The sequence below is a fragment of the Lolium rigidum genome, chromosome 1, assembly GCF_022539505.1.
Source record: "Lolium rigidum isolate FL_2022 chromosome 1, APGP_CSIRO_Lrig_0.1, whole genome shotgun sequence".
NCBI classification, from domain to species: domain Eukaryota; kingdom Viridiplantae; phylum Streptophyta; class Magnoliopsida; order Poales; family Poaceae; genus Lolium; species Lolium rigidum.
The window spans coordinates 216,823,404-216,879,186 of record NC_061508.1 but is presented as its reverse complement, the minus strand read 5'-3'; the positions used below and the strand labels follow the sequence as shown (position 1 = coordinate 216,879,186).

General features: G+C 40.3%; 1 protein-coding gene across 9 annotated transcripts; it reads right to left on the bottom strand.

Annotated features, from left to right (window-relative positions):
• Positions 1–26,416: 26,416 nt before the first annotated feature.
• On the bottom strand, positions 26,417–41,756 carry LOC124689923 (exportin-7-like). Of its 9 annotated transcripts, none has more exons than XM_047223411.1 (31): positions 41,628–41,740; positions 40,414–40,441; positions 39,935–40,154; positions 39,538–39,848; positions 38,765–38,925; positions 38,042–38,107; positions 36,793–36,922; positions 36,588–36,694; positions 36,388–36,483; positions 35,864–35,987; positions 35,494–35,561; positions 34,534–34,620; positions 34,266–34,418; positions 34,087–34,173; positions 33,827–33,886; positions 33,640–33,761; positions 33,471–33,558; positions 32,682–32,786; positions 32,481–32,585; positions 32,359–32,411; positions 32,205–32,268; positions 31,982–32,116; positions 31,788–31,900; positions 31,606–31,699; positions 31,261–31,480; positions 30,121–30,251; positions 29,073–29,225; positions 28,685–28,822; positions 28,514–28,612; positions 28,352–28,390; positions 26,417–27,359 (listed from the first exon to the last, which is right to left on the bottom strand). In XM_047223411.1, exons 4-31 carry the CDS (start codon positions 39,785–39,787, stop codon positions 27,222–27,224), a joined length of 3,186 nt encoding a protein of 1,061 aa, XP_047079367.1. In that variant the 5' UTR covers positions 39,788–39,848; positions 39,935–40,154; positions 40,414–40,441; positions 41,628–41,740; the 3' UTR covers positions 26,417–27,221. The 9 variants fall into 9 exon arrangements, with proteins under 9 accessions (XP_047079367.1, XP_047079374.1, XP_047079388.1 ...); XM_047223418.1 differs by having other exon boundaries at positions 36,588–36,697; positions 36,805–36,922; XM_047223432.1 differs by having other exon boundaries at positions 36,805–36,922.
• Positions 41,757–55,783: the final 14,027 nt, after the last annotated feature.

Genomic DNA, 55,783 nt, shown 5'->3' with positions numbered 1-55,783 from the left:
CACCAATTAAAATATACATGGCCTATATCGATCATGTTGTATAACATATCCATGAGATTCATTAATTAATTATATAATTATCGTGATAAATTAATTAACTTGAATTTTGACAAGTTCTCTCGAATGAAAACACATGCATTTGATTAAGTTGCCTCATAATATATATATAATTAGTGTGCATGCATGGCCTACAATGCATTCGTGCATATATTTTATTGTATATTTGAACATATTCTTGGGGATTTCAATCTCTCTCTCGATCATCTATATATCGTTGGTGGCCCAAAAAACACACATATATACGCATGCACTTTATGCGTAAAGGCGCGGGTGCCTCGATCTAATAATGTGTGTGCGCACTCGATCGATGATCCCTAAAACCTTAAACAACCCTAAAACCCTAAATCCCTAATCCCTAAACCCTAAACCCTAAACACCCTAAACACTAAACCCTATACCCTATACCCTAAACCCTAACCCTAACCCTAACCCTCTGCCCTAGCTAACCCTAAACCCTAATTAAACCCTATGTATAGGCCAACGACACTTAATTGTGCATCGAGCGGCCCGGGGTGCCTCGCGGTCCTCTAATTAAATTAATTAAATGCGCCATGCATTAACCCTAAACCATATATGTGTAACTAACCCTAGCTAATCAACCCTACTTAATTAAAACACATAACCCTAAACTATACTAGATATAACCCGATCTAATAAAAACATGCTCTATATATAACAGCTAGCTAGCAAACCGTAGATTAACACCAATTAAAATATACATGGCCTATATCGATCATGTTGTATAACATATCCATGAGATTCATTAATTAATTATATAATTATCGTGATAAATTATTTAACTTGAATTTTGACAAGTTCTCTCGAATGAAAACACATTTGATTAAGTTGCCTCATAATATATATATAATTAGTGTGCATGCATGGCCTACAATGCATTCGTGCATATATTTTAATGTATATATGAACATATATATTCTTGGGGATTTCAATCTCGATCTCTCTCTCTCGATCATCTATATATCGTTGGTGGCCCAAAAAACACACATATATACGCATGCACTTTATGCGTAAAGCGCGCGCGGGTGCCTCTAATAATGTGTGTGCGCACTCGATCGATGATCCCTAAACCTTAAACAACCCCTAAAACCTTAAATCCCTAATCCCTAAACCCTAAACACCCTAAACACTAAACCCTAAACCCTAAACCCTAACCCTAACCCTAACCCTAACCCTAACCCTAACCCTAACCCTAACCCTAACCCTAACCCTAACCCTAAACCTTAGCTAACCCTAAACCCTAAACCCTAGACCCTAAACCCTAACCCTAACCCTAACCCTAACCCTAAACCCTAAGCTAACCCTAAAACCCTAATTAAACCCTATGTATAGGCCAACGACACTTAATTGTGCATCGAGCGAGGCGAGGGGTGCCTCGCGGTCCTCTAATTAAATTAAATGTGCCATGCATTAACCCTAAACCATATATATGTAACTAACCCTAGCTAGCTAATCAACCCTACTTAATTAAAACACATAACCCTAAACTATACTAGCTAGCTATAACCCGATCTAATAAAAACATGCTCTATATGTAGCGGCTAGCTAGCAAACTAGTAGATTAACACCAATTAAAATATACATGGCCTATATCGATCATGTTGTATAACATATCACTGAGATTCATTAATTAATTATATAATTATCGTGATAAATTAATTAACTTGAATTTTGACAAGTTCTCTCGAATGAAAACACATGCATTTGATTAAGTTGCCTCATAATATATATATAATTAGTGTGCATGCATGGCCTACAATGCATTCGTGCATATATTTTATTGTATATTTGAACATATTCTTGGGGATTTCAATCTCTCTCTCGATCATCTATATATCGTTGGTGGCCCAAAAAACACACATATATACGCATGCACTTTATGCGTAAAGGCGCGGGTGCCTCGATCTAATAATGTGTGTGCGCACTCGATCGATGATCCCTAAAACCTTAAACAACCCTAAAACCCTAAATCCCTAATCCCTAAACCCTAAACCCTAAACACCCTAAACACTAAACCCTATACCCTATACCCTAAACCCTAACCCTAACCCTAACCCTCGCCCTAGCTAACCCTAAACCCTAATTAAACCCTATGTATAGGCCAACGACACTTAATTGTGCATCGAGCAGCCCAGGGGTGCCTCGCGGTCCTCTAATTAAATTAATTAAATGCGCCATGCATTAACCCTAAACCATATATGTGTAACTAACCCTAGCTAATTAATCAACCCTACTTAATTAAAACACATAACCCTAAACTATACTAGATATAACCCGATCTAATAAAAACATGCTCTATATATAACAGCTAGCTAGCAAACCGTAGATTAACACCAATTAAAATATACATGGCCTATATCGATCATGTTGTATAACATATCCACGAGATTCATTAATTAATTATATAATTATCGTGATAAATTATTTAACTTGAATTTTGACAAGTTCTCTCGAATGAAAACACATTTGATTAAGTTGCCTCATAATATATATATAATTAGTGTGCATGCATGGCCTACAATGCATTCGTGCATATATTTTAATGTATATATGAACATATATATTCTTGGGGATTTCAATCTCGATCTCTCTCTCTCGATCATCTATATATCGTTGGTGGCCCAAAAAACACACATATATACGCATGCACTTTATGCGTAAAGGCGCGCGCGGTGCCTCTAATAATGTGTGTGCGCACTCGATCGATGATCCCTAAACCTTAAACAACCCCTAAAACCTTAAATCCCTAATCCCTAAACCCTAAACACCCTAAACACTAAACCCTAAACCCTAAACCCTAACCCTAACCCTAACCCTAACCCCAACCCTAACCCCTAACCCTAACCCTAACCCTAACCCTAACCCTAAACCTTAGCTAACCCTAAACCCTAAACCCTAGACCCTAAACCCTAACCCTAACCCTAACCCTAAACCCTAGCTAACCCTAAAACCCTAATTAAACCCTATGTATAGGCCAACGACACTTAATTGTGCATCGAGCAGGCCGAGGGGTGCCTCGCGGTCCTCTAATTAAATTAAATGTGCCATGCATTAACCCTAAACCATATATATGTAACTAACCCTAGCTAGCTAATCAACCCTACTTAATTAAAACACATAACCCTAAACTATACTAGCTAGCTATAACCCGATCTAATAAAAACATGCTCTATATGTAGCGACTAGCTAGCAAACCAGTAGATTAACACCAATTAAAATATACATGGCCTATATCGATCATGTTGTACGTATAACATATCCACTGAGATTCATTAATTAATTATATAATTATCGTGATAAATTAATTAACTTGAATTTTGACAAGCGGTTCTCTCGAATGAAAACACATTTGATTAAGTTGCCTCATAATATATATATATAATTAGTGTGCATGCATGGCCTACAATGCATTCGTGCATATATTTTAATGTATATTTGAACATATATATTCTCTTGGGGATTTCAATCTCGATCTCTCTCTCTCGATCATCTATATATCGTTATTATTGGTGGCCCAAAAAACACACATATATACGCATGCACTTTATGCGTAATTAAAGGCGCGCGCGGGTGCCTCTAATAATTTGTGTGCGCACTCGATCGATGATCCCTAAACCTTAAACAACCCCTAAAACCTTAAATCCCTAATCCCTAATAATCCCTAATCCATAATCCCTAAACCCTAAACACTCTAAACACACTAAACCCTAAACCCTAAACCCTAGCCCTTACCCTAACCCTAACCCTAACCCTAACCCTAAACCCTAGCTAACCCTAAACCCTAAACCCTAAACCCGGCCTAGACCCTAACCCTAACCCTAACCCTAAACCCTAGCTAACCCTAAAACCCTAATTAAACCCTATGTATAGGCCAACGACACTTAATTGTGCATCGAGCAGGCCAGGGGGTGCCTCGCGGTCCTCTAATTAAATTAAATGTGCCATGCGCGCATTAACCCTAAACCATATATATGTAACTAACCCTAGATAATCAACCCTACTTAATTAAAACACATAACCCTAAAGCTGTACTAGCTAGCTATAACCCGATCTAATAAAAACATGCTCTATATATAGCAGCTCTAGCTAGCTAGCAAACAGTAGATTAACACCAATTAAAATATACATGGCCTATATCAATTTTAATATATATTTGAACATATTCTAGGGGATTTCAATCTCTCTCTCTCTCGATCATCTATATATCGTTGTTGGTGGCAAAAAACACACACATACATATATACGCATGCACTTTATGCGCAAAGGCGCGGGGTGCCTCTAATAATGTGTGTGCGCACTCGATCGATGATCCCTAAATAACCTTAAACAACCCTAAAACTCCCCTAAACCCTAAACACCCTAAACACTAAACCCTAGACCCTAAACACCCTAAACACTAAACCCTAAATCCTAGCTAGACCCTAAACACCGTAAACACTAAACCCTAAACCCTAAACCCTAAACACCCTAAACACTAATTAATTAAACCCTAAACCCTAGACCCTAAACACCCTAAACTAAACCCTAGACCCTAGCTAGCTAAACACCCTAAACACTAAACCCTAAACCCTAAACCCTAGCTAACCCTAAACCCTAATTAAACCCTATATATAGGCCAACGACACTTAATTGTGCATCAAGCAGGCCAGGGTGCCTAGCTCGTGGTCCTCTAGTTAAATTAAATGTGCCATGCATTAACCCTAAACCATATATATAACTAACCCCTAGCTAATCAAACCCTAGTTCATTAAAACACATAACCCTAAACTATACTAGCTAGCTATAACCCGATCTAATAAAAACATGCTCGATCTATATATATAGCAGCTAGCTAGCAAATTAAACGGTAGATTAACACCAATTAATATATACGACATGGCCTATATCGATTTCAATCGCTCTCTCGTATGTAGATCTCTCTCTACCTCTCTCTCTCTGTCTCTCTCTCTCTCTCTCTCTCTCTCTCGTTAATTGGTGGCCAACAACACACACATGCACTTTGTGCGCAAAGGCATGCGCCTCTAATAATGTGTGCGCAGTCGATCAATCTAGTTTTGATTAATCATAGCACACAAATAAAGAAGTTGTATTTGAATCCACACAACCTAATCTAAAACACATAACCCCTAACATGGCCTAATTAATTAACCCCTTCTCTCTACCTAATTAGTGGAAATTGCACAAAATCAAAGGGGTCCCTCACTAATTGTGCATATCTGCTAGATTGTGATAAACTTTTGCCCCATATATATTTGGTGGATGGGTGCATCTTGGCATGTAAAACAATTAGTGTTTGCAAATGGCGTTGTCAAAATTTATGTACAAATGATTTCTTTCCATCCAAAGTGCATAAAATGGGAGTTTTAATGAAGAAAGTACAAATAAAACAGCTCAACATGCTTCCACACCCCGATTTCCACATGAAGTAGAACATATTTAAAGGATAATTCCAGAGTTTTACTATTTTTCAAGCAACTTTGCTAATTTTCCCCCACTCACATGACTTTATGTCGATTTAACGAAAATATGGCGAATTTCAACTACATGGGCGGGATAGTTTGAATTGTGCGCGCGGCAAAGGGAACCGCCTATTCCTCAACCTTGTGCACGGCAAATTACACACGCAACTCCATTAAACGCCATTTAATTATCACCCCGGCGGCCCGGCCGCATGACCCCCACCCACCCCTACACAACTTATCCCCGTCCGTGCGAAGAGCTTCCCCTCCCCGTCCCGTCCGTGCGAAGAAGAAGCTTCCCCTCCCCGTCGTTCTTCTCGAGACGCACCGGCGGTCAAGTTGATCCACGGTAGGGCTGCTATCTCTAGCTCAATCATGTATCGGGCAAGACGGCCTAACGATTTATATTTTCTTGATGCTTGCTAAAAAAATTCGTCGGTATGCTCGAACTAATTGGCACTTTATAGTTTTCCGCTCGATTTGTCATCGATCAATTTGTTCATTTGCGTGGGCATATAGAGTCAGTTCTGCACTCGATCCGTTAATTTGCTGAAATGCCATGGCGAGTTTTGTACACGATCTGTTTGCTAAAATGTCGATGGGCATTTTTTGTTTTGTACTCGACATGATTGCTGAAATGCATAATCATGTAGTATAGTTTTGTACTCGATTGATATACATTTCCTACTTCGCCTTAAATTAATCACCAACCACTTTATCTCATAATTAAACGGATGGACAGAACTTGGATACTTGCATGGACACTTATGTTCCCCTTCATATATAAATGGTGTTCAACCCTTTATGGGGTTTATTAGAGCTCATGAAGGTCACAACCTGGACGTGTATTGCCCGCGCTGCACATGTATGAATGGTGAGAAGAGGCCTCACCACTGTAGTGGCGAGATCATTTACACATTTTTGGGATGGACCGCACATATGTTAGGCGGGTTTAGCATGGTGAACCATATAATGATCCTTTAGCGGGAGAAGCGAGATCTTGCTCACACTTGTATGTGTCTTGGCATATGTAGTTAATTATTTATATTGATGCTTGCCATTGTTTCAATCAATAGTTTGCATTGCTTGTGCAAGGTTACGTACTCAAATTTAACTTGTTGCGGATGGATGGACGGGAAGGAGAGAAAAAGCGCTTGCTTCGGGAAACGGGTTTCAGCTGCGGGACATGTCTTGTGCCGGATGAGAAGGTAAATATGTAAAACGGCATTTGTTCGAGGTTGCATCCCTTAGATGTTTGTCTAATCGGTTGATGTACTAATTGCGAAGCATAGAGTTGAAGAGGTCTCTCGGTTTGATGGGAGATTTGAAGATGAATCTCAGTTTGATGCACCTGTGGATGAGTGCCGATGACGAGCCTTTCATAGACGAAGGTCCCGCACCGAGATTATCCAGCCTACGGAAGGAGGCCGTGGACCGAGTACACGGCTTTGCGTTGAAGTGGATGCACGCCCGGAGATCATCGGGTGCGTCGGGTAGTCTCAAGACCAGCCAGCCACTGATGCACTGTGGATGAGTGCGATGACGAGCCTCTCATAGACGAAGGTCCGCACTCTGACATTATCCGGCCTACGGAAGGAGGCCGTGGACCGAGTACACGGCTTTGCGTTGAAGAGGATGCACACCCGGAGATCATCGGGGCGTCCCGGTAGTCTCGGGACCACCCAGCCACGATGCAAAATGTTGAGCTACTTTATGATTCGTACTCTTATGTTCGGTGCTTGTAGTATGTTATGATTTGTACGCCTTTGGCGCTAGATTAAGCATTCGGTGGATGATCGCGTTGCAAAATTCGACACCCACACAATCGAGTTCATCGTATGAGTAGTAGCACAATTACTTCTACGGCGATTCACCGCGGCGCATTAGTTGGTAGCATGAAACACTTTCGGGTACTCCCCTCGATTCATATTAATTGACTCAATTCTGTCTAGATATGGATGTATCTAGATGCATTTGTTAACTAGACTAACAAACTTGAGTCGGTTAATATGAATCCGTGTAAACTCGCCCGATCCTCGAGCGGCTAGTTTATTGACTCTGGACTCCAAGCCTCTCGCGGCAAGCCATCGACGAAGCTTTGACCAGATCTTGGCCCGCAATTTTTTGTGTGTGGCGAATAGCAAAGCTTTGACCAGTTCCTCTCGGGATGCGGCACGCCGGTGAGCTTGCACGGTTGCCATGAGCACTTTCCGGCGGAACTTCCTCTTCGGCGCCCTCAAGCCGGCTGGCTGCGGAGACGGCACGCGGTGCCTCGAGGTGGACGGAATTCCGGATCTCGGGGCGGGGGTCCGCATCGTCGGGAACGATCTCCGGCGGGTTAACGAGGACATGCATGGCGGCCGGGGGATATTTTTTTTTTTGGTTTGAGCTTGGGATTTGGGGTTTTTCGGATAGGGGAGGAGGAACCGAGGAAGAGGAAGGAACAGCCGCGTGCTTGGCGCGTGGCGGTGTGCTTGAATTTCGAATTTTTGTGAAATGTTTCATTTCCCCGCTACAATTCGGGGGATTCTTGACGCGCCAATGCGTCCCGCCGGGCAGCTTCAAGTGAATTTGGGGTGCCACGCTATGGGCCCTAGTTTCAGTGAGACATGTAATGACTAGTCACATCAGTAAGTTCACTGTGTAATAAAATATGTTACCCCTCCCCTTTATGTAGCACCCCTTCTCTCCCTATCGAGTGCCGATTGCCGACGGATGCAAGCCGCTAGCTCGATCCCCTCCTTTCGCCTCCACCGTCCAGGCATCCGGCTTGGAGGGGCAAGCTGCATCTAGACCAAGCGGATTAGGTAGGACTAGTAATGTTCTTTCCTTTCTCGAGATCGGTTCTTTTTTCCTCTCCTCGATATCTTGCGCATCTCTTTTCTGGTCACCCTCGAGCTGGGAGTGATTGATGGGGGTGGGGGGCGGGGGCTACCTTTGCTTGGATTGGGGTGTTCTTCCTTTATTTGTCGACATTTGCAACCTTTGTAGTTTCTGCTGATCCTCACTTGTATCTTTTGTCAGCTTGTACGGGAAAGGTAAGACCTCGGCGGTGGGGGCAATGGAGCGTAAGGCCACCACGCATGTGGGCGGTTGGCTGAGCACGAGCTGCGTCCCCGGCCCCGCGAAGCGAGTACTCCGTTTGCTTATCCACTCTTTACCTTTTAAGTGTCTCTCTGCATCCTCAATCCGTTTCTGTTCCGGAATATGCTTAAAGTAGCACATGTCTTCGGTTGTTTGTGCGTAAAGCCTCTGTGACACCATGCTCTATATTCTCTGTATCGGGTTGGTACCTCCGGGTTCCGTGCTTGAGGCTATGGGGAACGAGAATAGCGCCCCACCTGCTGCGGGAGCATGGCCCGATCTGCGGCACAAGAAGCGAAATGCCAGCTGCCGAGGTCGGGCGGGGACCGCCCGGGGGTAAATTTTTTTAACCAACTTACCATGATGTAGTACGAATCGATACTCCCTCGGATCCAAATTAATTGACTCAACTATCTGTAGATACGGATGTATCTAGATGTATTTTAGCTCTAGATACTACTGCCTCCATCCCAAAGCTTTGGGCTTATATTATTTTTAGAAAGTCAAACTATACCATGTTTGACTAAGCTTTTACCAAAAATCAGTAACATGCAAAATACAAAATTAATATCATTAAATAGATAATAAAATATATTTTCCTACGGTATCTACACGGTATTATATTTGTTGATAGAATGTTCTAAAATTTTGGTCAAACTTTGCTTGTTTTGATTTCTCAAAAATAAATAAGGCTTAAGCTTTTGGATGGTGGTAGTACATTCATATCTAGACAAAGCTGAGTTAACTAGTTTTTTGTCTGTCCATAGCTAGTGTTCACGTTGCAAAAGGCTAAGAGCATCCACTATATGCATCAGTCTATCTCATACAGTAATTCAATATCACTGCTGAGGTCCGCCTTTTGTTTTGCTATTCATATGCGGACTGAAACTTTAGGGCCTTTACTCAAAGGAAGATCTAAGCTGCGGCTGATCGGTGCTGCCGGTATGTTGATGCCGCCCCCATCTTCTAAATGCCTCTACAAGCACAAGGCCACGCGCCGGCTGGGTGGTGATCTTTTAATGAATATGGTATATTTTCTTAATCCACAAAACATGCCTTGATTTTTCTCTGTTTATTGTCGGTTTTTTCTATGCTTGCCAAAAGTTTACAACAACAACAACAACAACCAAGCCTTTCGAGTCCCAAACAAGTTGGGGTAGGCTAGAGTTGAAACCCATAAGATCTCGAAGCCAAAAGTTTAGAAACACCAAATTCGTTTGCTTACAATCATCATACAGTAATGTTCATCTACTCCAGTTCCCCTAACCCAACAAAAAATGATGTTAATTACGATTTTTAGATTAAAAGAGCACCATTAGGCGTTGTTAATTACGACTTTGAGATTAAAATGTCATTTGCAATTGTTAATTACAATTTTGAGACAAATGGTTAGTTTAACCTCGATCTCTTACGCTCTCCATTTATCCCAACCGAACAAAAATTTAACCATTCCATTCCTCTGAAATGGAACCATTCCATTCCATTCCACGCTGTTTCAGAACCGAACACACCCTTGCATTGTTGTGAACTGTTGTCCATACACGGCCATACCCTTCCACTTACATCCAGCACTATATGCATCAGTCTGTCTTAGAGTCATTCAATATCACTGCTGAGATCTGTTCCCATTCTTATGCAGGGAAGCTAGCTGCGCCTTTACTCAAGTGGATGCAAAATGAGGCTAATGAGGCTGCTTGTGAGGACGATGGTGCCGGCACCATCTTCAGAAAACCTCTACAAGCACGAGGCCATGGGCCAGTTGGGTGGTGACCTTTTAATGAATCTGGTATATTTTCTTAATCCACATACATGATTTCATTATTATCTCGTTTAATTACTTGTTGGCTTTGTCTAATGCTTACCAAAAGTTCGAAACAACTGCGTTTGCTTACAATCATCATACACTAATTTTTCACTTTTCGATCTGTCTCATCCGAGTATATAAGCTGTTGATTTCCATTGGCTTCTTTTGTAATCATTTGCATTGTTGTCAAGCTGTTCTCTATGCACAACCCTATTCTTCCACTTACACCCGCACTATTTGCATCGAGTCTATCTCATAGATTTATTAAATATCAATGATGACTTCGTTGCTATTCATATGCGAGGATGAAACTTACGTGCCTCTACTCAAATGGATAAAAAATGATCTGATGAGGTCTGCTTGTGAAGACGATGGTGCCGCCACCATCTTCGAAAACCTCCTCAAGCACAAGGCCACGGGCCAGTTGGGTGGTACCCTTTTCGATAAGCGAGTATATTTTCTTAATCCTCATACATGATTTGATTTTTGTCACGTTTATTGCCGGCTTTGTCTAATGCTTACCAATAGTTCGAAACACACACACACCTATTCTTACACTTACATCCAGACACTATATGCATCGGTGTCTCATAGATTCATTTTATATATCACTGTCGATGTCACGTTGCTCTTCAATTTTCATATGCGGACTGAAGCTGCTAACCCTTCATTGGTCAAAAGGATTGCAAGCTGCTGCCGATGAGGCATCCGCGAAGGCTGCCACCAAGTTACTTGTCGGACCCACCTTACGGATGCTTATATAAGCTCAAGTCCAAGGACCAGCCGGGCCGTAACCATCCAAGGGTTCGGGTATATTTTCTTAAGCCACATATACATGCCATGATTTATGTCTGATATTATCACCGGCTCTGTCTAATGCTTTTTGGAATTCGGAAACACCAAATTAGCATGCTTATATTCATCATACACTAATTTTTCACTGTTCGGTTTGTAACATAGTGTTATGCACTCGCTTGTCAACATTTGCATTGCTCTGAACTATGCACTTTACACAACCTAATTCTTCCACTTACATTCGGCGCTACGCACCGGTAGTACCTCCCATGTTTCCTTCACCATCCCGATGCCGAGCTTGCGGGAATATGGCGGGCCCATGTACATACCCCGGATATAACACCTCCTATGGCTCTATCTACCTTTCTAGTAGCTCCTTCACGGAGTTACGGGTATGTATTCTCGGTGGTTTAGCATGAATTGGCATATAGTAAAGTCTTGTTTTTAGTCTTCCTGCTTCTTACATTTGTATCAATTTTCACATGCGGACTGTACCTTGTGAACTTCGTCCTATGATTAACCAGATGTGTCCGCATGAAGGGTCTTTCACTATGCATGGCAATGGCAAATTGATGAACACCTACACGGTCTATGAGGTGTATGTCTACAAGACGCGAGGCCATCACATATTTGTATGGACATGATTGGAGAAAGTTTGCTTTTGACTACGGTCCGAAGAAGGGCGACGAGCTGAGGATCGAAACTCAAACGGGCGGATATACGTAGCGCTTACGAGTTGGAGACACTTCCAAATATATAATATGTAACTTTTTTCTACTCATATCTTTTGATAAGCATTTACGAGCGGTTGTTCTAAACCATTCCCTACTGTTCTAGCTTGCTGGGTTTAACATGATCAAAGCTGCGGATCCCACGATGGAACATGAGCGGATGTCACAAAGGGCAACCACACCGGCACGGCACCGGCTTCCCACTCTCCTGCATCGGCACCGGTTCTGTACCAGCTCCGTTTCTCGCATCTACCCGGCGAGTCCCCTACATCGGCATTGGTTCCTGTAGAGGCCCCATATACTACACACGCCCGGCGAGGCTCACTGCATCGGCACTTGGTTCCTCTAGGCTGCACCGTTTCTGCACTTGCCCAACGAGTCTCTCGCATCGGCACCGGTTCCTCTAGAGGCACCGTTTCTGCACCTGCCCGGCAGTCTCCTGCATCGGCACCGGCTCGTGTACCGGCCCGGGCTCCTGCACCTGCCCGACCGGATCACCGAGGTCTCGGCTCATTGCTGTGGCCACCCGTGTGGTGACCGGGACGCATCTGAAGGCTATGTTCGTGAGTATATGACAGCATAACTTCTCTTATCTTGATGTCTTCTCTGCTCAAAGTCTCACATGGTTCAGTGCATTGGTGCCATTGACTAATTTTTGGTGGTATCTCTTGCTTTGAATCAGAAATTGCCTAAAAGTATCGCCAAGGATCTCAATGCTGGCCGAAGGGGCAAGATTTCCCTCGTCATGGAGAGTGAAGGTCTCACCGTGGAGGGACGGTACTCCGTCGGTCCCACGGATGGCCGCTTGGTCTGTTACTTCCGGGTGGAAAAAGTTCATTGACGGTGCCAAACTTCGCATTGGATCAAAGTTGAAGGTCAAGATCTTTCGATGCCGGCTGTGACATCTTTGGTCATAAAGTTCGCGGTTGTCTAGTTCTGTTGCCCCATGAGCCCTTAGCAAATGCATTTGTAGTTATACTTATATAAGGTTATCTTATACGAGCTGCTAATTAATTGTATGGGTGGTAAAACTACGGCAAGCTTTTGCTCTTAGCAAGTATGTATGTATGATCAGCTATTATGATAACTAATGTTTGTGTTCATCTTAATTTGCATTTCCGTTTTAGAAAAAAACTTAATTTCTATTTTGGCTGACTCGTTAGAGAACTATCGAGATTGAACCCACAACATGATTCAAATAGATTCATTACACCGAGCCACATGTCTTGACCTTGCTATACACTACTTCCATTAATCGGTGCAAGAAGGCTTACGAGTTGCCTGAACCATGGCGGATTCGAATCCACCTTATCTATCTAGAAATACAACCTTTGCGGAAAGAGGATTTGCGGTATGGGGAGGCTGACATTGGGGACCCATGAGCCGGCGGCGTCGTCAACGTTTTAAAGGTGGCGAGGAGATCGAAAGAAAAATAAGCCAAAAATCGGTTGGTAAACAAATTCAAGAAAAGAAACATTTACCTTTACGAGAGGATGACATGCGGGACCCATGAGGCAGCGGCATCCTCAACTATTTCAAGGCGGCGGGGATCAAAAGAAAAAAGGAAATAGCCGAGAAATTAATTAGGGTCAAAAATAAATCCATCAAAGGAAACTTTTATTGTTCATAGAGGATGACATGTGGGACCGACTTGCCGACTTGCGTCGTCATCGTTTCAAAGGGGCGGGGGATCAAAAGAAAAAGGCAAATAGCCGAGAAATTAGGGGAAAAAATAAATCCAACAAAGGAAACTTTTATTGTTCATAGAGGATGACATGCGGGACCCATGAGCCGGCGGCTTCCTCAACGTTTCAAAGTCGGCATGAGATTGAAAGAAAAAGGCAAGTGACATAATATCGGGAGCCAAAAATAATCCAAGAAAGAAACTTTATTGTACATAGAGGATGACATGCGGGTCCCATTTTATAGCGGCGGTCTCAACGCTTCCAAGGCGGCACGGGACCGAAAGAAAAATGAAGTAGCCGAGAAATCGGGGTGTGAAAAAAAATCCAAGAAAAGAAAGATTTCAATTGGGGCATGTATCTGGACATACGGGCCTTCGAACTATCTGCTGGGCCTTTTGACTCGTACAATTTCAGCCCACTCCAAAACGAGGAAAGGTCGAATTTTTCTAAAAAAAAACAGGAAAGTCCTATGCTTCGCAAAAACAAAAAACAAGGAGATTCAACATATAAGTTTGTTTATGTAGATATAAAGATTTAATTTATCCGTTTGCAATAGCTCGAGAGCGAAATACAACGTTTATTGTACGCAAAATAAAATATCACATGTTTCTTGTACGGGGAGGCTGACATCGGGGACCCATGAGCCGGCGGCGTCGTCAACGTTTCAAAGGCGGCGAGGGGATCGAAAATAAAAAAAAGCCAAAAATCAGTTGGTAAAAAAATACAAGAAAAGAAAACATTTATCGTTACGAGAGGATGACATGCGGGACCCATGAGGCAGCGGCATCCTCAACGTTTCAAAGTCGGCATGAGATCGAAAGAAAAAGCCAAGTGACATAATATCAGGAGCCAAAAATAATCCAAGAAAAGAAACTTTATTGTACATAGAGGATGACATGCGGGTCCCATTTTGTAGCGAGCGGTCTCAACGTTTCCAAGGCGGCACGGGACCAAAAGAAAAATGAGGCGGCGGCATTCTCAACAATTCCAAGGCGGCGGGGATCAAAAGAAAAAAAAGGAAATAGCCAGAAATTAATTAGGGGTCAAAAATAAATCCACCGAAGGAAACTTTTATTGTTCATAGAGGATGACATGTGGGACCGACCTGCCAACGAGCGTCCTCATCGTTTCAAAGGGGCGGGGGATCAAAAGAAAAAGGCAAATAGCCGAGAAATTAGGGGTCAAAAATAACTCCAAGAAAGGAAACTTTTATTGTTCGTAGAGGATGACATGCGGGACCCATGAGCCGAGCGGCTTACTCAACGTTTCAAAGGTGGCATGAGATCGAAAGAAAAAGGCAAGTGACCAAATATCGGGAGCCAAAAATAATCCAAGATTTATTGTACATAGAGGATGACATGTGGGTCCCATTTTGCGGCAGCGGTCTCAATGTTTGTAATGCGGCTTGAGATCAAAAGAAAAAGAAAGTAGCTAGTAATTAGGGGGTGAAAAAAAATCCAAGAAAAGAAAGTTGATGGACATAGAGGATGACATGCGGGTCCCTTGAGCCAACGACTTACTCAACGTTTCAAAGGGGCGGGGATCAAAAGAAAAAGGCAAGCCAAAAATCGAGAGGGTGAAAAAAAATCCAACAAAGGAAACTTTTATAGCACATAGAGGATGACATGCGGGTCCCATGAGCCGGCGGGTCTCTCAACGTTTCAAACGTGGCATGAGATCGAAAGAAAAAGGCAAGTGAAAAAATATCGGGAGCCAAAAATAATTCAAGAAAAGAAAGTTTTATAGTACATAGAGGATGACATGCGGGTCCCATTTAGCGGCAGCGGTATCACCGTTTGAGAGGCGGCGGGGGATCGAAAGAAAAAGGCAAGTGAAAAAATATGAGCAGCCAAAAATAATTCAAGAAAAGAAAGTTTTATAGTACATAGAGGATGACATGCGGGTCCGATTTAGCGGCAGCGGTATCACCGTTTGAGAGGCGGCGGGGATCAAAAGAAAAAAGAAATTGCCAAAAATCGGAGGGTGAAAAAAAAACCAAGAAAATGAACTTTTATAGTACATAGAGGATGACATGCGGGTCCCATGAGCCTGCGGGTTCCTCAACGTTTCAAACGTGGCATGAGATCGAAAGAAAAAGGTAAGTGACCAAATATGAGGTGCCAAAAATAATTCAAGAAAAGAAAGTTTTATAGTACATAGAGGATGACATGCGGGTCCCATTTAGCAGCAGCGGTATCACCGTTTGAGAGGCGGCGGGGATCGAAAGAAAAAGGCAAGTGACCAAATTTGAGGTGCCAAAAAAACTCCAAGAAAAGAAAGTTTTATAGTACATAGAGGATGACATGCGGGTCCCATTTAGCGACAGCGGTATCACCGTTTGAGAGGCGGCAGGGGATCGAAAGAAAAAGGCAAGTGACCAAATATGAGGTGCCAAAAATAATTCAAGAAAAGAAAGTTTTATAGTGCATAGAGGATGACATGCGGGTCCCGGTTAGCGACGGCGGTATCACCGTTTGAGAGGCGGCGGGGGATCGAAAGAAAAAGGCAAGTGACCAAATTTGAGGTGCCAAAAAAACTCCAAGAAAAGAAAGTTGATTGCACATAGAGGATGACATGCGGGTCCCATTTAGCAGCAGCGGTCTCAACGTTTCCAAGGCGGCAAGGGATCAAAAGAAAAAGGAAGTAGCCAGAAATCAGGGGGTCAAAAAAAATCCAAGAATAGAAAGAATTTTGGTTCATAGAGGATGACATGCGGGACCCATGATCATGCATCGTAAACGGCTCGATCGGAGAACGTTGAACGAGATGGCGCGATCGAGAAAAAAAACAATGCCAGAGAGGCTGCCATCCGGGCCCTACATCCCTCGGCGGTGCGGATTTGCGTTGACTCGGCCGGCGAACCCGAGAATTCGCGATGCACCACGTCCCGGGCCACCATACGCGACGTTTTGGCCGCTTTCGTCGGGCTAGGTGGCCTCAAAAACGAGAAAAAAAAGTTTTGACATGCACCACGGAGGGACCAAAATCGTCGGCCATGGTACACCAGCAACCACGGCGCGACTTCAACTTCGTCGGCCATGGCAACTTTTCTTGTAGTGCCACCGCCATCTTCATCACCGCTGCTGTCTCCCATGAGGAGGGAGTAGTTCTCCATCGAGGCTAAGGGCTGTACCGGTAGCTATGTGGTTCATCTCTCTCTCCTATGTACTTCAATACAATGATCTCATGAGCTGCCTTACATGATTGAGATCCATATGATGAGCTTGTAATCTAGATGTCGTTATGCTATTCAAGTGGATTTTACTTATGTGATCTCCGGAGACTCCTTGTCCCACGTGTGTAAAGGTGACGAGTGTGTGCACCGTGTGGGTCTCTTAGGCTATATTTCACAGAATACTTATTCAATGAGTTATGATTTGAGTTGGATGTCTCTATGAAATTGTGGTGTGTTAGTACCTCCTATGAATGCTCACAGTGACAGCGTGGGGTGTTTATTAGTACTTGGGAATACATCTTTAAGGTTTGCCTACATGATGAATTAGTGTTCGTTATCTTGCCAAAGAGTAATTCAGAGTAGCATAGTGAAGTGCTTATATTTATATCCCTTTATGATTGCAATGTTGAGAGTGTCCACTAGTGAAAGTATGATCCCTAGGCCTTGTTTCCAAATACTGCAATCATCGCTTATTTATTGTTTTACTGCATCTTTACTTCCTACAATATTACTACCATCAAGCGCACATCAGACAAGCTATTTTTCGGCGCCGTTACTACTGCTCATATTCATCCATACTACTTGTATTTCACTATCTCTTCGCCGAACTAGTGCACCTATACATCTGACAAGTGTATTAGGTGTGTTGGGAACACAAGAGACTTCTTGTATCGTGATTGCAGGGTTGCTAGAGAGGGATATCTTTGACCTCTTCCTCCCTGAGTTCGATAAACCTTGCGTGATCCACTTAAGGGAAAACTTGCTGCTGTTCTACAAACCTCTGCTCTTGGAGGCCCAACACTGTCTACATGAATAGAAGCGTGCGTAGACATCAAGCTATTTTTACGGCGCCGTTGCCGGGGAGGAAAGGTAAAAGGCACTCACACTCCGGATCTCGGCAACTAAGCTATCTTCCGGCGCCGTTGTAAGTGCTCGAAGCTATTTCCTTTAGATCCTGCAATTGCATCTTTTTGTTTCTTGTTAAACACTAGTAAGGCATAATGGAAAACATACGTGAGCTTTTTAAACTATTTCCTGAGTCAAGACATGAATGGTTTAATGCGAAAATTAAAAAACCTATGGAACCTTATTTGCATGCTAGTAGCAATGATATTAGTATGAACGCTTTGAACACCATTGTTGATAATGATATAGAAAGTTCTAAGCTTGGGGAAGCTGGTTTTGATGAGCATGATATTTTTAGTCCCCCAAGCATTGAGGAGAAAATTTTGTTTGATGATACTTTGCCTCCTATTTATGATGATTATAATGATAGTGGTCTTTTGGTGCCGCCTACTATGGAGGATAAAGTTTAATTATGATTACAATATGCCTCCTATATTGATGAGAATAATAATGATAGCTACTTTGTTGAATTTGCTCCCACTACAATTAATAAGAATGACTATGCTTATGTTGGGAGTAGTAATAATTTTATGCATGAGACTCATGATAAGAATGTTTCATTTGATAGTTATATTGTTGAGTTTGTTCATGATGCTACTGGAAATTATTATGAGAGAGGAAAATATGGTTGTAGAAATTTTCATGTTACTAAAACACCTCTCTATATGCTTGAAAATTTTGAAGTTACGCTTGTTTTAGTCTTTCTATGCTTGTTGCATTATGCCTACATGACTTGTTTATTTACAAGATTCCTTTTCATAGGAAGTGGGTTAGGCTTAAATTTGTTTTGAATTTGCTTCTTGATGCTCTCTTTTGCTTCAACTCTTATTTCTTGGGAGTGCATCATTAAAGCTGCTGAGCCCATCTTAATGGCTATAAAGAAAGCACTTCTTGGGAGATAACCCATGTTTTTATTTTACTACAGTAATTTTGTTTTATATTTGTGTCTTGGAAGTTGTTACTACTGTAGCAACCTCTCCTTATCTTTATTTTATTGCATTGTTGTGCCAAGTAAAGTCTTTGATAGTAAGGTCAATACTAGATTTGGATTACTTGCGAGAAACAGATTTCTTGTTGTCACGAATTTGGGTATGATTCTATGTAGGTAACTCGAGAAAAATCTGCCAATTTACGTGAGTGATCCTCGGATATGTACGCAACTTTCATTCAATTTGAGCATTTTCATCTGAGCAAGTCCGGTGCCTCTAAAAAATTCGTCTTTACGGATTGTTACTGTTTTGACAGATTCTGCCTTTTATTTCGCATTGCCTCTTTTGCTGTGTTGGATGGATTTCTTTGTTCCATTAACTTCCGGTAGCTTTGGGCAATGTCCGGAAGTGTTAAGAATGATTGTGTCACCTCTGAATATGTGAATTTTTGATTATGCACTAACCCTCTAATGAGTTTGTTTTGAGTTTGGTGTGGAGGAAGTTTTCAAGGGTCAAGAGAGGAGGATGATACAATATGATCAAGAAGAGTGAAAAGTCTAAGCTTGGGGATGCCCCCGTGGTTCATCCCTGCATATTTCAAGAAGACTCAAGCATCTAAGCTTGGGGATGCCCAAGGCATCCCCTTCTTCATCGACAACTTATCAGGTCACCTCTAGTGAAACTATATTTTTATTCCGTCACATCTTATGTGCTTTACTTGGAGCGTCTGTGTGCTTTTATTTTCGTTTTGTTATTTTCATTCTCTGAATAAATTCATGCTTGTGTGGGAGAGAGACACGCTCCGCTGTTTCATATGAACACATGTGTTCTTAGCTTTACTTTTAATGTTCATGGCGAAGGTTGAAACTGCTTCGTTCATTGTTATATGGTTGGAAACAGAAAATGCCGCATGTGGTAATTGGTATAATGTCTTGAATAATGTGATACTTGGCAATTGTTGTGCTCATATAGATCATGTTTAAGCTCTTGCATCATGTACCTTGTACCCATTAATGAAGAACTACATAGAGCTTGTTAAAATTTGGTTTGCATGATTGATCTCTAGAGTCTAGATATTTTCTACGGTTGAGGTGTTTGAACAACAAGGAGACGATGTAAAGTCTTATAATAGCTTACAATATGTTCATATGTGAGTCTTTGCTGCACCGTTTTATACTTGAGTTTGCTTCAAACAACCTTGCTAGCCTAGCCTTGTATTGAGAGGAATTCTTCTCATGCATCCAAATCCTTGAGCCAATAACCATGCCATTTGTGTCCACCATACCTACCTACCACATGGTATTTCTCTGCCATTCCAAAGTACATTACTTGAGTGCTACCTTTAAAATTCTATTCTTTGTCTTTGCAATATATAGCTCATGGGAAAAATAGCCTTAAAAACTATTGTGGTGAAGAATATGTACTTATGTGTCTTATTTCTTAATAAGTTGCTTGTTGAGCGGTAACCATGTTTATGGGGACGCCATCAACTCTTTTACCTTTGTTGAATATCATGTGAGTTGCTATGCATGTTCGTCTTGTACGAAGTAAGGGCGATTTTCATGATCAAATGGTTTGAGTATGCATATTGTTAGAGAAGAACATTGGGCCGCTAACTAAAGCCATGATCCATGATGGAAGTTTCGGTTTGGACAATCAATCCTCAATCTCTTATGAGAATATTAACTGTTGTTGAATGCTTATGCATTAAAGAGGAGTCCATTATCTGTTGTCTATGTTGTCCCGGTATGGATGTCTAAGTTGAGAATAATCAAAAGCGAGAAATCCAATGCGAGCTTTCTCCTTAGACCTTTGTACGAGCGGCATAGAGGTACCCCTTTGTGACACTTGGTTGAAACATATGCTATGCAATGATAATCCATGTTAATCCAAGCTAATTAGGACAAGGTGCGAGCACTATTGGTATACTATGCATGAGGCTTGCAACTTATAGGATGTCTTATACATAACACATATGCTTTATTACTACCGTTGACAAAATTGTTTCTATGTTTTCAAAATGAAAAGCTCTAGCACAAATATAGTAATCCATGCTTCCCTACTGCGAAGGGCCATATCTTCTACTTTATTGTTGAGTCGGTTTACCTATTCTTTCTATCTTAGAAGCAAACACTTGTATGAATTGTGTGCATTGATTCTTACATGTTTACTTATTGCACTTGTTATATTGCTTTATGTTGACAACTATCCATGAGATATACATGTTACAAGTTGAAAGCAATTGCTGAAACTTAATCTTCCTTTGTGTTGCTTCAATGCCTTTACTTTGAATTTATTGCTTTATGAGTTAACTCTTATGCAAGTCTTATTGATGCTTGTCTTGAAAGTACTATTCATGAAAAGTCTTTGCTATATGATTCAGTTGTTTACTCATTGTCTTTACCATTGCTTTGAATCGCTGCATTCATCTCATATGCTTTACAATAGTATGATCAAGATTATGATAGCATGTCACTTCAGAAATTATCCTTGTTATCGTTTACCTACTCGAGGGCGAGTAGGAACTAAGCTTGGGGATGCTTGATACGTCTCAAACGTATCTATAATTTCTTATGTTCCATGCTACTTTTATGATGATACTCACATGTTTTATACACATTATATGTCATTATTATGCGTTTTCCGGAACTAACCTATTGACGAGATGCCGAAGGGCCGGTTCTCGTTTTCTGCTTGTTTTTGGTTTCGAAATCCTAGTAAGGAAATATTCTCGGAATCTGACGAAATCAACGCCCAGCATCTTAGAAATCCACGAAGCTTCCAGAACACCGGGAGGGACCAGAGGAGAGCCACAGGGGGCCCACACATGGGGCTGGCGCGGCCCAGGGGGGCGCCCCCCTATTGTGTGGCGGCCCCGTAACCCTCCCGACTCCGCCTCTTCGCCTATTTAAAGCTCCCGACCTAAATCTTCGATACGGAAAAGCCACGGTACGAGAAACCTTCCCGAGCCGCCGCCATCGCGAAGCCAAGATGCGGGGACAGGAGTCTCTGTTCCGGCACGCCGCCGGGACGGGGAAGTGCCCCGGAAGGCATCTCCATCGACACCACCGCCATCTTCATCACCGCTGCTTGTCTCCCATGAGGAGGGAGTAGTTCTCCATCGAGGCTAAGGGCTGTACCGGTAGCTATGTGGTTAATCTCTCTCTCCTATGTACTTCAATACAATGATCTCATGAGCTGCCTTACATGATTGAGATCCATATGATGAGCTTGTAATCTAGATGTCATTATGCTATTCAAGTGGATTTTAATTATGTGATCTCCGGAGACTCCTTGTCCCACGTGTGTAAAGGTGACGAGTGTGTGCACCGTGTGGGTCTCTTAGGCTATATTTCACAGAATACTTATTCACTGAGTTATGATTTGAGTTGGATGTCTCTATGAAATTGTGGTGTGTTAGTACCTCCTATGAATGCTCACAGTGACAGCATGGGGTGTTTATTAGTACTTGGGAATACATCTTTAAGGTTTGCCTACATGATGAATTAGTGTTCGTTATCTTGCCAAAGAGTATTTTAGGGTAGCATAGTGAAGTGCTTATTTATATCCCTTTATGATTGCAATGTTGAAAGTGTCCACTAGTGAAAGTATGATCCCTAGGCCTTGTTTCCAAATACTGCAATCATCACTTATTTACTGTTTTACTGCATCTTTACTTCCTGCATTATTAATACCATCAACTGCACATCGACAAGCTATTTTCTGGCGCCGTTACTACTGCTCATATTCATTCATACCACTTGTATTTCACTATCTCTTCGCCGAACTAGTGCACCTATACATACGACAAGTGTATTAGGTGTGTTGGGGACACAAGAGACTTCTTGTATCGTGATTGCAGGGTTGCTTGAGAGGGATATCTTTGACCTCTTCCTCCCTGAGTTCGATAAACCTTGGGTGATCCACTTAAGGGAAAACTTGCTGCTGTTCTACAAACCTCTGCTCTTGGAGGCCCAACATTGTCTACAGGAATAGAAGCGTGCGTAGACATCACCGCTCTAGACGCTCGCCTGGGCTTCGAGATGGCTAGGAGGTATTGGAAGCTAGTTGGCTACAATAGCCATGTTAATCGTCTCAATATTTAAAGATGATGAGATATTGGTAGGGGGACAAAAATTCTGCCATTTGACACACTTAGTTGTGGCGCACCTTGGTGCACCACAGCTTGGTGCGCCACTAGAATGCCAAGAGTGGTGCGCCACTCCTAATCTTTCTATTCTTAATAGGTGATCCCATTTTCCTGCACATGCAAGGTATCCACCTCATCATGTATCTACAAGCAATTCTAGACTGCCACCTCAACAATCTTGCCACTTGGTGAATGACACCTCAGCCCACCCCAGCCTGCCGATTGATCTCCTCTTAGAGCTAGCTCATGCAGATCTTAATTCTTAAATTTTCCTTAACATCTGTTTGTCTCCCTCCGTTGTTTCTCCTCACGTTACTTTACTGTGACACAAAACCTAGGTACTGAATGTGGCCATTAATTTTCAGCGGGATTCACAGTCTGTGCACTTTGCCTCAAATACAAGAAATTAAAGCACAAGAAACGGTAGGAAGTAATCACGCGGAAGAAACTAATGGTGGTAGCCAAGCAGTCAGCCTCACCATTTTTAAACAGTTTAGTGCTGACAAGACTCCATGTCTCCATACAATCCCAAAAACCTCAGCATTACAGTAGGGTGCCATGGTTTGGATCTACGTTCATGAGCCGGCCTCCAACACGATGCCCGACGAGATATTTCCTGCCTTTTTAATCTTCGCATGCATCTTCTACTGCCCTTTCCTGTTACGATTTTCTATGTTTCTGCACATCGATTGATGATTGTTTTTTCATATTCTTCTTCTTTAGATAAGTCATGGTGGACAACTATTGGTACTACATCGTTACTGGATCCCTTCCGCTTGCAATGCCCTACAAGCATCGACAAAATTGGGTATGTATGCTCCAGCTTATATTACCTAAATCACGATGTAATTCGATTTGAAAAACTGACACAACTTATATTAACAAATTTGTCAGAGTTGCGATGGCGCTGGAAGCGATACGAACATCCACCGGCAGAAGAGCCACCATGTGCACCACAGTTCGAGTGCATGTCCCAGCGATTAATTTGGAAAAGCTGACATGTTTATGTGTTGCTGTGATTTATTTTAAGATAAAATAGAACATCTCATAAGATCGATTTTTTTACATCACCATATTTGCTGTTATGGATGGTATATGTTGGACCATTCGATCCTACTTATGTAGTTCGTGCTTTACATTTTTTGTGAGGAAACGCCATTCCATTAAGTGTAATAAGAAATTCTTTTATATCCCTATTAAGGTGCATGCTTCTTACACTATTTATGAAAGGTAAAACCAGAACACATTCATTTTATTTATGTTTGTTCGAGTTGATAAAACATCATCTTCAAAAAAAAAACTGAACAAAGTTTCCGCAGCAAGGCACGGGGTATCATCTAGTTGTATCAAAATTTCAAGCCCATGCAAAGACGTAGAAAAAAACTTGGCGCACCACAAACCATGAATACGTCCATAAATAAGTATTTGTTCGCCACTGTTAAGTTTTTTTCTAGTGGCGCACTGGTTTGTGGTGCGTCACTATATAGCAGTGGCGCACCAAAACTATAATGCGCCACTACTACCGATATTGTAGCTAGCTGTTTTCCGTAGTAGTGCCATTTTTCGCACACTGCCGCATCGCCCGCTGGTCTGGCCGCAGAAGGGCGTCCCATGCTAGTCGCACTCAAATTTACTATGTTGTATGGACGTATTCGTCAATATTCTAGTGTCTTTTTACCTATTACTGTTCAATTATTTTATATCATCAATAAAGCAGAGCGAGTCTTTGCCCCCAAACAAAAAAAATAATGAACCGTTTGGTGCACGGACCGTTCATCCCAACGGAGGAAAAAGTATGTGTTGTATGGACGAATTCACATCATCATACTTCAGTAATAGTTGATTCTAGACCTCCCGCAACGAAAAAGTATTGCAAAAATTGGCCTCTCAGCGGAAAAAGGTTGCATGATTTGACAAAATAACATAATACTACGTAACACAACATAATAAATTATTTATTTCTGCTTTAGGAATGCTATATTTCTTTTTGGAATACATAGTAAAACATTACTTGTTCAGTTACTCTAAATAATTTCACCCAGTGTAGCAAATCTTGCATTTGCATTGGCTTCCACCGCACCGAGCGGCATGGTAAGAGCCACGGCTTTGTTTTGCTGAGTCAGCACAAGCCAACGCGCAAAGAGGTTTGATGCAAAAGAGTGCGCCCAGATCTTCTATGGTGCAATGATCTGTGGAAAATACAAACACAACATGTTTGTGAAGGTTATTACATATTTGCCCATAAAATGTCGTAAATTCCTATCGTGTAGAAAATTTACTCACTCCATCTAAATAGATAAAATCAACTCGAAGTCCTATAACATATACTTGAGATGACAATAACAAAACATAAAACACACCTGCTGAAGCTGGATTTCCTAAGAACAGAAGCAGCACAACGAGAACACATGTGGCCCGTGCATCCATCACAAACTACTCCACTAACACAACGATGCTGCTTATGCTAATGTATGTTTTCGAGAACACTGTTGCGTGGTGTGAAGAATCGAACAAACTGTCATCTTATAGACTTCTTGAGAAAGGTGGAAATGGAAAGCAGGTAATGTGAGATTTACAGAAAAGGATGCGAATAAGGCCATTGAATTCCATTTTAATATTTCTATGTACAGCAGTACATTTTATTATATTTTTTCGTAATTACAGATTGATGGAACACATATATGTATATGTGACATCTTAACGATCATTACTGGAATAAAATAAAGAGACGTCTAGCACATCTCAATTCGGCGCATAGAAAAATGCATTGTGTATTCTTCAAATTAATTTAGGTGTAAGAATAGATTCTTTCCTAAGTAGAACCAGCTCACCATGGCAATATAAAACAATTGTCTCATGTAATGCTTCATCCATTCCAAAAAAAAAAGTTAACGCCGAATTTTCTAGATACACATGTATCTACACTAGTTTTAGTATGTAGATACACACGAATCTGGACAATGTGTAAATTAATTTGAAATGTTGGGAGTAGTAACTAAAGAATACCAAACACATGGCTAAATTTATCCGAATGATTCCGTACATTATAATTCAGGTTACCATGGCAATATAATTAAAGCTATAGTTGATCAAATTTTTCGTCAAAGTTGCGTCTTAGGAAACATGTATGTCTTATTCATGGAAACAGAGGTAATATCTAGTTGGAGGAAAACAGCAAAACATCAAACAATTGAAAATATCTGAAGAAGCCTACTATTCCCAAATTAGATCTCATATGTGCTTTGCACCGGATAGCAATAGCATCCAGCATTTGCATAAATAACGAACAGAGATTCTCACAACAAAGGAATAATTGTCTCACGTACATCGTTTGCAAATCTCAGAATAAAGTTCATACATTATATTCGTTAGCCCCGAATTTATAGAAGGAGGAGAAATAGTTTGAAAAGGCAAAAGGATGGGTGCATTTGCCCAACTCAACGGAGGCACTATTTTATCAGTTAGTTACCCGCCGCTTGAAGGTGGTCTGATAATCAACCTGTGCATAACTTAATAATGATGAAAAGAAACTCAGTCGAAAATGATACGCCAGCTATTGTCGCCTATTATCCCACATGCATGGCGAATTAGTCAGGCTAATGTGACTGTTTATCCTTTCAAAAAAAAATGCCAAATGTTTCAAATCACCGGTGTTATGGAGCATATACAAGAGATACATAATTACAACATATTGGCAAAAGAATGGCCAGAAAGGTACAAAAAGGTAGGAAAGCCTCACATATACTAGCATTAATCAGGAACCTACTTTGTACCAAGTACTAGTTTGAAGTCATGCTGAGCGAAGCACGAGAATCACTCCAGTCCAGAGGCCAGCACAAATCAAGACCTTCCACTCCCAAACTCTTGAAATGGAACAATATTGCACAGCACCAAACGAAACAAATTGGCTACCAGGACATAAACCTGCATAAAACCATCAAAAGGAAACATCGACAGAGACAACAATCTATAGGGAGGACAGCCTGATTTGTACAAAAGATCTTCCCTTCCACCCAGACTATCATTTTCCACCCTTCAGCTAGCCAACATGGCCATTTACATGACTTTCCTTCTAACTTTTTAACCAATGAATTAGGTAAGTGAAGGCTGTTGTCCCCCTAACAACTTGGGGAAACGGCAATCACGATGAATGTTGCTATATAAGCAAAGGGATGCAGAGCTAAATCAAGTCAGTCCCCACCATTCACCATTCTGATACGGATAACTAAGAGATTTACAACTGCTTTTCACCACAGCATGCAGCAACAGAACCCTTGATCCTTCCAGCCAACGAAAGCTAAACTGAGTTTTTTTAGAACAATTTTTTTCCCCAACAAATGGTGATTCCTAAGATGAAAACAAGCTGGGTATTTACAGCAAAGCAGAAGCACCTCCTCCAACTGGCAGCTAATTCTGAAACGACTGCTACTTCGCTCGGAAATCATGCCTGAATGTTGTAAGGTTCTGAGTGAATCTATCTCTGTTCTTCGGTTCCAGGCTCCTTGTGACATCAGTCATGAGCTTATCGAAGCACTGTGAGAGGCGTTGTTGCTGCTCTACAGCCTGCACCAAACAAGTGCATTAGTTATTTAGTTCTCATGCCTATGCTTTTTGTTGGTTACAGCAGTAAAAAAAATCCTATTGAATTGATCTAAAATAGTTCACCCAGTAGGCCAGTATGTTATTTTTATTTTCACATTTGCTACTTGAACATAGGTGATTCTCATACTATATAAAGTTGTCAAAAACGGTTCAAATAGAAAGAAATATAGGCGCTCTTCCGTCACCAACTTGGTACCCATGCAAAATCATGATGCCGCAACGTAAGTTCAATAGACTGCAGCCTATAGCACATCCATTTTACAAAACATTACTGGTACTTTAAAATGTCAGAGCTTGGGTAGTCCATCTTCTACTGAACATTTTCTGCAAGAACTATTCTATAGGGGTCGTACTAAAGGGACCATTTTAAGGAAGTTACTGATTCTGCAATATGATGATGCTTCATGATGTATTTAAATCTTCTGGTACAATCCTGAAAATTAAAACCACCTAAATAGAACACCTAGTAGTACAGAACCTGGCCTTTTTGAGTTACATCAAGTATGTGCTCAGGTGTACCATCTATTTCATAAAGGTGTAGCTATTAATACCAAAGATTTACGCAGAACTGGATATGCAACATGGTAGTCATAAAATAATCTCAATTATAGTTTCCCAATAAATTTGTTTCATCAAAATCATAAAAGCAACAATTTTCCAGAAGTTCATTTTTGTCTTAAAAGTGGTTTTTATGTGTCAGTTTAATTATGTGACAACATCACATACCATAAAGTGAAGGTTTTGTAACAGCTTAAGTGCTCAAGTGTAGCTTTGTGACAGTTCTGCTAAATAGTGCAGTTTTCTGATATTTACTCAAGAAAACTATGTCCTCTCACCATCAACGTAAATAAAGCCTTACTGGCAACAACTTAGTAAGAGGGGAGGAGAGAATGTACAATAAGAGGGGAGTAGAGAATGTATAATGAACTTAGAACAAAGGTGCACACACTAACCTGTGACGCTAATATCTGTGCTCTCAGATCACTAAACATCTGCACACCAAAATAAAAGCAAATCAAAATTTACAAAGATGATTAAACTGGGAAGAACAAAAACGAGAACAGAACATGAGTAATAATGACATATTAACAATAACAATAACATTATGCAGGCACCTGTTCACTGATCATTATTAAACTCAGTATTGGTCTACTGAGACTCCACTGGTTACCCGCATCCTCGAAGATAATGATTTCAAAAAGTGTCTTTAGTATCTGTTGCAAAAACAATGTTATTATCACATAGTACCTTTTCAGAATATGGTGGAGAAGGTTAGCATCACAAACCTGAGGAAATAAACTGGGGAACTCCCCAATATGCCGAGCAAGATTCAGTGCAGCTGGTGATGGAGGGTTATCACCAGCAGTTATATTAGCTATATTGTTAAAATAGAAAGCTGCCAAGCTATCAATGGCGGAAGCGCACTGCCAAAATGAAAAGGCAGAATTCAGTATACTTATTAGAGAAGTACTCCCTCCGGTCCAAAAAGATCAAGGCGGAGCTAACACAACATCAGCGTATAGATATGTACACTCTCGCGTCGATTAAATCCGACTGGAGGTCGTACAATGGTACTATACAAGCTTTCATAGCAACATAGAGTAATGAACTAGCTTCAGGCAAACGCACACTGACAATACGCACAAAAGTGGTAAAAGATCCATAGAGACATACCTGTGTTGATATCCCCGTATCTAATCCTTTTAAGCCAGATTCAAGTGTGCTGACAATATGCACGAAGGTGCTTGTATCCAAATTGAGAACAGAACTGATAGTGATATGGTTGTTGAACATAACTTCCATGTATCCATAGTATGCTTTTGATAGCTGAAACAAACCAATAGATTATTCTGATTGATTCTAAATTTCTACAGATGAAATGTAAAATAGACGCATCTCGCTGACCATAAAAGGGGGTTCTCATAAGATCTGCATCACTGTCCAGATTCATGTATTTGCAAATGACCAAACCAAACAAATCTGGCCTACGTATCTACTGCCTGATGGTTTAATTAACAAACAGGATCCAAACTACAAAACCAAGGATATTGCTAACTATTGAGACATGACCTATCATACCAGCATACGGCAAAAATACAAGCTATCAAGAACAAAGGATATGACTTGCCATCCAGACTCCTATTTCTCTACTTATATACTTATAAGAAGCATAGAATGGTAGGGGTTGGAATACGGATGCAACATCAAAGATTCCTGAAACAGCTTCACGAAAAGATCCTGGACCCCAGTATTTTGCCATAGATCATTTCATGTTTGCCTCGCGTCATTACTATGAGCTTTTACTTGACATTTTTTCTGAATTTTCATTTTGGCACATATATAATTATCGAATGGTACCCCTTAATATACACTTGTCAAAATAGTACAAATGTGAAACAGCAATTCTGCCCTGAATATAGAAATCCCGACTTAACCAAGGTCCGTATTAAAAAAAAACAATAATGTATTGACATTATGGGATTAATTTTATAAAACAAAACTAACTCAACCGCATTCGTGCTAAAATTTAGGTCAAGTTTGTAATGACCAAACTGTTGCCTCTGCTAATGATCAATGTCCATTGTTCCTATGCTCGTTCAGTGCTATAGAACTTATCACAAATATTTTCAGATAGCTAACAAACATAATAAGCTAAGCAGTCGCATATGGCAGCAAACAAATGAGAACTAAATTACCAATGACAGCATGAATAATTGAGTACCTTTTTAAATGTCAATATATCAGACAGTGGAATTGACAGCGTCATCTTCAAAGATATATCAAGGGCATCTGCGAGAGCTCTGTCACCATAAAGCTCAAACACACCAAAATTGACATAGTTCCCACATAAGGCTGCAAATACAATTGAAGTGAATGTCAATCACAAGAACAGTAAATATCAGCAAGGAACTAGAAGTCTGCAATGTGAGTTTAATATTTTGAAGTGAACAAAGTAAAAGCATAGTAATAGGCTCACAAAGTGGAACACAGACAATATTCAACTTTGTGTAACAAACTATTATTGCATTTTAATTCTAATAATGCAAACAAAACTAAGGTTCATAGCACAGCCACACGAGATCTTCCTAGAACCTGGCCAAGAATAACAGAATTCGAATAGAATTATTTCCCACCAATAGGCTTCCGTAGAACTAGCCAAAAATTTAGCAGTACACAAATTTTGCGAATTAAAATCTCAACTCAGAATATTTTGGTTCAGGGTAACCATAGCTGAGGTAACTTGTTGCATTAAAATATAATCTCATTGGGAATAGCGAACTCTTCTTAGCCAGTTTGCAAAGGAACAGGAGGAACCAGCTACTTGCAGTTTTCCACTTGTGTTGCAAGGTCTGAACCCTCATCAAAACAGTTAACAAGGTCCCAATCCAACACGAATGTTCAGTAGTGCAATATTTAAAATTATAATATTCACATTCCTGACAAATCATATCAAAATAGAGCTGCCTATCAAAATATAATTACTTTCATGACTTGCACTAGAAAAATAGGAAAAGTTGGACCAAAGCGAAAAATACAAAATGGCTGGTTGGGGAAGTTGGACTACCAAAATCCAGGTCAACCCCAAATGCAGCATTTTGACAGTTGAACCGTATTCTGTACTGGAAGTACAAAACAGTCATGTAAATCCTCAAACACTGTCCACTGGAGCCAATTTGAATAACAAAACTAACAAATTTCCCACTAGGCTAGTACAGAGTGCACATGTATAAGGATCGCTTTCAAATGGCTGAAGCAGGTTTACTACGAAAGTAGTTCAAATAATGAAACTGGCATCATTATAAAATGTAAGCAACGTGCAGTTATAAAACAGCATGCATCAAAACACAATTCATATACTCACCCCTTGAAAGAACAGTCAATGAAATCCATATGCCTTTGTATTTTCTTGCATAAATATCAGTGCCATTTGGAAGTAATAGAATCCTTGAACCATAAGCCACAATAAGCTTGCTTATCTCTCGAAACAGTAGGATCCCATTTGGTGATGACGAATCAAACGTCAATCGCTGAGCTTTGTTCAAAACAAATTCAGCCATGAACTTGAATAAAGGTGTGGTAACCTGCACGTGATGATGTTTTAGAGGAACTGAATAAAAGATTTATAGAATCAGATTCTAGGTAATAAAAGTAGGCTTAATAACAGCAAAGAGTTCTCAAAAATGTAACAGTAGTAAAGATTGGTGACCTCTGGTTCATCTGTCAACAGGGAAATGGCTCTCAATAGAAGCGGCATGCGAGATGGATACAACCATTCAAATAGGAGCCCGTAAGTCCTGCGGCTGGATCACATCAACAAAGGCGCAATTAGTTTCCAAAACTTAGGAGCTGTTACATACTTTTATACTAATGTATGTTCACAGAATTCACCTATTTGTGGCCATCGCAATGCCTCGTAGATCTCTCATCAAACCAGTAAATGCGTACTTTACAGCATCAGTCCGGAAAGCAGCATCGGCACTTGCCTCTAAATTAACTGCAATCTATAGTGAAAACAAAGAACAAAATCAGAAAAAAAATGTGATAAAAAGTATAATATTACCATAAAACAACTAGTTATGGACCTGCAGAAGTGGCTCCATGAAAGTGCGGAATTTTATTGGGCCATCTTCCATGAAGACCAGGGAGCCAAGGATGTAGTAGAAGTTCGTTCTACTGCGGACACACCTGTATTCATCAAGAAACGGAAAATTTTCCCGCTGGCAGGATGAATAGTGAAAATGAAACATTTATGAGACTGAGGAGCACAGAGATCATATGAAACAAAAGCTAGTGCGAGGCACTTACAGAATGATTTGACATGATGAACTTTGTACTCTCCAACTTGAGAAGAAGCTTTCCAGTCATATAGCTGCTACGTCAATACAAACAGGAGTTCTCATCATGCTGAACATGGCAACATGAGAGAATGGAAACTAAATACATAAAACTACAAGTTTACCCAGATGCGAGGTCCTGGAACAGTGCCAGAGTATGATCAATTACATCCTCACACTGTAAACACATCAAAGGTCAGCAAGAACTTATAGATCAAAATCAAAGTTGAAGTCAGTAGATACTCACCTCAGCGTAGCACTTGAGATTTGTAGCTATTTTCCCAACAATAACGTTGAGTAAAACTAAATGATCAGTCAGTCCAAGAAGCTCAGACAATCTTGCATACAACTGCTGCAGCAAAGAATCAATGCTTTATGATATGGCAGGAAGGTATATCAAAATGCTGCAAACAATATAATCTGTCATCGGAGTTTGCTTTTTCTGAACCTTTGAAGAATGCATGGCTTGGTCACCTACATAGGATCTTCTGAAATTTTGCACAAAGATAAGAATAGCTCGATCAAGCCTTTGCTTGCTTAATTCTTGATATCTCTGCAAGGAGAATATAATCAGTTCTCATTCTTCCATTCACTCAATAATCTTCTGAGAGCAAAGCCATAAAAGGAGGACAGAAAAACATAAAAATCAGGCAAGTACAGCAAGATAGCAATATTACTGCCTTGGTAGGACAAGTGGGGAACAGGAAACCAAGGCAGGAAAATGGCTTTAGGATCAGTTGTTGTGCTAATCTTTACTGATTGTAGTAGGATTTTCCATTACAACCTAAACGAAAATGCTTTCAGTAAATAGTGTATCCAAAAACAAAATTTAAGTGCTTTTGAGAAGCCACCGCAACGCCAAACAAACCACAATCTTAGCTGCCATGGAGATTGTGTTTTGCTGCATGATATATGGTTATTTTTGAAAGTTAATCCAGTCTAGAGCAACTATCAACACAATGCAACCCACTAAAGTATTACTAGGACCTATGCATGGAAAAGTTTTGAGTCAGCAAGAGGCAATATCTGTCAAGTACGATGTCTGCATATGAAACCAACATTTATTAGTTAAAAGTCATCCTAAACCATAGTATTCTTCAAAATTAGATTTTTCTAAAAAATGGAAAAAAAAACATCCTATAGCAGATAGCCTTAGAATTGGAAAATCATCATGCCTGCAAGCACATTTACTAGGCAGCTCGCCATTCATGTCAAGTGACAAAAAAATTCATCTAACCTGTGCATGCCCCCCTGTATCGGTAATATTTATCAATTGTAACACTCGGGCTGCAAGTTCTGCGTCGAATAACTCCTGTGAATCTTGGCTGCAGAAGAAAATAAAAAAACTTATTTATGGAAGGAATAGCACAAAAATGGCAACCAATCAAATAAACTCAATTGCTCACCTGCAACCAACAGTCTGTCTTATCTTGAGAATGGCTGCAATTATGTGGACCATCCATGCAATCTGCCCTTCAATGACAGAAAGCTCAGCTACATCTCCAGGAGCAGTTAATCTTGACCTTGCCTGTTTAAGTATTGAGTTTGAGTCTCTTCTGGAAAACAATAACTCATGAAACAGCACTGTCATACCGTATAAGCTTGTAGAAGAGGCTCCATGATATTTATGATGAAAAGGCTACAGCTTTCGTACTGCAACTCAACAAAAGAAAATAATAATCAGGGCATGAAATATGAAACAATTTATGCAAGTCCAGAAATTCCAAGAACAAGGCATCTTACTTCCAGTCAACCACGATTTCAAAATTGAAGTCAAATCAAGTTTTGAACAGAAAGATATCGTTTTAAAAATCAGAAAGCAACATTCATGGAATCATGACATAACAGCAAACCTTGAATCGGCAAAGATAAGGAAGACTCTCCAGCTGATCCTGGAGACCTTCGGCATTATCCAACGGATTGTCTAAATCTGATGAGGCCTGTGATGAACAGAAACAAGAAAATAATAAGAATGATGTTTAATATTTGACTGAAATAGAAAGAGCAATTGATCCCTCACATAAGAAAGTACCTGAACAGAATTAATTCTGGAAGTGATAAAACCTTCCGTAATTTTGGGTACAGTTTCATCTAGCAGACTTGGTGTATCGCCTTTCAAGTAAGGCAAAGATGTCACCAGCCTTGACCAAAGGCTTAAAAGATAGTATACACTGTTACTGGCCCACTGCAAAATGATTAATCAATGGGATACCAAAGTCATAACATGCACAACAATTAACAATAATTAGTAACTGAACAATCAACAATAATTAGTAACTGAGCAAGATAGACAGACAAACCTGCCATGATAGCAATGATTTAGTTGTAAATTCTGCTACAAGACCAATCCATTCGCCATAAAACTCAACACTCAGAAGCTCTGATAACTGCAAACAAAATTGTCACAAATGGGTTTATTCCTAGCCTGAAAGATGCCACTATTATTGTGAGACATCACACGTGGATCATATAACAAGTACAAACATGATGTAAAATATTTGAGTTTTTGCCCAAAATGGATAACAACCAAATCGCTTGGAAGTTAATGCTGAGGCCCTCTCAAGCAGACAGAGATTAGATTCAGAAAAATAAACTAACATCACAGAACAAATATGATACAGTTTGACAAAATGTTGATTCAGCGATAAACCATATATTCAGTTGCTTTATACTCCGCAAGTATCACAACCAAACAAACTCTGAATAGGAAAGCATCATTCAAATTATATTTTTCACTTCCACACGTGTACAACATGAACATAACAGCAAAACAATGATAAGCCATAGCTCACTGATGTGAGGTGTATTTGGTAACAAAATTTGGACCTGTCACAATATCAAATTTAGAAATGCCATTTTCAGGCAAACAAGTCATGCATGAGGGAGCGAGCCATATCCACAATACTTCATTCAGGGCATATGACAAGGATAATGAACATGATACAAATTTGTTGTTCCATCTAGTACAGCAATGTTTATTTGGCTCAACCTCATAAAGAATACATCAGCAGTCACAGCAAAGAATGATGAAACTCAAGTGTAACTGGTTAACTGTTTTTCTTCAAGGTGATGCTAAAAGAAACTGAGAAGCTACAACACAAAAAATTTGCATCCAAAATCACTATCGTTTCCCCATAGGAAAGGTTTGTATGTATTCTAACAAATACTAAAAGATAAAAAAAAAATACAAACATCTCCTTGGTGACAGAACAGGCAAGAATGAAGTAGGGTCATTCTTAATTAAGTAACAGAGTCAGAACCTGATAATTCACTTTAAAACGTCCCAGGAGACGGCAGAACTCATGGTAGTTCCCATGATCAGCAAGACCTGTAAATGGTAAATCAAAGAAATTACTTAAAATCATTTTTTAAGAACTACAGCACGAAGTGCCTCAACCACTTTGGCTTCTCTTGCAAAATACATTATAGATATGACTTGTAATTAGTTCCATTACATGCTTTAGGTTAACAAAACTAGTCATTGGTTAATCAACTTTTGGGAGACTACTAAATGCTTAAATAAAGGATAAAAGGCTTTTCTTCCTTCCATTAAAGGAACTTCAATCTAAGACCATTGTCAAGAAATAGCACTAATCACAATCTTGCAAGCAAAAACTGCAAGTGGTATACCTTGGCCTGTTTGGAGTATCTCCCTGGTGCCTGACATCAGATGAGAGAGAAACTGGGACCTCGCAGGGTCCTCCACAAAAAGACTACGCCTGACAGAAGCAAGCCTGACAAGACATTCTAAAGCCTGTTGAAAAATAAGTCCATGAACACATCCATAAGTAATACATTTCTTGGGAAGGAAAAAAAAGATACGTTTGGATGTGGGTGATTGGGCTTAGATTTAATTGAACAGCCCCAAAAGGAAGGGACCGGAAGATGTCAAATTCACAGCAAAAATAAAATAAGCTCCTCAGAAATATAGTGCTGTTACATCAAAGACAATCAAAATACTCAAGCACCAGCACTTGTGACTTACAGGTTGCAGTAGCTAGTAACTTACCAATACTATATTTGCAAGTTGTACTAGTAATCAGCCAATCAGAAGCTAGTTCAAAAATGCTCTTTCCAATTAACAAACAAACCACTAAGAAATAAATCTGCAGCATGTGCCAATGCAATATTCAAATCACTCATCAAAAGTATACCTCTTTGGAAACAGTTGTATCATTGACTTTGTAGTAATCGAAAAAAATCTGGACAGTTGAAGGATCTTGAAGGAGAGGCCTCCAGGATGCAGGAAGCTGCATGAAGATAATAATATGTGTGAACTACAAGAGGCAAATGTGCTGAAGGATAAGAGGTAGGTTGGCACAAAGGAAAGCTAACAATTAAGCAATCAATATACCTGCACTGTTCCAAATTCTTCAGAGCTCTCATCCACTGGTGAACCAACAAAGTCAAATGACAAGCACCTCAACGCAAGAGAAATAGGAACACGCCTTAGGTCATCTGCTACTGTAGTTAAGTAGAATTGTGTTAAATGATGTGAACGAAATCGGTATGTATTCTAATATGACCTACTGGAATGACATGTCCTGCTCAAATAATACCTGGAAAGTTACCTTCACTCTTCAGTTGGTGTAATGAGGTAAGAGAAATTTGGAAGATCTGCAGAAGAAACTGGTCTTTGAATGAGGTTGCAATTTTTCTGTGAAGCGACAAGGGCATTGCAGAGTTTGCCTGCGTGCATAAGCAAAGAAAATAGAATTCAAGTTAGTTTCCAAAATGAACAGAGAGCAGTCAACTGCATGCTGATAAACTTTATTGGTCTAACTCGAGTAGTTCTTCTGAATAACATAAGCCTTGGTCCGCCATGTATGCAAATGGAATTCCATTTGTGAGTTGAAGTAACGTTCAATCATCTACCAAGAAGTATACGACAAAAGGCGGAAGAAGGAAAGGAGAAGGCCATAAAAAATATGTGCATGACGGGACAGGCCATATCAACAGTGGGTGGGGGCACGACAGATGATCGGCAAATATATTTGGCCTTCTCCGCTAGTAATTGAGTGAGGTCCCACCCATGTCACCACCTATTACGAATAAATACTAAGGCCCTTCTAAAAATAGTGGACACGTGGACTCCATATCCATACAAGGTATGGAGTAATTAGAGAAGTTATCCCAAAATAAAGAGAGCACACCTACATACTATGGACACAATCCAGTAATTAATCTCTAAATATGAACTAAATACAGGATGTCTGGTGAAGAGACCAAATTTGAGTGATAGCCCTTTGATCTGGTGAATGATCAGGATGCTTGGATCTGCTTTCCACCTTTCCCAATATGTTCGAAACTTTTAACTTGTGACTTTCTATATTAGCATGGAGATAGTGAAGATTAAACTTCAATGCACCAACCATCGCTATTAATATATACGAACTTATTAATATCAGTGGGATAAACAGTAATAGTCCGGTCATTTGCGACTGTGTATTGTCATTTTGAATGCAAACACTAACTTTTTGTTATGTACAGTCGGTAAGTCTGCGGTATTCACAAGTATGTACTCTGCTATGCAGTCTTGACGTCCTATGAAAATAGGTGCAAGCGGCTTTCATATGCACTATACAAGCTAGGCATCTGAGACAATAACGTTGCGCATGACAAATAGTTTTGGACAACAAGATTTTCTCCAGCATGATACAAACAACCATGTCAGCACCTCTTTTGGGAGCAACATCTGATAACTAAATCAATCAATATTCTAAGAATAAACACAAACTCATCATACTGGATAGGGAAGAAACCACTTATGGTAACTAGATTGGCAATACATTGTTTTCCAGATCTCACCTGGTTCATTTCCATTACGAGAAAATTTAGTATCTTCAATCCTATCAAATAGTGATCCTGGGATGCCTGAAGATATAACATATAAGCATAAGCAGCATTTCAGTACAAAAAAATGAGGTAACTTTCGACATGGCATGATTTAAAAAATTACCACATGATTTATTTAATTATTTATTTTGGCAAAAATCTGCTTATCATTCGATTACCCTTTTCAGTACTAAGGTTGCATGCTGAAGACATGCGATCAGGTTTTACCATGAACAAGACTTTGCATGCTAAAAGTGGAGGTGTTTCTAAAAGTACATCTCATCAGAATGACTTGTTACCCGGTCTTCCGTATCTGGAAATAACTATACTAGTACAATTATCTAGCTGAAGAATGTGCAATTGGCCAATTTTGAAGAAATAAATATACATAGCAAAATGTGATAGAATAATTTAAAACAACCCATCAGGCATTAAAGCACTATATATTTTTCTTACAATTATTTTGATTTAGTTAAAATGTTTAAGACTCCAAACAATTGCATACACAAACTCAGATTAATCACAGCTGGTTATATTTCAACTCGGGTTGGTCGGAAGAGAAGGTTTCACTAACCTATGCTTATGTCATGATACAAAACAACTTTAAGCAGCTATGAAGTCCTTACTTAATACTCATATCTATGTGATAGGCTATTAGGTAACTTCCATACAAAACAAATCGTAAGGCATACTTACAAGAGCTAAGAAATCTGTTGCTTCTTTGAAAATCTCTCTGAATCTGTCATCATCAAGCCATCCAAATTTTGTTATCCGACAAACAAGCTGAATTAGGGAAACAATCACAAAGTTCTGCAATTTAGGTCCTCTTGCCGCAAGATAGTTCATGACATAATTCCCTTCACACAGATCACAAACAGGTTAGTCCAAAACTAGCAATAGAAGTGGCACGGACATAAGTATGTTTAACAAGGTGACTACAGATAAATAAGTCCATTTCAGCTAAATTGCAGAAACATGGAAACAGAGGATAAAATGAAAATAAATACTCATACATTCCAGCTATGCTACAGAAGCATAAAAAACAGGCTATAAAATGAAGTTACGTGAATTATCATTTTCACCTATGCTCCACTGTTACAGAAGCATAGCTGTTTTTGAAGACAAAACAGAAGTAAATTGGGGATCAAGAAAACGACAAAACCTACGCATATAGTAACTTAAACTGAACATCATCATAAACATACAGCTACTTTGTACGGTTGACAAAACAGAAGTAAATTGGGAATCAAGAAAACGACAAAACCTACGCATATAGTAACTTAAACTGAACATCATCATAAACGTACAGCTACTTTGTACGGTTGCATGAAAAGTACGACACGCGCCTTGTGTGTGAACATATAGAAGAAGACATAAATGCCAACATGCCATGCAGATGCGACAAAATTGGAAGAACAAAAATTGAATGATATGAGATATAATGCATTATGTCGGAAAAGAAACATTACGGATATCCAGGCGCAGTTGCAAAGAAAGGCTGCGGTCGGAGACTTGCTTCAACAAGCTTGTACTGGCCAGCATCAAGGCGTACGGAGTTGATGCATTGTCCAATATATACTGGCACTGTGAAATGTAGTCACTGTTCTCTGAGAAGCACTTGAGGGTGCTTTCTGCATGTGCTCTCTCAGCGGAGTCTCTAGAATTGTACAGCTTTTCACACAACACCTCTAGCTGCGCTAGGCTCTCCATTGAGGACATGAACAAGGAGCTCCAATTCCCCGATAGAGCGAGTATCCAGGGTTTAATATGCCACCGGGTTCTGAATTAATATGCATGAATGTTCATCACCAAGGTTCGAAATTAATGCGTTAGGGTATTCGGTTCAATAGGGAACTTAAAAAGTACCATAAGAGCTTTGAAGCTGAAATATATGATTCTAGCACAGGAAGACGGAACGTCAAAATACATTCATATTACAAGAGAAATGTTTCAACAACAGAGTTTTCTCATGTACAGTCTTTCCAGTGAAGCTTAATCAAAGATTACGACCCAAGAAACAAGAGAAAAACACCTAACAAAGACTTAAATCGCCAATACCAGCCACAATCAGCCTGGGGTGAATGATCTGCATGAATGGAAATGCGAGACTCAGTGACGGCTAAAGAAGCACAATGGCAAGATAATCATCTACCTAGAATTTTTTTTTTCTGTTGCAGTTGCTAACCATTCAATTTCATAACATGCACAAATACGCTGTAACACAGGCATCCAGGGGCACAGCAAATCATATAATGGCAATATGACAAACTTAAAAATAACTAGTATATGATGCATCGGTTAAGATGTTGTATTTTATGCAGCAAAAACAAAAACTAGATGTATACCAGCCACAATCAGCCTGGGGTGAGTGATCTGCACGAATGGAAATGCGAGACTCAGTGATGGCTAAATAAGCAGAATGGCAAGATAATCATCTACCAAGAAAATTTTGTTGCAGTTGCTGACCATTCAATTTCATAGCATGCACAAATACACTGTAACACAGACATCCAGGGGCACAGCAAAACATATAATGGCAGTATGACCAACTTAAAATAGCTATATGATGCATCAGTTAAGATGTTGTATCTTATGCAGCAAAACCAAACACATGACATGTATAGCACAACCTTAAAAAACCATTCTATTTTAGATACACTGTAACACAGACATCCAGGGGCACAGCAAATGATATAATGGCAATATGACCAAGTTAAAAATAACTAGTATATGATGCATCTGCTAAGATGTTGTATCTTATGCAGCAAAACCAAACACATGACATGTATAGCACAACCTTAAAAACCCATTCTATTTTAGATACCCTGTAACACAGACATCCAGGGGCACAGCAAATCATGTAATGGCAATATGACAAGCTTAAGAATAACTAGTATATGATACATCTGCTAAGATGTTCTATCTTATGGAGCAAAAGCAAACACATGACATGTATAGCAGCAGCACAACAGAACATCATGAGATGGCAACCAGTTATTTAGACCAGGTAATACTTGCTTCCTTTGCTATGCAAATCATATTTATAAAACACATTCCAGCATTTATGCACATGAGCAGAAGGATCGGAGCACATAAAACTTGCCGTACGATTCCTAATCATCAAATCAGTTTTATGGGATTGTGCATCGGAAGTCTGTTTTACTTGGCCACCTTATCCAAAGGATCTAAAGCACATGACAAGCCACGGGAAAGCGGAACCGAAGATCCGATCAGCATCCGCGAACCAAAACCAAGCTATCATCTACCCCGTAAGCGTCCTCGGAGGATCCGGCAAAGTCCCCAGACTTCCGTCGAGATCCCCCGAGTCCCGAGCAGCCCCGTTGTGAACAGGCCGAATTCCGTGGCATTCCGATCCTAAAACGCCGAAGCGGGCACCGCGGCGGCGCCGCCACGGGCCCGATCAAGCGCCCCGCCCCCCCCCCTGCGGCGAGGCGAAATCGCGGCGGCAGAGGCAAGGCAAGTTCTACGGTACGCGTCGGACAGCAAAAAAAGCATGGCGGGCCGCGGCGATCGGGGTGGTGCCGTTGCCGTAGTCTACCTTATCCCCGGTGCGTGCGTGCGTGCTGAATCCGCGGAGGTGAGTGTCGGACGGCGGTGGTGGTGGCTAGGTCTACGGCGTGGGGATCGGAGGCGTGCGTTTTGGGGGTGCGGTGGGGTGTGGGAAACGGAAATGGGGGAGGAGCTAAATAGGACGATGGATGGGAGTGGGAGGCGATGATGTGCTGCGCCTGCGCTGTGGACTTTGCGTCTACACATTTCTCACCTAGGGTTCTGCCACGCACTGGCACAGCTTTGCTTGCGCTAGCCTATCGTCCGTTACTGCTTGCTTACCACAACTGTTCTGTTTTTTTCCCATTCACTTCCTGCAAAAAAGTATGGCTTTGCCAGCAGTACAAGCTTCTAGATATAAAACTTTTATTATTGTTTAATTTCGTGCATTTATGAGAAGATATTGGTGTGCATTTCTGCAAATTTTTCAGTATCTTCCTCCTATCGTACATTAATTGGTATTATTGGTATTCATTAGTTGGCTTGAGTAAACATGATCTTGAAAGATATTGTCAATAACTATAGCCCTACGAGATGAGAGAAGATAAGTATTCACCGAGTAAAGATATCCCCCAAGATTAAAGCCATGTCTAGTAGAGATCCTTTTTTTTGCGAACAAGAAGAGGGTCCTCGAAGAAGGACCGTGGAAGTTGCCATTAATTCATTGTCGGTGCAGACTGATTTACATGGAGGACCTCAAAGAAAAAGAAAATTAAAACATGGCCCTTAACTTTTGCACCAAAGACCCTAGAACAGAAAAGGAAAAAAAGCAATCAAGTCCAGGTCTTCTCCCGGCTCCTTCTCCACCGATCTGTCGACGACGCATCCGACCACAGCACCATCGAGGACTAGGCCACTTCGAGTACTACGACGGGAGCACGCCGCATCGGAGCCAGAGGGCCTCCAAAGTGGCACAAAGGCCTGGAGGTAGAATAACACCTTTTGCTAGCAGGAAACTTGGAGAGCAGAAGTACCCGTTGTCAACGACCAGGGTGGGACCAGCCTCCTCCCGGCCATCGAGGTCGATGGCATCCATGTCGCCGAGGATTCACTCCCAACAAAGATGTGGAGTAGCCGCCTCATCGACCCGAAATCACAACAGCAAACAAGAACGGTTGTGTATGAACTCCACAGAGCAACCTTCCAAACTTCCCTTGAGGAATCTGCAGTCGCTGGCCCACTCCACCGCCCGCCACCACGACGGTCTGGAAGAACACGGCCAGGAGGAACAGAATCCTCACGAACCACGACCTTATTCATGGAGATACCTAAGCTCATCCACCTCGCCTCCAACTCCAACCTCCAGAGAACGGCGGTGGGGAAGAAGAGTCCTATCCAACACCGGATTTGGCCAAGAACCAGTGCACAACTCCAAATATCCACAAGGAAGAGAAACGGCGTAAGGCCAAACCTAAATCTAATCCTAACTACGGTTGTACATAGGGTGGGACCCTCACCTTTCTCGTCATCGATCGCTGCCGAAGAGGAGAGGGGACGGGCCAGCGTCCCTAGATCTAGCGGGGAGGCGAAGCTACAAAGAGGAGGGGTGGGGGAGGTCTATCTATGGGGGGGCGGGGGTGGAGTGTTTAGTAGAGACTCGTTGCCTCTAATTCCTTGGATTCACCCACCAGTATCAACGAATATATATACGACATCAAATGTATTTATTTAAATATAAATCCACTTTTGAAGCTCTCCTTAAAACTCAATCCATGTGTGCTTACCACAAACATAATTGTAAACAGTGTAGATGCTTTAGGACAAAAACATATGGGAAGAAAAGGAGAGAAAGTTGGTGAGAAATATAAATATTTTACGTGCACTACTTTCAAATAATACATATATATTAAATCATGTTTTGGCACTCCTTCCCTATCTAGTCTCTATCCTTTGTGAGACGGCGGGTATTCTCTTTGTTTTTGTCGATACGCATGTATATGTCCTTTGTAGATATGGAAGTATGATTACATGCATCTAATGTCGATCAAACGTGTCTTAGGAGAATGCAATGACAACTAACCAAGTAAAGGATTCTTCTGGATCGAGTCATTGACTAGCACGCTACTGAGTGTTTGTCATATGAAGAAATTTATGCGTGCTTCTTCCATATAAGATAACCCACATAAATTGTTATTGGCAAAGTTATCACTTGTTTATGGTCGAATCAAAAGGGGAGATAATGAAGCACATAAGACCTAACACATTGAACCCCATTGAAAGGGTACGAGATGTGCATGTTGTTAAGATTGGAGGACTACAACTATCAAATATACATCAAAACAATAGGTTACCAAACAAAGATTGACATCTGAAAATGAACGTTGGTACAAATTTATATGTGTAAAATGTTGCCCGTGTTTGATTATGGCATTATTTGCTATAGTTTATGTTAGGAACTTCTTAAACTTAGGATTTTGTGGAGCGCTGATAAAATTGAGGCTTTCGCTGTTAGTACATAAATAGGGCCAGTCATGGTTACAAGGGAAAACTTTAAGTAGTGAATATCCCATTCTACCAAGTTGTAAAAAAAAGTCTCCTTGTAGCATGTTTTTGTCTCGGCCTCTCGGGGGTTGATAATTGCATGTCCGATATGACCTGGATTGTGTTACAAAATCATAACAAGCTCAAACATCCCTGTTTAAAAAACATCTCAAACATCCTAACAAAAATTGTAGAACATAGACTCAGTTTAACACAAAAAAATGAAACACATAGCAAACATAAAATGGCAACATATATTATGCAATCACCTTTGTTGTTTGATCTACACAATCATCATTTTAATAGCGATGCCAATTTTTCGAGAAGGATCCTTAAAACAAGTAACCATGTCATGTGAAGGTTATTTTAGTACCTTTACTCAAATTATACTAGAATAAATAAAAGTTCAATTAAATATTAATGGTATAATGTTGTGCTTGTTTTATTTTTAAATAATTTTCATATTTGGTATGTCTACTTGTAACGTAAAACAAGTGCTAACTTAAGGTTTTCATATAGTAAAGTTTAAAAATAAACCTACAACCTTTTTCCTTGATATGCCAAGTCATTTGGCACTTAAATGATGTGACTATGTGGGTTGCACCACAAAGGGAGGTTGCATGGCATATGTTTTCATCATTGATATGGATCGACCTAATTCTTATGTATAGTTAAGAAGATATGTCATGTATCAAATGGCCACCATTCGATTATCCACGCATCTTGGATCTTTTGCGTGTGGATAGTTTTGTAACCAACTACAACGAAGCACGAAATATTGCACGTTAAAAAAGGTATATATTTAAAAAAAAAATCATAAATTTCTTTAACTTTGTTCATTTTAGTTCTATGAAACTACCAAAAAAAAGTCTAAAATGCTACCAAGATGCATTTTCCACTAGTTGTTTATCACTAGTCATGTGCCTCTGTTTCTCTCCCTCCCTATCCTCAAGATCGACGATGATCTTACGTGACAGGGGAGTTCAAATCTGGCAACGCCATATGACAAGAGGTGCAGAGGACTCCTATGTCCATTCTATGAATGTTGTGATGATGTTGCAAGATACGGTAGACATCTCATTAGGGCATGTACACTGGGGTGACGTCTGTGTTCTCTTAGAGCTGGCACATAGGACTTTTGTTGAGTTGAAGGAGAGAGAATAGAGAAAGAGAAGGTTGCTTTTCCTTAGCTAAGCGGTGATCCCTTAGAAAATAAGGGAAGGCGAGTTTCACCATTGTATCACATGTCTTCCACTCTTCCCTTAGTAAGATGATTTTCTACCAAAATTTAATTAATTCTCATTGAATTTAAGGGATGACAATAAGATATAATGAATTGTACATGTTATAGCTATTGCCTTCTGTAGATGATGTGGATGGCTAAGGAAAGATGTTCCTTCCCTACCATTGTACATGTCCTTACGTCGTAAATCGATCCATTTTTTATGTACCAAATATGCACATCTTCTCTTCTAGACTTGATAGTGTTTTTTCTCTAGATATCACATGTACAGTGGACCGACCAAAGTCACGTAATGGTTTCCCTTTTTTGCATTGCGCCTTATAACTATATTAAGTTTCACCATAATTCAATATGTGTGCCTAATAAGAACCACCAGTACCACCACTTTTCTCAATCATGGTAATGAATAGTGGATTACTTAGTGCATATCTATATCACCCTCTTCATCAACCTACTTGAGTAGTCAGATCAAGCATACAATAATAGTGATACATAGCTCTATTGTAATTTCTACTCTATGTTGAGGCACATATGTGCACGTGGCACATTACAGAAATCCAAACCCTATAGAAATTGAATGGAATGTTGGTAAGGAATAAGGTGGGGAGATCCATATATAGTGGTAATGTTCTAAGTTCTTAAAGACACATTGCATGAAAGATACTTTGGCTAAACACTCAACCATACTCGAATCGTCGTATTTTTGCGTGAATGTCCAAGCGTAGTAGTTATTAACAAAAAAATCATTTTCATCCTCATAATTCTGGCATTTTAAGTGTGTTTAAAGCATGTTTGTTCGAAGTATTAACCTGGACTACTACATGAGGTGATTTTTTTACTAGTGGATTTAATGGCCCTTGTCACACATGTTAAAATATGTTGATAGATAATACTTAAGGACCACAAGACTCTTTGGCTTTGACACCAAAATATCCAGTCATCCTTATTCTATCTACCCCTCTGTGTGAAGTATTGAGGCACATGAACTCGTTGACTCTTCTTCATGGCGTGCACAATTGCACAAAGGATAGGAGAAGCATTGCATCTATTTATTTGCCTCCATGAGAACTTGCACAAGGAGGAAATAAGAATTTTGGGAAGCTCGTGTTTGTGCAACCACTCATTGCATTTGCATCCCTTCTTCATTGCATCAAACTTACGCCAAGCCTAGTCGAAACTATGAATGCTTGATGACATTGACCAATCCTTGACAGAGAGAGAGAGAGGGAGGTAGTTTGTGTGATTTCTGTGATATTTGTCAACTTGATTTTCTTGCTGCTAGATCTAGTTTTTGCGTTATTGGTTTACTATGAATTGTACTCCTCAGTATTCCTCAAAACTAAAATGTCCTGGTAAGGAAGCAGCCATGCATCCTTGTAATTGACATGGTCATCTATTAACTTCCTTTTGTACATAAATTAACCATTTCTGAAATACACACACACACCACCACCACCATTTCTTTCACTCCATGGACCAAATAGATCCAAGGTTGATCTTACGATGGTGTTCACATTGTCTTTAATTGGGTGTTTGTTCCAAGTGTTTTTGTCATGCTATTTGTTAGAATTCTTGTTGATATTACTACCTTGTGTTTTTTCTTGTTTAAATGTCCCGAGGTTCAATGTAATCTTTAAATCACATGTTGTGTTCATTAAAAAAATGTTTCGGTGTGGACAGTGGAGAAGCTTGACAATTTTTTCTCGAGGAGGGGGGCGAGTTGAAGGGGGGCTTGAAGACAACCTATGTGTAAAATTAAAGCACTGTTTGATATCTAAGACATACAATTAAGGCTATTGATAGGTATTGTTTATAGTAGGGTAGGAGGCATGTCTCGCTTTGGCCATCGAGAAGCTCCTGACCTAGGTGTAGGTTTGATCGATAACCTAGGACATGTATTTCTTTTGTTGATGTTGAACAATCGAGAGTAATTTTAGTTGAAGTTTATATAATGTTTAGGGTTCGAAGTGAACCTACCGTTCCTCCCCTATAAACTTCATTCCTAAAGATAAAAACATCCTAAAGAGAAAAAAAAATGTAAAATGGCCTTGTACGAATAGATGAGATATACCTAAGGTTACAGTGTAAAGCCTTTTCACATGATGTATGCTTCATAGGGTCACCCTCTATGTGTGTATTGTTATGGAATACGAAAGTCGTAGGGCGCGGCACCCTGGAGACATGATCGCGAAATTGGAGGTTTGATACGTCTCTGACGTATCGATAATTTCTTATGTTCCATGCCACATTATTGATGATATCTACATGTTTTATGCACACTTTATGTCATATTTGTGCATTTTCTGGAACTAACCTATTAACAAGATGCCGAAGAGCCGATTGCTCGTTTTCTGCTGTTTTTGGTTTCAGAAATCCTAGTAAAGAAATATTCTCGGAATTGGACGAAATCAACGCCCAGGGTCCTATTTTGCCACGAAGCTTCCAGAGGACCGAAGGAGAGTCGAAGTGGGGCCACGAGGCGCCGCCACACTAGGGCGGCGCGGCCTAGGTCTTGGTCGCGCCAGCCTGGCGTGTGGGGCCCTCGTGTGGCCCCCCGCGTTGCCCTTCCGCCTACTTAAAGCCCCCGTCGCGAAACCCCCAGTACCGAGAGCCACGATACGGAAAACCTTACTGAGACGCCGCCGCCGCCAATCCCATCTCGGGGGATTCTGGAGATCTCCTCCGGCACCCTGGCCGGAGAGGGGATTCATCTCCCGGAGGACTCTTCACCGCCATGGTCGCCTCCGGAGTGATGAGTGAGTAGTTCACCCCTGGACTATGGGTCCATAGCAGTAGCTAGATGGTTGTCTTCTCCTCATTGTGCTTCATTGTTGGATCTTGTGAGCTGCCTAACATGATCAAGATCATCTATCTGTAATTCTATATGTTGTGTTTGTCGGGATCCGATGGATAGAGAATACTATGTTATGTTAATTATCAAGTTATTACCTATGTGTTGTTTATGATCTTGCATGCTCTCCGTTATTACTAGAGGCTCGGCCAAGTTTTTGCTCTTAACTCCAAGAGGGAGTATTTATGCTCGATAGTGGGTTCATGCCTCCATTGAATGCGGGACGAGTGACAGAAAGTTCTAAGGTTGTGGATGTGCTGTTGCCACTAGGGATAAAACATTGATGCTATGTCTAAGGATGTAGTTATTGATTACATTACGCACCATACTTAATGCAATTGTCAGTTGTTTTGCAACTTAATACTGGAAGGGGTTCGGATGATAACCTGAAGGTGGACTTTTTAGGCATAGATGCATGCTGGATAGCGGTCTATGTACTTTGTCGTAATGCCCAATTAAATCTCACTATATTTATCATGACATGTATGTGCATTGTTATGCCCTCTCTATTTGTCAATTGCCCGACTGTAATTTGTTCACCCAACATGCTTTTATCTTATGGGAGAGACACCTCTAGTGAACTGTGGACCCCGGTCCTATTCTTTACATCGCATACAATCTACCGCAATACTTGTTTTATCTGTTTTCTGCAAACAATCATCTTCCACACAATACGGTTAATCCTTTGTTACAGCAAGCCGGTGAGATTGACAACCTCACTCGTTTCGTTGGGGCAAAGTACTTTGGTTGTGTTGTGCAGGTTCCACGTTGGCACCGGAATCTCTGGTGTTGCGCCGCACTACATCCCGCCGCCATCAACCTTCAACGTGCTTCTTGACTCCTACTGGTTCGATTAAACCTTGGTTTCTTACTAAGGGAAACTTGTTGCTGTGCGCATCACACCTTCCTCTTGGGGTTCCCAACGGACGTGTCAACTACACGCATCAAGCAAATTTCTGGCGCCGTTGCCGGGGAGATCAAGACACGCTCGCAAGGGGAGTCTCCACTTCCCAATCTCTTTACTTTGTTTTTGTCTTGCTTTATTTTATTTACTACTTTGTTTGCTGCATTATATCAAAACACAAAAAAATTAGTTGCTAGCTTTACTTTATTTACTGTCTTGCTTTCTATATTTAAAACACACAAAAATTAGTTACTTGCATTTACTTTATCTAGTTTGCTTTATTTACTACTGTTAAAATGGCCACCCCTGAAAATACTAAGTTGTGTGACTTCACAACCACAAATAATAATGATTTCTTATGCACACCTATTGCTCCACCTGCTACTACGAGCAGAATTCTTTGAAATTAAACCCGCTTTACTCGAATCTTGTTATGCGAGAGCAATTTTCTGGTGTTAGTTCTGATGATGCTGCTGCCCATCTTAATAATTTTGTTGAACTATGTGAAATGCAAAAGTATAAGGATGTATATGGTGATATTATTAAATTGAAATTGTTTCCTTTCTCATTAAGAGGAAGAGCTCAAGATTGGTTGCTATCTTTGCCTAAGAATAGTATTGATTCCTGGACTAAATGCAAGGATGCTGTTATTGGTAGATATTATCCCCCTGCTAAAATTATATCTTTGAGAAGTAGCATAATGAATTTTAAACAATTGGATAATGAACATGTTGCTCAAGCATGGGAGAGAATGAAATCTTTGGTTAAAAATTGCCCAACCCATGGACTGACTACTTGGATGATCATCCAAATCTTCTATGCAGGACTAAATTTTTCTTCACGGAATTTATTGGATTCAGCTGCTGGAGGTACCTTTATGTCCATCACTTTGGGGGCGGCTACAAAGCTTCTTGATGATATGATGATTAATTACTCTGAATGGCACACGGAAAGAGCTCCACAAGGTAAGAAGGTAAATTCTGTTGAAGAATCCTCTTCCTTGAATGATAAGATTGATGCTATTATGTCTATGCTCATGAATGATAGGACTAATGTTGATCCTAATAATGTTCCGTTAGCTTCATTGGTTGCTCAAAATTCTAGGCCATATCCTGCTAATGGTAACTCTTACGGTAGATATGTTTCACCTAATGAGGAAAAGATGTTAGAAATTGAAAGATCCACCAAGAGCTTTATGCAATCACAATATGAGCAAAATAAATTGTTTACTAAAACTATGAATGAACAATCTACCTTGTTGAAGAATATAGGAAATCAACTTGAAATCTGAATATGGAGATTTCTGGTTGCAAACTAAACTTGCAAATGCCGAAAACCGAATCTCATACATGTCTCACGTCACAATCTTCTTTAATTAATAAAATGGCTGCTAAACCTGAGGATATTGAAAATAAAATTGTTACTACAGCAAATGCCATCCAAGTTAGAATTAATGAGAATATAAGATTAATGGCTGAATTGCGTGCTAGGTGGGATAGAGAAGAAAATGAAAAACTAGCTAAAGAGAATAATGTAGCTAAAGTTTGGACTATTACCACCACAAGTAATGTTGATTCCTCACATGTTTCTGCACCTCCTACTATTAATGGTAAAATAATTGGTGTTGGCAATGTTTCTACTCCTAGTGCAAAACGCGCAAAATTACCTGAAATTGCTAAAACTGCTGAAACTGCCTGTGATAAAACTGCTGAAATTTTTTCCAACATTGGGGATGATGATCCCATTGCTTTAGATTGTAAAGATTTAGATTTTGATGATTGCCACATCTCTGAAGTTATAAAGTTCTTACAAAAACTTGCTAAGAGTCCCAATGCTAGCGCTGTAAACTTGGCTTTCACAAAACATATTACAAATGCTCTCCTAAAAGCTAGAGAAGAGAAACTAAAACTTGAAACTTCTATTCCTAGAAAGCTAGAAGATGGTTGGGAGCCCATCATTAAAATGAGGGTCGATGACTTTGATTGTAATGCTTTATGTGATCTTGGTGCAAGTATTTCGTTATGCCTAAGAAAGTCTATGATATGCTTGACTTGCCACCATTGAAAAATTGTTATTTGGATGTTAATCTCGCTGATAATGCTAAAAAGAAACCTTTGGGGAGAGTTGATAATGTTCATATTATGGTTAACAATAACCTTGTCCCCGTTGATTTTGTTGTCTTGGATATTGAATGCAATGCATCTTGCCCCATTATATTGGGAAGACCTTTTCTTCGAACCGTTGGTGCTACTATTGATATGAAGGAAGGTAATATTAAATATCAATTTCCTCTCAAGAAAGGTATGGAACACTTCCCTAGAAAAAGAATGAAGTTACCTTTTGATTCTATTATTAGAACAAATTATGATGTTGATGCTTCATCTCTTGATGTTACTTGATTTACACTTTCGCGCCTAGCTGAAAGGCGTTAAAGAAAAGCGCTTATGGGAGACAACCCATGTTTTTACTACAGTATTTTTGTTTTATATTTGAGTCTTGGAAGTTGTTTACTACTGTAGCAACCTCTCCTTATCTTAGTTTTGTGTTTTGTTGTGCCAAGTAAAGTCTTTGATAGTAAAGTGAATACTAGATTTGGATTACTGCGCGAGAAACAGATTTCTTTGTCTGTCACGAATCTGGGCCTAATTCTCTCGTAGGTAACTCAGAAAATTATGCCAATTTACGTGAGTGATCCTCAGATATGTACGCAACTTTCATTCAATTTGGGCATTTTCATTTGAGCAAGTCTGGTGCCTCAATAAAATCCATCTTTACGGACTGTTCTGTTTTGACAGATTCTGCCTTTTATTTCGCATTGCCTCTTTTGCTATGTTGGATGAATTTCTTTGATCCATTAATGTCCGAGTAGCTTTATGCAATGTCCAGAAGTGTTAAGAATGATTGTGTCACCTCTGAACATGTTAATTTTTATTGTCCACTAACCCTCTAATGAGTTGTTTCGAGTTTGGTGTGGAGGAAGTTTTCAAGGATCAAGAGAGGAGTATGATGCAATATGATCAAGGAGAGTGAAAGCTCTAAGCTTGGTGGTTCACCCCTGCATATTCTAAGAAGACTCAAGCGTCTAAGCTTGGGGATGCCCAAGGCATCCCCTTCTTCATCGACAACATTATCAGGTTCCTCCCCTGAAACTATATTTTTTTTCCGTCACATCTTATGTACTTTACTTGGAGCGTCTGTGTACTTTTATTTTATTTTTGTTTGAATAAATGCTTGTGTGGGAGAGAGACACGCTCCGCTGGTTCATATGAACACATGTGTTCTTAGCTTTTAATGTTCATGGCGAAGGTTGAAACTGCTTCGTTAATTGTTATATGGTTGGAAACGGGAAATGCTACATGTAGTAATTGGTATGATGTCTTAAATAATGTGATACTTGGCAATTGTTGTGCTCATGTTTAAGCTCTTGCATCATATACTTTGCACCCATTAATGAAGAAATACATAGAGCTTGCTAAAATTTGGTTTGCATAATTGGTCTCTCTAAAGTCTATATAATTTCTAGTATTGGTTTGAACAACAAGGAAGACGGTGTAGAGTCTTATAATGTTTACAATATGTCTTTTATGTGAGTTTTGCTGCACCGGTTCATCATTGTGTTTGTTTCAAATAACCTTGCTAGCCTAAACCTTGTATCGAGAGGGAATACTTCTCATGCATCCAAAATCCTTGAGCCAACCACTATGCCATTTGTGTCCACCATACCTACCTACTACATGGTATTTCTCCACCATTCCAAAGTAAATTGCTTGAGTGCTACCTTTAAATAATTCAAAATTTATCACCTCTTGATTTGTGTCAATGTTTTATAGCTCATGAGGAAGTATGTGGTGTTTTATCTTTCGATCTTATCATTTACTTTTGTACAGACTTTCACAATGGACTAGTGGCACATCCGCTTATCCAATAATTTTGCTGAAAAGAGCTGGCAATGGGGTTCTCATGCCCCAATTAATTAACTTTCATTAATAATTCTCTTCACATGTTTTGCTCTGATTCATCATTAAGCAACTTAATTTTGCAAATAGACACTCCTCCATGGTATGTGAATGTTGGAAGGCACCCGAGGATTCGGTTAGCCATGGCTTGTGTAAGCAAAAGGTCTGGGAGGAGTGTCATCCATAAATAAAGAAAAACTAAACTAAAGTACATGTGTAAACAAAAGAGAAGAGGGATGATCTACCTTGCTTGGTAGAGATAACGTCCTTCATGGGAGCCGCTCTTGAAAGTCCGGTTGATGAGGTAGTTAGAGTGCCCACTACCATTCGTATGACAACAACTAAACACACTCTCATAAATTTTACTTTTATGCTTACAATCGTTTCATGTTTTCAAAATAAAAGCTCTAGCACAAATATAGCAATCAATGCTTTCCTCTTTGAAGGACCTTTCTTTTACTTTTATGTTGAGTCAGTTCACCTATTTCTCTCCACCTCAAGAAGCAAACACTTGTGTGAACTGTGCATTGATTCTTACATACTTGCATATTGCACTTGTTATATTACTCTATGTTGACAATTATCCATGAGATATACATGTTACAAGTTGAAAGCAACCGCTGAAACTTAATCTTCCTTTGTGTTGCTTCAATACCTTTACTTTGATTTATTGCTTTATGAGTTAACTCTTATGCAAGACTTATTGATGCTTGTCTTGAAGTACTATTCATGAAAAGTCTTTGCTTTATGATTCATTTGTTTACTCATGTCATTACCATTGTTTTGATCGCTGCATTCATTACATATGCTTACAATAGTATGATCAAGTTTATGATGGCATGTCACTCCAGAAATTATCTTTGTTATCGTTTACCTGCTCGGGACGAGCAAGAACTAAGCTTGGGGATGCTGATACGTCTCCGACGTATCGATAATTTCTTATGTTCCATGCCACATTATTGATGATATCTACATGTTTTATGCACACTTTATGTCATATTTGTGCATTTTCTGGAACTAACCTATTAACAAGATGCCGAAGAGCCAGTTGCTGTTTTCGCTGTTTTTGGTTTCGTAAATCCTAGTAAAGAAATATTCTCGGAATTGGACGAAATCAACGCCCAGGGTCCTATTTTGCCACGAAGCTTCCAGAGGACCGAAGGAGAGTCGAAGTGGGGCCACGAGGCGCCGCCACACTAGGGCGGCGCGGCCTAGGTCATGGCCGCGCCAGCCTGGCGTGTGGGGCCCTCGTGTGGCCCCCCGCGTTGCCCTTCCGCCTACTTAAAGTCCCCGTCGCGAAACCCCCAGCACCGAGAGCCACGATACGGAAAACCTTATCGAGACGCCGCCGCCGCCAATCCCATCTCGGGGGATTCTGGAGATCTCCTCCGCACCCTGCCGGAGAGGGGATTCATCTCCCGGAGGACTCTTCACCGCCATGGTCGCCTCCGGAGTGATGAGTGAGTAGTTCACCCCTGGACTATGGGTCCATAGCAGTAGCTAGATGGTTGTCTTCTCCTCATTATGCTTCATTGTTGGATCTTGTGAGCTGCCTAACATGATCAAGATCATCTATCTGTAATTCTATATGTTGTGTTTGTCGGGATCCGATGGATAGAGAATACTATGTTATGTTAATTATCAAGTTATTACCTATGTGTTGTTTATGATCTTGCATGCTCTCCGTTATTACTAGAGGCTCTGGCCAAGTTTTTGCTCATAACTCCAAGAGGGAGTATTTATGCTCGATAGTGGGTTCATGCCTCCATTGAATCTGGGACGAGTGATGTAAAGTTCTAAGGTTGTGGATGTGTCGTTGCCACTAGGGATAAAACATTGATGCTATGTCTAAGGATGTAGTTATTGATTACATTACGCACCATACTTAATGCAATTGTCCGTTGTTTTGCAACTTAATACTGGAAGGGGTTCGGATGATAACTCTGAAGGTGGACTTTTTAGGCATAGATGCATGCTGGATAGCGGTCTATGTACTTTGTCGTAATGCCCAATTAAATCTCACTATATTTATCATGACATGTATGTGCATTGTTATGCCCTCTCTATTTGTCAATTGCCCGACTGTAATTTGTTCACCCAATATGCTTTTATCTTATGGGAGAGACACCTCTAGTGAACTGTGGACCCCGGTCCTATTCTTTACATCGCATACAATCTACTCGCAATACTTGTTTTACTCGTTTTCTGCAAACAATCATCTTCCACACAATACGGTTAATCCTTTGTTACAGACAAGCCGGTGAGATTGACAACCTCACTGTTTCGTTGGGGCAAAGTACTTTGGTTGTGTTGTGCAGGTTCCACGTTGGCACCGGAATCTCTGGTGTTGCGCCGCACTACATCCCGCCGCCATCAACCTTCAACGTGCTTCTTGACTCCTACTGGTTCGATTAACCTTGGTTTCTTACTGAGGGACTTGCCGCTGTGCGCATCACACCTTCCTCTTGGGGTTCCCAACGGACGTGTCAACTACACGCATCAAGGTTCCATATTCATGGTCATGTGATGTCAATTAATCCAAACTCTCCATGTTAGTATCGCATTTTGTGATTAATTGAAAATTTGATGTCAATATTTTTCATCCATGTGTGATTATGAACTCTTTTCTTATGTTATTTGTTAGAATTCACAAAACTATATTTTTAGCTCTATTTTATATGTCCAAACTATTTCCAATGATATTTTTTTA

Bases quoted from the DNA above. Each gene is read 5' to 3' on its own strand.
- LOC124689923 (XM_047223384.1), bottom strand. From the start codon at position 39,787: ATGTCCTCAATGGAGAGCCTAGCGCAGCTAGAGGTGTTGTGTGAAAAG. The intron at 30,252-31,260 runs GTGAGTATATGA...TTGTATTTGCAG, and splicing joins ATTGACTGTTCTTTCAAGGG to CCTTATGTGGGAACTATGTC. The intron at 28,613-28,684 runs GTTTGTGATGCT...TTTTTGCAACAG, and splicing joins TCCCCAGTTTATTTCCTCAG to ATACTAAAGACACTTTTTGA.